A 67,185-nucleotide genomic window follows, 5' to 3' on the forward strand; every position below is an offset into this window, starting at 1 on the left:
AAGATGCTTGATATGATTTCAATTTTCTTGAATTTGCCGAGGTTTGATTTGTGACCCAAGATGTGATCTATCCTGGAAAATGTTCCCTGTGCACTTGAGAAGAAAGTGTAGTCTGTCGTTTTTGGATGGAATGTTCTATAAATATCAATTAAGTCAAGATGGTCTAATGTGTCATTTAAAGCTTGTGTGTCTTTATTGATTTTCTGTTTGGATGATCTGTCCATTGATGTAAGTGGGGTGCTCAAGTCTCCCACTTTTATTGTGTTACTGTCGATGTCCCCTTTTATAGCTGTTAGCATTTGCCTTATGTATTGAGGTGCTCCTATATTGGGGGCATAGATATTTACCATTGTGATATGTTCTTCTTGGATGGATCCCTTAATCATTATGTAGTGTCCTTCCTTGTCTCTTTTAATAGTCTTTACTTTCAAGTCTAATTTGTCTGATATGAGTATTGCTACTCCAGCTTTCTTTTGACTTCCATTTGCATGGAATCTCTTTTTCCATCCCTTTACTTTCAGTCTATGTGTATCCCTTGGTCTGAAGTGGGTTTCTTGTGGGCAGCATATAGAAGGGTCTTGTTTTTGTATCCATTCAGCCAGTCTGTGTCTTTTGGTTGGAGCATTTAATCCATTTACATTTAAAGTGATTATTGACATGTGTGTTCCAATTACCATTTTCTTAATTGTTTTGTGTTTGTATTTGTAGGTGTTTTCCTTTTCTTGTGTGTCCTACTTAGAGAAGTTCCTTTAGCACTTGTTGTAAGGCTGGTTTGGTGGTGCTGAATTCTCTTAACTTTTGCTTGTCTGGAAAGCTTTTGATTTCTCCCTCAAATCTGAATGAGATTCTTGCTGGGTAGAGGATTCTTGGCTGTAGGTTTCTCTCTTTCAGGACTTTCAGTATATCCTGCCATTCCCTTCTGGCCTGCAGAGTTTCTGTAGAAAGGTCAGCTGTTATCCTGATGGGTTTTCCCTTATATGTTGTTTGTTACTTTTCTCTTGCTGCTTTTCATATTTTTTCTTTGTGTTTAATTGTCGTTAGTTTGATTAATATGTGTCTTGGTGTATTTCTCCTTGGGTTTATTCTGTATGGGACTCTCTGTGCTTCTTGGTCTTGGTTAATTATTTCCTTTCCCATGTTGGGGAAGTTTTCCACTATAACCTCTTCAAATATTTTCTCAGACCCTTTATTGTTTTCTTCTTCTTCTGGGATGCCTATAATTCGAATGTTGGTATGCTTAATGTTATCACTGAGGTCTCTGAGACTGTGTTCTAATCTTTTTATTCTTTTTTCTTTTTCCTGCTCTGTGGCGTTTATTTCCCCCATTCTATCTTCCAACTCACTTATTCGTTCTTCTGCCTCAGTCATTCTGCTGGTTATAGCATCTAGAGTATTTTTAATTTCAGTTATTTTGTTATCCATTGCTGTTTGTTTTTCTGAGTTCTTATGAACTGTTTCTTATACTTTCTCTTTTTTGTTATCGAGATTTTGTATCATTTTTACTATCATTACTCTAAATTCTTTTTCAGGCATTTTTCCTATTTCCTCCTCATTTATTTGGTCTTGTGGGTTTTTTTCCTGCTCCTTTGCCTGCATGGTGTTTCTTTGTTTCCTCATGGTTGTCCAAACTTTTGGGGTTGCTTGTCCTGGCGATAGAGGTGTTTATAGAAGACTGTCCAAGCCTCAGACTAATGTCCAAGTATTGGATTAAATGAATATTAAGTGTAGGAAACACATACATGTATAAGACACACAATTACTGAATCCATTAGGACATAAGTCTCTAGAAAGACCTGACAGAACCCCAGTGTGCTATCAGATATTCAAAGAGAAACCCAACAGAAATTGACAACTGAAACAGAAAAATCAGAGACAAAAGCAAAAGCAAACAAACAAACAAATAACACCTTACACATACAAACATTAATCCAGGGAGATTTTGTAAGCTAGGATCAAATATAAAAAAGAGCCAGAGTACCACCAGAGAGAATGGAGATTCTCAGAATGTAATTGGACAACTGTACTAAGAACTAAGATAAAGACAAAAGCCTAGTATTAAATATCAAAGCATTGTGTCACCTGGAGAATAGAGCAAGGAGTCTAAGCAGATTGATAGTGTTGCTTATAAGTATGTTAAGATAAAGTAAACTTAAAATGGCTGGAAGAAAGGGGAACAGAAGAGTGTAATGTGGTTGGAAATATGGAAATAAAAAGAAAGGAATAGAAATGTATAAGAGATAGGGATGAAAGGAAAGTGTGAGAGATATATTGTCTGTACTACCAAAAACTTAGCTAGATATACAAGTATGTAAAAAGACAAAAAAAAAAAGAAGAAGAAAAAAGAATAAAAAATATCATTAAAAAATTATGTTATAAAACTTGTAGATCCCTTAGGGCTAAGATCGTATTTAATAAAGAAAAAAAAAAAAGATAGAGATAAAGAAAAAGAAAAAAAAAATCCAGAACTGATCCCAGAATGGACCAGTTCAATAGGTATTGATACTACTATTTCTGTTTCCTTAGCGTCTCAGCTGTAAGTGTCCTTCTCCTTGCCTTGGGTTTTTTTGCATTATTCTGTGACCAGCAGAGATTCTTTTATTGTTCGTCTGCAAGCGTCAGTGTGTGGGGAGGGAGAGAGTACAATAATGGCTCCTTCTCCTGAGAGTGAGTGAGCAGTGGCACACTGTTGTTTCAGTCGGGCTTGGAGGTGCCTGTTGCAGAGGGAAACCGGTGGCTCAGGCATAAACAGAAAGTCTTAGAGTTGGGCCTCTCTCGGATTTTTTGTTGTTGTTGTTGCTGTTGTTGTTTTTTTTTTTTTTTTCCTCTGGGCAGCCTCCCTGCTGCTGGCGTTCCAAGGGGTTTTAATCTAGCCCCGCCCGAGCGCCTGAGGGTGCTTGTTATCCCTTAGTGCCTTAGGTGGCCCATGGGCATCTCTCCACTGCCTGTTGCATAGGCGCTGAAGAGAGAGAGAGGCTATGCGCACGGCTCCTCCCCCCTGCCTGTGAGCCTGCAGCCTCCAGCCGCCATCATGGCCGGGCAGCTCTCTGGGACGGGCACTCCTCTCCGCGGACCTCCTCCCTCCTGTCCTCTCGGTCCGTCACCCTACTGGCAACAATGTTTCTCACCCTGAACCAGCTCTCCGGTTCCCACGCTCCCGTTCCCGAACCCTCCGTTCAGCCACGGATCGATGTCTCGGTCCAGGAACGCTGAGCTTCGCTGCGGACCCTCCATATGTTTCTCACTCCCTCCTGTCTGCCACAGCTCCGCCGCTTCACCCTCTTTGAGCCGTCATAGATGCCTCCCTACCAGCTATGTTGGGCTCCCTGCAGTCCTTTCTGGTGTCCAAGGCCATCTGCTTGTGTTCAGCTGGTTCTCTGTGGGAATTACTGCATCCTTCCTTGCATTCCCAATGCATCTGTGGAGAGGGATGCACTCCACGTCTCTCTACTTCACCGCCATCTTTTCCATCCTTTTTTCTTCTGCCCATTTTTGATTGGGATGTTTGTTTTTTTTGCTATTGAGCTGGATGAACTGTTTATATATTTTGCAGATTAATCCTTTGTCTGTTGATTCATTTGTAAATATTTTCTCCCATTCTGAGGGTCATCTTTTCATCTTGCTTATAGTTTCCTTTGCTGTGCAGAAGCTTTGAAGTTTCATTAGATCCCACTTATTTATTTTTGTTTTTATTTCCATTACTCTAGGGGGTGGATCAAAAAAGATCTTGCTGTGATTTATGTTGAAAAGTGTTCTTCCTATGTTTTCCTCTAGGAGTTTTGTAGTGTCTGGCCTTACATTAGGTCTTTAATCTATTTTCAGTTTATTTTTGTGTATGGTGTTAGGGAGTGTTATAACTTCATTCTCTTACATGTAGCTGTTCAGTTTTCCCAGTTTTGCCACTTATTGAAGTGGCTGCCTTTTCTCCTTTGTATATCCTTGCCTCCTTTGTCAGAGAGTAGTTGACCATAGCTTATCTCTGGGCTTTCTATCCTATTTCATTGATCTATATTTCTGTTTTTGTGCTGATACCATACTGTCTTGATCACTGTAGGCTTGTACTATAGTTTGAAGTCAGGAAGCCTGATTCCACCAACTCCGTCTTTCCTTCTCAAGATTGCTTTGGCTATTCAGGGTCTTTTGCATTTCTATACAAATCATAACATTTCTTGTGCAGTCAATCTGTAAATTGCTTTCAGTAGTATAATCATTTTCAAAATGTTGATTCTTCTAATACAATAACATGGTATATCTCTCCATCTCTTTGTGTCATCTTTGATTTCTTTCATGAATGTCTTATAGTTTTCTGAGTACAGGTCTTTTACCTCCTCAGTTAGGGGTATTCCTAGGTATTTTATTCTTTATGTTGCAATGGTGAATGGGATTGTTTCCTTAATTTCTCTTTCTGATCTTTCATTGTTAGTGTATAGAAATGAAAGAGATTTCTGGGTGTTAATTTTGTATTCTGCAACTTTACCAAATCCATTGATTAGCTCAAGTAGTTTTCTGGTGGCATCTTTAGGATTTTCTAGGTATAGTATCATATCATCTGGGAACAATAACAGTTTTACTTCTTCTTTTCCAATTTGGAAAGGACTTCCAAAACAATGTTGAATAGTAGTGGCAAGAGTGGACATCCTTGTCTTGTTCCTGATCTTAGAGGGAATGCTTTCAGTGTTTCACCATTGAGAATGATGTTCGCTGTGGGTTTATTGTATATGGCCTTTATTATGCTGAGGTAGGTTCCCTCTATGCCCACCTTCTGGAGAGTTTTTATCATAAATGGGTATTGAATTTTGTCAAAAGCCTTCTCTGCATCTATTGAGATTATCATGTCGTTTATATCCTTCAGTTTGTTAATATGGTGTATCACATTGATTGATTTGAGTATATTGAAGAATCCTTGCATTCCAGGGATAAACCCCACTTCATCATGGTGTATGATCCATTTAATGTGTTGTTGGATTCTGTTGGCTAGTATTTTGTTGAGGATTTTTGCATCTAAATTCATCAGTGGTATTGGTCTCTTATTTTCTTTTTCTGTAGTATCTTTGTCTGGTTTTGGTATCAGGGTGATGGTGGCTTCATAAAATGAGTTTGGGAGTGTCCCTTCCTCAGAAATTTTTTGAAAGAGCTTGAGAAGGATGGGTGTTAGCTCTTCTCTAAGTGTTTGATAAAATTCACCTGTGAATCCATCTGGCCCTGGGCTTTTGTTTGTTGGGAGATGTTTAATCACAGTCTCAATTTCCATACTTGTGCTTGATCTGTTCATATTTTCTATTTCTTCCTGATTCAGTCTTGGAAGATTATACCTTTTTAAGAATCTGTCTATTTCATCCAGGTTGACCCTTTTATTGGCATATAGTTGCTTGTAGTAGTCACTTATGGTGCTTTTCATTGCTGCAGTTTCCGTTGTAACTTCTCCTGTTTCATTTCTAACTTTATTGATTTGAGTCCTCTCCCTCTTTTTCTTGATGAGCCTTGCTAGACGTTTATCAATTTTGTTTCTCTTCTCAAAGAACCAGCTTTTAGTTTTATTGATTTTTGGTATTGTTTTCTTTCTTTCTATTTCATCTATTTCTGCTTTGATCATTATGTTTTCTCTCTGCCTACTAACATTGGGTTTTGTTTGCTCTTCTTTCTCTCGTTTCTTTAGGTGTAAGTTTAGATTGTTTATTTGGGATTTTTCTTTTTTTCTTTTTTTTTTTTTTTTTTTTGAGGTAGGATTGTATTGCTATAAACGTCCCTCTTAGAACTGCCTTTGCTGCATCCTATAGGCTTTGGATCTTTGTGATTTCATTGTCATTTGTCTCTAGGTATTTTTTTATTTCCCCTTTGATTTCTTCAGTGATCTCTTGGTTATTTAGTAGGATATTGTTTAGCTTCCATGTTTTTCTATTTTTTACACTTCTTTTCCTGTAATTGACTTCTAATCTCATAGCTTTGTGGTCAGAAAAGATGCTTGATATGATTTCAATTGTCTTGAATTTACCAAGGCTTGATTTATGACCCAAAACGTGATCTATCCTGGAGAATTTTCCATGTGCACTTGAGAAGAACGTGTAATCTGCTGTTTTTTGATGTAATGTCCTATAGATATCTATTAAATCAAGCTGATTTATTGTGTCATTTAAAGCTTGTGTTTTCTTATTAATTTTCTGTTTGGATGATCTGTCCATTGGTGTAAGTGGGGTGTTAAAGCCCCTCACTATTATTGTGTTACTGTTGATTTCCTCTTTCATGGTTGTTAGCATTTGCCTTTTGTATTGAGGTGCTCTTATATTGGGTGCATATATATTTATAATTGTTATCGCCTCTTCTTGGACTGATCCCTTGATCTTTATGTAGTGTCCTTTCTCATCTTTTGTAACATTTTTTATTTTAAAGTCTATTTTATCTGATATGAGTATCACTACTCCAGCTTTCTTTTGTTTTCCATTTGCATGGAATATCTCTTTCCATCCCCTCCTTTTCAGTCTGTATATGTCCCTAGGTCTGAAGTGGGTCTCTTGTAGACAGCCTATAGATGGGTTTTGTTTTTGTTTCCATTCAGCCAGTCTGTATCTTTTGGTTCGTGCATTTAGTCCATTTACATTCAAGGTAATTATTGATATGTATGTTCCTATTACCATTTTCTTAATTGTTTTGTTTTTGTTTTTGTAGGTCCCTTTCTTCTCTTACGTTTCCCACTTAGAGAAGTTCCTTTAGCATTTGGTGTAGGGCTGGTTTGGTGGTACTGAATTCTTTTAGCTGTTGCTTGTCTGTAAAACTTTTGATTTCTCCATCGAATCTGAATGAGATCCTTGCTGGGTAGAGAATTCTTGGCTGTAGGTTCTTCCCTTTCATCACATTAAATTTATTGTGCCACTCCCTTCTGCCTTGCAGATTTTCTGCTGTGAAATCAGCTGATAACCTGATGGGAGTTCCCTTGTATATTATTTGTCATTCTTCCCATGTTGCTTTTAATAACTTTTCTCTGTCTTTAATTTTTGTCAATTTGACTACTATATGTCTTGGTATGTTTCTCCTTGGGTTTCCCCTGCCTGGGACTCTCTGTGCTACCTGGACTTTGGTGCCCATCTCCTTTCGCATGTTAGGGAACTTCTCAACTATAATCTCTTCCAATATTTTCTCAGGCCCTTTCTCCCTCTCTTCTCCTTCTGGGACCCCTATATTGTGAATATTGTTGCATTTAACATTGTCCCAGAGGTCTCAGGCTGTTTCAGTTCTTTTCATTCTTTTTTCGTTATTCTTATCTGCATCAGTGATTATCACCATTCTGTCTTCCAAGTCACTTATTTGCCCCTCTGCCTCAATTAATCTGCTATTGGCACCTTCTAGTGTATTTTTCACTTCAGTTATTGTGTTGCATATCTCTGTTTGTTTGTTCTTTAATTCTTCTAGGTCTTTGGCAAACTATTCTGCAACTTTTTGATCTTTGCATCCAGTCTTTTTTTCAATGTTGCCATCATTATTCTGAATTCTTTTTCTGGAAGAGTGCCTATCTCCTCTCTATTTAGTTGTTTTTCTGGTGTTTTACCTTGTCCTTTCATCTGGTACAAAGTCTTCTGCCTTTTCATTTTCTCTATCTTTCTGTGGCTGTGGTTTTCAGTTCCAGAAAATGAAATACTGCTGATACTGCTTGATACCACTGTCTGCTCTCTTGTGGAGGAAGCTATTGTGGAGGCTCATGGGTGTTCCCCGATGGGAGGGACCGATGGTGGGTTGGGCTGGGTTATCAGAGCTCAGTAAAACTTTAATCTGCTTGTCTGCCAATGGGTGGGACTGTGTTCCCACCTTGTTGGTTGTTTCGCCTGAGGCAACCCAGCACTGGATCTTACAGGTTCTTTGATGGGGCTAATGGCAGACTTTGGGAGGGCTCATGCCAATGAGCACTTCCCAGAACCCCTGCTGCCATTGTCCCTGTCTCCTCAGAGAGCCACAGCTGCCTGCCCCCACCTCTGCAGGCAACCCTCCAGCACCAGCAGGTAGGTCTGGTTCAGTCTCCTATGGGGTAACTGTTCCTTCCCCCTGGGTGCTGGTGAGCACAGTATTTTTTATGTGCCCTGCAAGAGTGGAGTCTCTGTTTCCCACAGTCCTGTGGAGGTCCTGCAATCAAATCCCACTGGTTTTCAAAGTCTAATTCTCTGGGGATTCCTCCTCCTATTGCCAGACCCCCAGGTTAGGATGCCTGACATGGGGCTAAGAACCCTCATTTTAGTGGGTGGACTTCTGTGGTATAACTGTTCTCCAGTTTGTGAGTCACCCACCCAGCATTTATGGGATTTGATTTTAATGTGATTGCACCCCTCCTACCATCTCATTGTGGCTTCTCCTTTGTCTCTGGATGAGGGGTGTCTTTTTTGGTGAGTTCCAGCATCCTTCTGTTGATGATTGTTCAGCAGTTAGTTGTAATTCTGTAGCTCTTGCAAGAGGAAGTGAGCACACATCCTCCTACTCTGCCATCTTGAACCATCTCCCCTCTATATAGTGTTCTTACTTGATATTTTCCCCTTCAATATATGGAATAAGTCATGCCACTCTCTCTGGCCTTCAAAATTGCAGTTTATAAATCTGCTCATACAAATGAACTAATCTACAAAACAGAAACAGACTCACAGACATAGGGAACAGACTGTGGTTGCCAAAGCATCAGGGGGTTGGGGAAAGATGGAGTGGGAGTTTGGGATTAGCAGATGCAAACTCTTATATATAGAATGAATAGACAACAAGGTCCTACTGCATAGGACAGGGAACTATATTCAAAATCTTGTAAAAAAAAACATAGTGAACAAGAATATATATATAGCTGAATCACTTTGCCATATAGTAGAAATTACCACAATATTGTAAGTCAGCTATACTTCAATAATTTTTTTTAAAAAATCTGCACTCCATCATGACAGCATGCAGCCTGCATGCAGAGAAGAATCAGTTGAGTGTGCATCAACCTCTACAAACCCTACCAGCGGCCTGGCACAAAGTGGCCTTTCTGTGACAACTTTATGTTTGACACTAAAGAAAAATCAGTGGAGGCCAAGAGGTTGACGTTTCATTGTCTAAAAGGTGATCCATTGAGGACCAGTCACCAAGCAGTATTTATCAGCGTTGGAAAATGACATTTTTTTTCCAGTGAGGGTAGAGGAGACAAGAATCAATGCTGGCTAAATTGACAGTCTCAGTTCTCTAAGGTGGGAACTCATAATTGGAAACCCAATCAATCCTGCCTTAAATAAAACGTAGTCCAAAAAAGCAGAGAGGAAATTTTAAAAAATCTGGTCATAGTGTTACACTCTTTTATGTTAAAGCCACTTTGCTGCTGCTGCTTTCAAATTTTTCTGTTTGTGTTTGACTTTTGACAACTTAATGATATGTGTCTCAGTTTAAAGGCCTTTCACTTTTCATTTATTTGGGTCTGGGTCTCATGAATCTGATGTTCATTTATTTCCCTAAGGTGGGAAATTTTTAGCCATTCTTCCTCAAAAAATGATTTTCTGTCACTTTCTCTTTCCTTCTTCTTGGATCTCAAAATGCATATATTGTTTTCTCTGTGTTGTCCCATAAGTCCCATGGCCTCCCTTCACTCTTTTTCATTTTTTTTTTTCCTCCTCTGACTGGATAATTTCAAATAACCCATCTTCTAATTCACTGATTCTTTCTTCTGCAATGTTGAGTCTTATGTAGAAGCTCTCTATTAATTTCCTTATTTCAGTCATTATATTCTTTAGATCTAGGATTTCTGTTTGGTTTTCTTTTTCTGTTAAGCTTATTCTCATTTTTTCTTTTTTTCAAGATCTTTATTGGAGTATGATTGCTTTACACTTTTGGGCCAGTTTCCAATGTACAGCAAAGTGAATCAGCTGTATTTGCATGTATATCCCTATATCCTCTCCCTCTTGAGACTTACTCTCACCCTCTCTATCCCACCCCTTTATGGCATCACCAATCATTGAGCTGATCTCCCTGTGTTATGCAGCAGCTTCCCACTAGCCATCTATTTTACATTTGGTGTTGTATATATGTGAATGCTAGTCTCTCACTTTGCCCCAGCTTTCCCTCCCCCCCAAGTCAATTCTCTACATCTGTATCTTTATTTTTGTCCTGAATGGGTTCATCAGTACCATTTTTTAGATTTTATATATATATATGCATTAGTATATGGTATTTGTTTTGCTTTTTCTCACAATTAACTCTATATGACATAATCCAGGTCCATGCACCTCATTACAAAATAACTTAATTTTGATCCTTTTTATAGCTGAGTAATATTCCATTGTATATGTGTGCCACATCTTCTTTATCCATTCATCTGTTGGTGGACATTTAGGTTGCTTCCACATCCTGGCTATTGTATATAGTGCTGCAATGAACATTGTGGTACATGTATCTGTAGAGCAAAAGACCTATTTGCAGGAAACTATCAGACATTGATGAAAGAAATCAAAGATGATGCAGACAGATGGAAAGATATGCCATGTTCTTGGATTGGAAGAATCAACATTGTGAAAATGACTGTACTACCTAAAACAATCTACAGATTCAAAGTAATCCCTATCAAATTACCAATGGCATTTTTCACAGAACTAGAACAAAAAAATTATACAATTCATATGGAAACACAAAAGACCCTGAAGAGACAAAGCAATCTTGAGAAGGAAAAATGGAGCTGGAGGCATCAGGCTCCCTGACTGCAGACTATACTACAAAGCTACAGTAATCAAGACAGTATGGTACTGGCATAAAAATGGAAATATAGATCAATGGTACAGGAAAGAAAGCTCAGAGGTAAGCCCACACACATATGGTCACCTTACCTTTGACAACCAAGGCAAGAATATACAATGGAGAAAAGAGAGCCTCTTCAATAAATGTGCTGGGGAAACTGGACAGCTACATGTAAAAGAATGAATTTAGAACACTCCCTAACACCATACACAAAAATAAACTCAAAATGCATTAAAGAGCTAAATGTAAGACCACACACTGTAAAACTCTTAGAGGAAAATATCAGCAGAACATCCTATGACAGAAATGATAGGAAGATCCTTTTGGACCACCTCCTAGAGTAGTGGAAACTTTTTTAAAAATGGGACCTAATGAAATAAGATTTTGCACAGCAAAGGAAACCATAAATATGATGAAAAGACAAGCCTCAGATTGGGAGAATATATTTGCCAATGAAGCAACTGACAAAGGATTAATCTCCAAAATATACAAGCAGCTCATGCAGCTTAATACCAAAAGAGCAAATAACCCAATCCACAAATGGGTGGAAGACCTAAACAGACATTTCTCCAAAGAAGACATACAGATGGCCAACAAACACATGAAAAGATGCTTAACATCACTAATTATTAGAGAAACGCAAATCAAAACCCATTTATAGCCCCTCCCTAGGTCGCTGGCACTGCAGTGGCATCTGAGTGCAGAGCAGAAGGGTGTGAAGTGCAGTTATTCGAAGAAAGGTGGCAGCAAAATAGAGGGACATGGAATGCATCCCTCTCCACAGATGCATTAGGAATACACCAAAAGACACAATGATTCCCACAGAGAACCAGCTGAACATCAGCAAATGACCTCAGACACCAGAAAGGACTGCAAAAATTCCGACATAACTGGTAGGGAGACATTTGCCACTGTTCAAAGAGGGTGAAGCAGCTGAGCTGTGGCAGACAATAGGGAGTGATAAACACATGGAGGGTCTGCACAATGGCTCAGCATTCCCAGACTGAGAAGTCGATTCACATCTGAACAGGGGGTCTGGGAGTGGGAGCATGGGAACCAGAGAGCTGGTTGAGGATGAGAAATATTGTTGGCGGTGGGGAGGTGGACTGAGGGGACATGAGGGAAGAGGTCTGTAGCAAGGAGTGCCTACCACAGACAGCTGCGAGACCATAGTGGTGGCTGGATACTGCTGATTCACAAGCAGGGGGGAGGAGCCATGGGCGAAGCCTCTTTATCGTGCCTGTAATGGACAGAGGAAGGACCCCTGTGGGCCCAGCTAATGCACTAAAGGATAACAAAGGCCCCTGGGAGGGGCTGGCTTAGAGTTCCTGCAGCTGAAAGCCAAAAGCCCGCAGAGTGGCCCAGCTCTGGAGACATTCTGTTTACATCTGAGCCACAGGCGTCCCTCTGCAACAGGCACCACCACACCCGATTGAACCACTGTGTCTCAGACAGGGTGCCACTGCTCACTCACTCCCAGGGGAAGGAACCACTATTGTACCCTCTCCCTCCCCACACACCAGCACTTATGGACGAAAAATTAAGGAAACTCTGCTGGTTGCAGAATAATACAAAAAACCCAAGGTGGGTAGAAGGACACTTACAGCTGAGACCCCAAGTAAACAGAAATATTCATATTGATTCTATTGAACTGGTCCATACTGGGGTCAGTTCTACTTTTTTTTGTTTACTTGTTTGTTTTTTTGTTTTTGTTTTTGTTATTAATTATGATCTTAGTCATAAGAGATCTACAAGTTTTATAACATATTTTTGATTCCATTTTTTATTTTATTTTTATTTTTAGCCTTTTTATATACTTCTCTTTCTAGATAAGTTTTTTGCAGTGCTGACTGTATTTCTCCTAGCTTTCTTCATCTCTATCTTTTATACATTTCTATTTCTTTCTTTTTATTTTCATATGTTCAGTCACACTAAGCTCTTCTGTTGCCCTGTCTTCTCCCCTTTTTTAGTTTATTTTATCTTAATATACTTACAAGCAATACTATCACTCTGCTCTGTCTCCTTGCTTTATTCTCCAGGTGACACAATGCTTTGGTATTTATTATTAGGTTTTTGTCTTTATCTTAGTTCCAAGTATAATTGTCTGATTTCATTCTGAGAATCTCCAGTCTGTCTGGTGGTACTCTAGCTCTTTTTTATATTTGATCCTAGCTTTCAATATCTCCCTGGATTTGTGTTTCTCTGTGTGTTGTGATATTTGTTTGTTAGTTTGTTTGTTTTTGCTTTGTTTCTGTTTTGTTCTGTTTTGGTTTTGAATTTCTGTTGTTTTTCTCTTTGAATGTCTGATAGCATACTGGGGTTCTTATGTCAGATATTTCTAGTGCCTTATGTTCTATTGACTTCAGTATTTGTGTGTCTTATACATGTATGTGTTTCCTAGACTTAGTACTTGTTTGACTCAACACTCTGCCATTAGTCTGGGGCTTGGATAGTCTTCTTTAAACCCCTTTATTGCCAAGACAAGCAACCTCTGAAGTTTGGACTACCTTGAGAAAACAAAGAAACACCATGCAGGCAAAGGACAAGGAAAAAAACCCACAAGACCAAATACATGAAGAGGAAATAGGAAAAATGCCTGAAAAAGAATTCAGAGTAATGATAGTAAAAATGATCTGAAATCTTGATAACAAAATACAGAAAATACAAGAAACAGTTAATAAGGCCTCAGAAGAATTAAAACAAAAAAGAGCAATGGACAACAAAATAACTGAAATTAAAAATACTCTAGATGGTACAAGCAGCAGAATAACTGAAGCAGAAGAATGAATAAGTGAGTTGGAAGATAGAATGGGGGAAATAACTGCCACAGAGCAGGAAAAAGAAAAAAGAATAAAAAGAATACAAGACAGTCTCAGAGACCTTAGGGATAACAATAAGTGCACCAACATTCGAATCATAGGCATCCCAGAAGAAGAAGAAAACAATAAAGGGTCTGAGAAAATATTTCAAGAAGTTATAGTGGGAAACTTCCCCCAAAATGGGAAAGGAAATAATTAACCAAGTCCAAGAAGCACAGAGAGTCCCATACACAGTAAACCCAAGGAGAAATACACCAAAACACATATTAATCAAACTAACAAAAAATAAACACAAAGAAAAAATGTTAAAACCAGCAAGAGAAAAGCAACAAAAACATATAAGGGAAAACACATAAGGATAACAGCTGACCTTTCTACAGAAACTCTGCAGGCCAGAAGGGAATGGCAGGATATATTGCAAGTCCTGAGAGAGAGAAACCTACAGCCAAGAATACTCTACCCAGCAAGAATCTCATTCAGATTCAATGGAGAAATCAAAAGCTTCCCAGACAAGCAAAAGTTAAGAGAATTCAGCACCACCAATTGCTAAAGGAACCTTACGACAATTGCTAAAGGAACCTTTCTAAGTAGGAAACACAAGAGAAGGAAAAGACCTACAAAAACAGACCCAAAACAATTAAGAAAATGGTAATAGAAACACACATGTCAATATTCACCTTATATGTAAATGGATTAAGTGCTCCAACCAAAAGACACAGACTGGCTAAATGGATACAAAAACAAGACCCTTCGATATGCTGCCTACAAGAAACCCACTTCAGACCAAGGGACACATATAGACTGAAAGGAAAGGGATAGAAAAAGCTATTCCATGCAAATGGAAGTCAAAAGAAAGCTGGAGTAACAAAGCTCATATCATACAAATTAGACATTAAAGAAAAGACTATTACAAGAGACAAGGAAGGTCACTACGTAATGATCAAGGGACCAAGAAGAACATATAACAATTGTAAATATCTATGCAACCACCGTAGGAGCACTTCAATACATAAGGCAAATGCTAACATCCATAAAAGGGGAAATCGAATGAGATGGAGCTATATGTAATGAGGTGGATAGAACTACAATCTGTCATACATAGTGAAGTAAGTCAGAAAGAGAAGGACAAATATTGTATGCTAACTCACATATACGGAATCTAAAAATGGTACTGATGAACTCAGTGACAAGAACAAGGAAGCAGATACAGAGAATGGACTGGAGAACTCGAGGTATGGGAGGGGGCAGGGGGTGAAGGGGAAACTGAGAAGAAGCGAGAGAGTAGCACAGACATATATATACTACCAACTGTAAAATAGTCAGTGGGAAGTTGTTGTATAACAAAGGGAGTCCAACTCAAGGATGGAAGATGCCTTAGAGGACTGGGGCAGGGAGGGTGGGGGGAACTCGAGGGGGGGCATCAAGGAAGGGAGGGAATATGGGGATATGTGTATAAAAACAGTTGATTGAACCTGGTGTACCCCCAAAAAATAAAAAAATAAAAAAATAATTAAAAAAAAAAGGGGAAATCGACAGTAACACAATAATAGTGGGAGACTTTAACACCCCACATACATCAATGGACAGATCATCCAAACAGAAAATAAATAAGGACACACAAGCATTAAATGAAACATTAGACCATCTTAACTTAATTGATATTTATAGGACTTTCCATCCAAAAATGACAGAATACACTTTCTTCTCAAGTGCACATGGAACATTTTCCAGGATAGGTCACATCTTGGGTCACAAATAAAGCCTTGGTAAATTCAAGAAAATTGAAATCATATCAAGCATCTTCTCTGACCACAACACCATGAGACTAGATATCAATTACAGGAAAAAAACTGCAAAAAATACAAACACATGGAGGCTAAACAATACACTGTTAAACAACCAAGAAATCACTAAAAAAAATCAAAGAGGAAATCAAAAAATATCTAGAAACAAATGACAATGAAAACACAACAACCCAAAACCTATGGGATGCCACAAAAGCAGTTCTAAGAGGGAAGTTTATAGCAATACAGTCCTACCTTAAGAAACAAGAAAAATACCAAATAAACAAGCTAATCTTACACCTAAAACAATTAGAAAAAGAGGAACAAAGAAACCCCAAAGTGAGCAGAAGGAAAGAAATCATAAAGATCAGATCAGAAATAAATGAAAAAGAAAGGAATGAAACAATAGTAAAAATTAATGAAAATAAAAGCTGGTTCTTTGAAAAGATAAACAACATTGATAAACCATTAGTCAGACTCATCAGGAAAAAAAAGGGAGAAGACACAAGTCAACAGAAATAGAAAAGAAAAAGGAAAAGTAACAACGGACACCACAGAAATACAAAAAATCATGAGAGAATACTACAAGCAAGTATATGCCAATAACTTGGATAACCTAGAAGAAATGGATAAATTCATAGAAATATAAAATCTTCCAAAGACTGAACCAGGAAGAAATAGAAACTATGAACAGACCAATCACAAGTATGGAAATTGAGGCTGTGATTAAACATTTCCCAACAAAGGAAAGCCCTGGGCCAGATGGATTAACAGGCGAATTCTATCAAACATTTAGAGAAGAGCTAACACCTATTCTTCTCAAACTCTTCCACAATATAGCAGAAGGAGGAACACACCCAAACTCATTCTACGAGGCCACCATCACCCTGATACCAAAACCAGGCAAAGATGTCACAAAAAAAGAAAATTACAGACCAACATCACTGATGAATATAGATGCAAAAATCCTCAACAAAATACTAGCTAACAGAATCCAAAAGCACATTAAAAAAATCATACACCATGATCAAGTGGGGTTTATCCCTGGGATGCAAGGATTCTTCAATATATGCAAATCAATCAACATGATACATCATATCACCAACTTGAAGGATAAAAACCATATAATAATCTCAATAGATGCATAAAAAGCCTTTGACAAAATTCAACATCCATTTATGATAAAAAAAACTTTCCAGAAAATGGGCATAGAAGGAAATTACCTCAACATAATAAAAGCCACATATGAGAAACCAAAAGCCAGCATCATTCTAAATGGTGAAAAACTGAAACAATTCCCTCTAAGAACAGAAATAAGACAAGGGAGTCCACTCTCACCATTACTATTGAAGATAGTTTTGGAAGTGTTAGACACAGCAATCAGAGAAGAAAAAGAAATAAAAGGAATCCAAACTGGAAAAGAAGAAGTAAAATTGTCACTCTTTGCAGATGACATGATATTATACATAGAAAACTCGAAAGACTCTACCAGAAAACTGCTAGCACTAATTGATGAATTTAGTAAAATAGCAGGATACAAAATTAATGTGCAGAAATTTCTTGCATTTATATATACTAACAACGAAAAAGCAGAAAGAGAACTTAAGGAAACTCTCCCATTTACCATAGCAACAAAAAGAATAAAATACCTAAGAATAAACCTGCCTAAGGAGGCAGAAGATCTGTATGCAGTAAACTATAAGACACTGATGAAAGAAATCAAAGACAATACAAACAGATGGAGGGACATACCATGTACTTGGATTGGATGAATCAACATTGTGAAAATGATTGTACTACCCAAAGCAATTTACACATTCAGTGCAATCCCTATCAAATTACCAATGGCATTTTTCACAGAACTAGAACAAGAAATCTCATGATTTGTATGGAAACGCAAAAGACCCCAAATAGCCAAAGCAATCTTGAGAAGGAAAAATGGAGTTGGTGGAATCAGGCTTCCTGACTTCAAACTATACACCAAGGCCACAGTGATCAACACAGTATGGTAATGGTGAAAAAATGGAAAGGACGATCAATGGAACAGAGTAGAGAACTCAGAGGTAAGCCCAAGCATATATGGGCACCTTATATTTGACAAAGGAGGCAAGAATATACGATGGAAAAAAGACAGCCTCTTCAATAAGTGGTGCTGGGAAAATTGGACAGCTACATGTAAAAGAATGAAATTAGAACACTTCCTAACACCATACACAAAAATAAACTCCAAATGGATTAAAGACCTAAGTGTAAGGCCAGACACTATAAAACTCCTAGAGGAAAACATAAGCAGAATACCCTATGACATACATCAAAGCAGGACCCTTTTTAACCCATCTCCTAGAATAATGGAAATAAAATCAAGAATAAACAAATGGGACCTCATGAAACTTAAAAGCTTTAGCACAGCAAATACAATCATAAACAAGACAAGAAGACAACCCTCAGAATGGGAGAAAATAGTTACCAATGAAACAACGGACAAAGGATTAACCTCCAAAATATACAAGCAGCTCATGCAGCTTAATACCACAAAAACAAATAACCCAATCCACAAATGGGCGGAAGACCTAAGTAGACATTTCTCCAAAGAAGACATACAGATGGCCAACAAACATATGAAAAGATGCTCAACATCACCCGTCATTGAGAAATGCAAGTCAAAGCCAAAATGAGGTATTACCTCACACCAGTCCGAATGGCCATCATCAAAAAATCTAGAAACAACAAATGTTGGAGATGGTGTGGAGAAAAGGGAACTCTCCTGCACTGTTGGTGGTGATGTAAGTTGGTACAGCCACTATGGAGAACAGTTTGGAGGTTCCTTAAAAACCAAAAAGAGAACTACCATATGATCCAGCAATCCCTCTACTGGGCATACACCCAGAGAAAACCATCATCCAAAAAGAAACATGTACCATAATGTTCATTGAAGCACTATTTACAATAGCCAGGACATGGAAGCAACCTAAATGTCCACCATCAAATGGATGGATAAAGAAGATGTGGCATATATATACAATGGAATATTACTCAGCTATAAAAAGGAATGAAATGGAGCTATATGTAATGAGGTGGATAGACCTAGAGTCTGTCATACAGTGAAGTAAGCCAGAAAGAGAAAAACAAATATTGTATGCTAACTCATATATATGGAATATAATAATAATAATAATAATAATAATAATAATAATAATAATAATAAAATGGTACTGACAAACCCAGTGACAAGACAAGAATAAGGATGCAGATGCAGAGAATGGACTGGAGGACACGAGGTTGGGGGGTGGGGGGCGAAGGGGAAGCTGGGACGAAGAGAGAGAATAGTATAGACATATATATACTACCAACTGTAAAATAGATAGCCAGTGGGATGTTGCTGTATAACAAAGGGAGATCAACTCGATGATGGGTGATGCCTTAGAGGGCCGGGACAGGGAGTGTTGGGGGGAGTTATGGGAGGGAGGGAATATGGGGATATGTGTATAAATACAGATGATTGATCATGGTGTACCTCAAAAACTGGTACAAGAGTGTAAAGCAATTATATTCCAATAAAGAACTTAAAAAAATTGGAAAAGAAGAAGTAAAACTGTCACTGGTTGCAGATGACATGATGCTATACATAGAAAATCTTAAAGATGCCAACAGAAAACTACTAGAGCTAATCAATGAATTTGGTAAATTTACACAATAAAAAATTAATATACAAAAATCTCTTGCATTCCTATACACTAACAATGAAAGATCAGCAAGAGGAATTTAAGGAAACAATCTCATTCACCATTGCAACCCAAAGAATAAAATACCAAGGAATAAACCTACCTAAGGAGGTAAAAGACCTGTGCTAAGAGAAGTGTAAGAAACAGATGTAAGAAATCAAAGATGACACAAACAGTTGGAGAGATACCATGTTCTTGGATTGAAAGAATCAACATTGTGAAAACAACTATACTACCCAAAGCAATCTGCAAATTCAATGCAATCCCTATCAAATTACCAATGGCATTTTTCACAGTACTAGAACAAAAAATCCTAAAATTTTTATGGAGACACAAAAGACCCCAAATAGTGAAAGCAATTTTGAGGAGAAAAAAAGGAGCTGAAGGAATCAGACTCCCTGACTTCAGACTATACTACAAAGCTACAGTAATCAAGACAATATGGTTCTGGCACAAAAGCAGAAAAAAATAGTTTAATGGAACAGGATAGAAAGCCCAGCGATAAACTATGCTAAACTAATCTATGACAAAGGAGGCAAGGATATACAATGGAGAAAAGACAGCTTCTTCAATAAATGCTGCTGGGAAAACTGGACAGCTACATGGAAAAGAATGAATTTAGAACACTCCCTAACACCATATACAAAAATAAACTCAAAATGGATTAAAGACCTAAATGTAAGGCCAGACACTATAAAACTCTTAGAGGAAAACATAAGAAGAACAGTCTTTGACATAAATAACAGTAAGATTTTTGACCCACATACTAGAGTAATGGAAACAAAAATGAAAAGAAATAAATGGGACCTAATGAAACTTAAAAGCTTTTGCACAGCAAAGGAAACCATAAACAAGATGAAAAGACAACCCTCAGAACTGGAGAAAATATTTGCAAAAGAATCAACAGAAAAAGCATTAATCTCCAAAATATATAAACAGTTCATGCAGCTCAATATCATAAAAAGAAACAACCCAATCAAAAAAACAGGCAGAGGACCTAAGTAGGCATTTCTCCAAAGAAGACATACAGATGGCCAAGAGGCACATGAAAAGATGCTCACCATCACTAATTATTAGAGAAATGCAAATCAAAACTAAAATGAGTTATCACCTCACACCAGTTAGAATGGGCATCATCAGAAAATCTACAAACAATAAATGCTGGATAGAGTGTGGAGAAAAGGTAACTCTTGCACTGTTGGTGAAAATGTAAATTGACACAGCCACCATGCAGAACAGTATGGAGATTCCTTAAAAAACTAAAAATGGAATTACTATATGTCCCAGCAATCCCACTACTGGGAGTAAACCCAGAGAAAACCATAATTCAAAAAACACATGCATTCCAATATTCATTGCACCACTACTTACAATAGTCAGGTCATGGAAGCAGCCTAAATGTCCATCAACAAATGAATGGATAAAGAAGATGTGGTACATATATACAATGGAATATTACTCAGTCATAAAAAGGAATGAAATTGGGACATTTGTCAAGATATGGATGGACCTAGAGACTATCATACAGACTGAAGTCAGAAAGAGAATAACAAATATCGTATATTAATGTATATATGCGGAATCTAGAAGAATGGTGCAGATCAACCAGTTTGCAAGGCAGAAATAGAGACACAGATGTAGAGAATGAACACATGGACACCAGTGGCAAATGCAGGGGGGATTGGGGTGGGATGAATTGGGAGATTGGGATTGCCATATATACATTACTAATAAGAAAAAATATATCAAAATATATATTTAAATATATGCAGTTTGGAATCTAAAAATGGTACTGATGAACTCAGTGACAAGACAAGAACAAGGACGCAGATACAGAGAATGGACTGGAGAACGCGAAGTTTGCGGGGGCGGGGGGTGAAGGGGAAGCTGAGACGAAGTGAGAGAGTAGCATAGACATATATATACTATCAACTGTAAAATAGATAACCAGTGGGAAGTTGCTGTATAAAAAAGGGAGTTCAACTCGAGGATGGATGACGCCTTAGAGGACTGGGACGGGGAGGATGGGGAGGAGTCGAGGGAGGGAGGGAATACGGGAATATGTGTATAAATACAGATGATTGAACTTGGTGTGCCTCAAAAAAATAAAAAATAAATAAATAAATAAAAAGCTAATAAAAAAGTAAATATATGCAGATTATTGTATGTCAATTATATCTCAATAAAAGTTCTTAAAAAATAAAAAAAGTCCCATGTTTCACAACTAGTTAAGTATGAAAAGCTCTTCAAATTAACAGTAATTTAAGACAAATACAGGTTGAAATATAAGTTCTAATTTTCAAAACAGCAGACATGAAAGTACTAATAATGCTCATTGTGAGCGTGACAGATTGTAACAGGCATTCATAAAGGTGAAAACTATTATTTTTTTAAAATGCTGTAAATCTACTAAAACAGTTAACATTGTATTGAGTTTTATTCAATTTTTAGTTCTGCAAACACTTGTTAAGTATGTTTAACTTGCAAAGGACTTGACTTGTTCCTGTGGATACAGACATTTGATGAGACAAAAAGCATAAAATCAGAAGTATCAAGCAGTTCACAAACAGTTTGGATGTCACATTATGGTTTTCTACAAATCTATGTGTTTTTAACTTGGAGTCTCAAGTCTACCTAAATCCACAGAATTCCAGAATTATTTTGGGTGCATGCACCTCAAAAATCTCTCCATCTGAGGTATTAAGTTTCCATCATCTTTATATAAAGCCAAAATTATGAGTCATAAAATAAAGAGAGGGTTTTCGCATTTCTGCTCTAAAAGATTACTAGATCTCGGGAAGAGCACCCTTTGTCCACGTGCACTTTGCAGTACTATAACTCTTTGCCTTTCCCAACAGATTATTTAAAGTATATTGAGACAAACATAGATTTTGTTTGTTTGTTTGTTTAGTCTAAGTGGTGAATTAAAGTTTAAAATGTTAAACTAAGCTTCCACTAGGATAATCCTATTTGTTCAGGATATAGTAACCTTTTTTAAAACATTTTGTTTTATTTGATTTGCTAACATTTTAGTGAGAGGTTTTTCATCTATGCTAATGAGAGCTATTTGTCTCTAGATGACTTTTCTTCTACTTTATCTGCTTTTGGTATCAGAATAAAGCTACACACATAGAATGTTAGGAAGCCTTCTCTCCTCTTCTATTCCTGTAGGAGTTTTTGTAAAATGGGAATTACATCTTGCTTAAATATTCGGTTAACCTTCCACTGAAGACACCTGTAGTTTTCTTCATGGGAGCATGTTTATCTATCAATTTATTTTATGTAATAGATATAGGAGTATTCAGTTTATTTACTTTTTCATGAATGATTTTTCTCTTACGGTGGATCTTATTTTCCTATTTCTTTGCTTACCTGGTAATTTTTGATAGAAGCCAAGCATTGTGACTCTTAACTTCTTAGGTGCTGGATATTTTTCTATTCCTAAAAGTATTATTGAGCTGTGTGGGATATGCCTAAATTATTTGGAAACACAGTTAATTTGGGATCTTACTTTTAACATCCTTAGGTGACACAGGAGCAACATTTAGCCTAGGATTATTTTTGAATAACCCTACTGAATCAAAACCTTCTGAAAACTCTACCAAAAATCCCACGCAGATTATGAGGTTTTTCTATTCTGCATGATGGGATTAGGCACTATTCCCATTCTGGTAGGAATTTCAGGGAGTTTTACCTCCAATCATTTAGAATAGGCCTTTCTCCTTCCTATGTACTTTTTTCAGATGCATAAATACTTGAATGAATTTAGCAAGGGACACTCTGTTAAATGCTCAGAGGAATCTCTCTGCAGATCTCAGAATCAAAATAATAAATAGGAAAGCCAATTGAACAAGATAGTTCAGAAAAACATCCTAGTGTTTGTAGAAGTATTTATGATATGATATAGGTGAAATTCAAAATAGGGTGGAAAGTAGTATACTTGTAGAAAAACATACTTAAAAATTTGGGGGAAATAATACATCTTTATATACATCAGAATAAATTCTGATTAATTTAAAAGTTAAAATTCTAAAGCAAAGTAAATCATAAAAATACTATGTGAAAATATACATGAACATCACATCTTCAGAATATGAAGGGTTTTCATATCATAAATGGAATTTAAGTAATCAAAGATGTAAAGGTAAAGTCTTTGCTTACATTAATATTTAAATGTTTCTAAGGAGAAAATATCTAATTGCAAGTTCATTAGAAAGAATAAAGTATAAAAAATACCAACTTTTATATCTTGGCCATGGATATTTGGGTAGTTTTTACTTTCTTTGAAAAACTTCTCTTCATTGCATGACTTTTAAAACATATATACTTTGTGAAATAAAATAATTTAACAATTAAAAGCCAACACTAATGAGAAAATTCTTTGTATTATTAATAAGAACCTTCTTACTGATATTACAATATCATAAGTTCTTTCAAGGAAACAAGTATAATAAACACTGGATTAAAGAAAATGCATGAGGGATAGTGAACTGTTACTGAGAGAAATGCAAGAGACTAATAAATATGAAAAGATGTTCAAACTCAATAATAACAAAATTAGAACCTGAAAATTTTTTGTTGCCTAAAACTTACCAGGTTCAGCAAATTCAAGTATAACAATATTACAGAAGATGTGGGAAAACAAAATCTTTCTGGGACTTCTTGCAGTACCATGTTAATAGGCAATTTAATAAATACAATGAAATTTAAAACACATAACCTTTATTTTAGAAATGGAGTGATAAGCACTTAATCTTAAAACAGTAAATAATGAAAGGCATATAAAGACAAATAATAAAGATGCATATATTAGGCTGTTCATAAATAAAAACTTCAAAGAAAAACTGGAAATCACCTCAATTTTCTAATTAAATAAATTAGTGTATATCCCTCCAGACTTCTTCCATTTCTGCCAATAGAAAGGATAAACATAACAGTATACATTGGGGAGGGGAAAAAAACAGCATGTTAAGTTAGGAAAGCAGAATCAATACTTTTCAAAATGATTATAATACCCAAGGCAATCTATAGACTCAATGCAATCCCTATCAAATTATCAATACTATTTTTCACAGAACTAGAACAAAAAAATCTTAAAATGTGTATGGATACACAAAAGACCACCCGTAGCTAAAGCAATCCTGAGAAAGAAAAATGGAGCTGGAGGAATCGGGCTCCCTGTCTTCAGACTATACTACAGAGCTGCAACAATCAAAATAGTATTATACTGGCACAAAAACTGAAATATAGACCAAGGGAAATGGATAGAAAGCCCAGAAATAAACCCTATAGTCAATTAATCTAGGACAAAGGAAGCAAGAATATACAATGAAGAAAAATTAGTCTTTTCAATAAGTGGTGCTTGGAAAATTGGACACCTCCATGTTAAAAAAAAAAAAAAAGGAAAGAAATTAGAACATTCTCTAACACTATACACAAAAATAAACTCAAAATGGATTAAAGACCTAAATGTAAGACTGGATACTATAAAACTCCTAGAGGAAAACATAGACAGAACATTCTTTAACATAAATTGCAGCAAAATTTTTTGGATCCACCTCCTAGAGTAATGAAAATAAAAACAAAAATAAACAAATATGATCTAATTAAACTTAAAAGTTTTTGCACAGCAAAGGAAACCATAAGCAAAATGAAAAGACAAGTCATAGAATGGAGGAAAATATTTGAAAATGAAAGGACCAACAAGGGATTAATCTCCAAAACCTACAAACAGCTCATGCAGCTCAATATCAAAAAAACATGCAACCCAATCAAAAAATGGGCAGAAGATTCAAACATATATTTCTCCAAAGAAGACATACAGATGGCCAAGAGGCACATGAAAAGATGCTCAACATAACTAATTATCAGAGAAGTGCAAATCAAAACCACAGTGAGATGTCACTTCATGCTGGTCATAATGGCCATCATCAAAACTCCACAAATAATAAATGCTGGAGAGGGTTTGAAGAAAAGGAAACCCTCCCACACTGTTGATGGAACTGTAAATTGGTTCAGCCACTATGGAGAACAGTATTGAGGTTCCTTTAAAAACTCAAAATAGAGCTACCATATGATACAGCAATCCCACTCCTGGGCATATACCCTGAGAAGACCATAATTTGAAAAGATATGTGCACCCCAATGTTCATTGCAGCACTATTTACAGTGGCCAGGACATGGAAGCAACCTAAATGTCCATCAACAGAGGAATGGATAAAGATATGGTGTATATATATACAATGGAAGATTACTCAGCCATAAAAAAAAGAATGAAATAATGCCATTTGCAGCAACATGGGTGGACCTAGAGATTGTCATATTGAATGAAGTGAGACAAAGAAAGACAAATATCATATGATATTGCTCACATGTGGAATCTTAAAAAAGAGTGCAAGTGAACTTATCTACAAAATAGAGAGTTATAGATGTAGAAAAACTTATGGTTACCATGAGTAATAGGGGGAGAGATAAATTAGAAGATTGGGATTGACATATACACACTACTATATATAGAATAGATAACTAATAAGGACCTATTGTATAGCAGAGAAATCTATTCAATACTCTGTAATGACCTATATGGGAATAGAATCTAAAAAAGAGTAGATATATTGTATATATAAAGCTGACTCACTTTGCTGTACAGCAGAAACTAACACAACATTGTAAATCAACTCCAATAAAAAATTAATTAAAATTTTACAAAGGACAGAAGACCTAAATAGACATTTCTCCAAAGAAGGTGAACAGATAGCCAAAAAGCACATGAAAGATGCTCAGCATTGCTAATTATTAGAGAAATGCAAATTGAAACAATGAGATGTCGACTCACATCAGTCAGAATGACCATCATCAAAAAGTCTACAAATAATAAATGCTGGATAGGGTATGGAGAAAAGGGAACTCTATTACACTGTTGATGGGAATATAAACTGGTACAGCCACTATGGAGAAAGGTAAGGAGGTTCCTTAAAAAACTAAAAATAAAGCTACCTTGTAATCTGTCAGTCCCCTTCCTCAGCATATATCCAGAGGAAATCATGGTTCAAAAGGATACTTGCACCCCAATGTTCACTGCAGCACTGTTTACAATAGCCAAGACATGGAAGCAACCTAAATGTCCATCGACAGAGAAATGGATGAAGAAGATGTAGTACATGTATACAATGGAATATTACTCAGCCATTAAAAAGAATGAAATAATGTCATTTGCAGCAACATGGATGTACCTGGAGATTATCATACAAAGTAAGCCAGAAAGAGAAAGACAAATATCATATGATATCACTTATTTGCAGAATCTTTTTAAAAAATGATACAAATGAACTTGTTTACAAAACAACGGTCCCACAGACTTAGTAAACAAACTTATGGTTACCAAAGTGGAAACGTGAGAGGAAGGATAAATTGGGAATTTGGGATTGATGTATACGCACTATATTTAAAATAGATAACCAACAAGGACCTACTATATAGCACAGGGAACTCCACCCAACATTCTGTAATAACCTAAATGGGAAAAGAACTTGAAAAAGGATAGATACGTGTATATGTATAACTGAATCACTTTGCTGTACACCTGAAACTAACACAACATTATTAATCAACTACACTACAATATAAAGTAAAAATTATATATATGTAGAAAAATAATAAAGTCAAACTAATTGCCAAAAATAACTAATTAGTCACAAAAAGGAATGAAAGAATGGCATATGTTACAACATAGATGAAACTTGAAAACATTGTTAAGTGAAAAAAAGACAGAAAGAAGCCAGATACAAAGGCCTACATTGTTTTACAACTTGATTTGTATAAAATACATAAATTAGGCAAATCTATAGAGACAGATGTAGATTAGTGGTCGCTAAGAGCTAGGGGTAGAGTGAGGAATGGGGCGTGAATCCTGGTGGGTACAGGTTTCTTTTGTGGTGAAGAAAATGTTCTGTAATGAGAGAGTAGTGATGGATGCACAGCTGTGAACAAATAAAATGCATGTAAGTGTGTATTTAAGGAGTGAATTATGCGTCATGTGAATTATACCACAATGAGGCTTCAAAAGAATTTTTAATGGAAAATTTAGTGCTAACAAACGTGGCATTTTTCCTTTGTGGCTCCTCAGTTCTTCCACAGCACATTGTGCATTGCCATATATATTTTTTATAATTTCAGATTGTAGTTATTTACACTTCTCCCTACTCACCGTAGTCTTATACTTAAAGACTTTGTCTTACACGTTGCTGTATTCCTAGAACAGAAAAGGTCCACACAAATGTTACCCGAATGAATCTATAAGCCTGTAAAAAAGTAAACTTTTCTATGCACTTACAACTGCCTTAGCCCTTTGCCCTTCATCAGTACCCACCCTGCCCCCATTTTGAGTAACTTATTTTCAGGGCGAAATCATGGTTTGATGTGACTTGAAACAGAATAATGTCATTTGCCAAAAGAAAAATATTGCACCATATGTCACTTGCTTTACATTAACTCAGGACTATTTTCATTAACTCTTTTAATCAAAATTCAGTACTAAAAAAGCAAAACACAGTACTTTTCACAGAAAAATTAAAAAAAATCATTTCACTTTCGAGTCTGACAAATGACATGTTCTGAAAGGGACTGCAAATCATGTAGCAGGTTTATTTTATTTTATTTACAGATGTGGAGCTCAAAGTCCAATGCCACTTGTGGTCACTGCTGACAAAAAGGATTTTCACAAAGTAAACCTTTAAACAGTTTTGTCAATTGCTGGAAGCATCTCAGCAAAATATTTCTCTGTGACTTTAAAGAAAACAATTACGTACCTGATCCCCAAACAAGTTGGAGGAATAGCTTCCATGGCCTTGTTGTGGAGATGAGACAGGGCCCGTTGAGCTAACACTGAGATCAGGATCAATACACTCTTAGTGTGTGACATAGTGAAAGGAAACTTTTTCTCTCTTTGAACTTCTCTAAAGAGTCATTTTGCCTCCTCTTGAGGATCATTGCTCAGCCTCAATGGCCTTTCAGGACCTCCTGGATCAAGTTGGAGGCCTGGGGAGATTCCAGGTCCTTCAGATGGTTTTCCTTTGTATCTCCAGCCTCATAGTGTACCCTCATATAATACTGGAGAACTTCACTGCAGCCATCCCTGGTCATCACTGCAGGATCCACATCCTCGACAATGACACTGACTCTGCTGATAGCACTGAGGCCCTCAGCCAAGAGGCCCTCCTGAGAATCTCCATCCCACTGGATTCAAACTTGAGGCCAGAGAAATGCCATCGCTTCCTCCACCCTCAGTGGCAGCTCCTTCACCTGAACGGGACCTTCCCCAACATGACCAACCTGGACACGGAGCCCTGTGTGGACGGCTGGGTGTATGACCGAAGCTCCTTCTCCTCCACCATCGTGACTGAGGTGAGAGACCACATTTACCTCTTGTGAGTGCATGGTCTGGGTGTTTAAGGGTAACAGAGTAATGAACATATTATTAGAAAGACCAAAGGTTAAGCAAGTAACTTATGTGATGTGTTTAAAAGGTCAGTAATGCTCAGCCTGGCTTGAAAATTAGAAATATCAGGGATATTGATCAAAACTTCCAAGCACTGTACCCCAGTGCTGTAATGAAATTCTGGCATCAGTAAATTTTTAAAACTCTTCAAATGATTGCACTCTGTGGCCAAGGTTGAGAGCCACTTAGTATGGAATAAAATAAGACATTAATAAAACTAACAGTTTTAGAGGAGGCTTCCTAAAGGAAGTTATGTTTAAGCTGAGACCTGAAGGATAAAAATCAGCTAATGTAAAAAAATGAAGCTGGAAGGGAAGAAGGGGCTGATATAAAGAAATTTGTAAATCATTTAAACTGTTTCAATCAAGTTTCCACTGAGAGGTTATAAGTTGTGGAACTGGTTTCCTTCTCTTCCAGTGGGACCTCGTATGTGAATCTCAGTCACTAAAATCAATGACCAAATTCTTATTTATGGCTGGAATGCTGGTGGGAAGCATCATATATGGCCATTTATCAGACAGGTGAGTGTTTCTGGATCACAGCTATCTATACTCGGGTATTTTCATTAATTCATGAATCATTCTTCCACTAAGAAACACTTATTGCAAATTACACCATCCAGGAGCTTCCTTGGTCCCCAGGGATCTAAAACCACAAACAAATGGAGCATTATAATCAGTGTGGTGAATTTTATCAGCCATGAGCACTGTGTATGGGATACAAAAACATCTCCATCATACATGGGAGCATTTTAGGACGAGGTTTAGAACAGAGGTGCCACAATATGTGGCATATAAAGATGAGAAAGAGGTACCCAGGGGAACAGAGAGGAAGATGTTTGACATCACGAGATTCAACCTGTTTGATGATACAATAAGGAAAACTGTGTTGCACGCCTTGGCCAGGGGGCCGTGTTCAGTCCCTCCTGGCCCCTCTTAGCTGAATGTTTGTGGATTTTCAGAGCATGGTCATCATGATCCTGTTTCTCAAGTGTTATGGGTAGACTTTCCTATGAAACCTGTGTTATACATAGTAATGCATCTTGGTGGTGTATAGAAAAAGTATCCCAATGACCTTGATTTTTTTTTTTGCTAAAACATAACTTTAAAGGTAAATTTGCCAACCATGTAAGGTGATTAATGACAACTGTCACCACTTGTGGTATTAGAAATTGGAGTATCCTGTACCTGACAGTACCACTTCTGAATTAGACAGCCAACCATTGCCACCACCAAGCCTTTTTCCTCTCAAGGGTATGGGGAATTAAGATGCACCTTACTATCTATTAACATAATGTCATCTGTTATCTCAGCTGAAAACTGAATTCTGCATGTATGACCTTATAAAAGGTACCTTTTAAAAGTGTTCAGAGTCAGAATGTTCATTTCCAACAGTTCCATAACACAGAACTACTCACCTTGCAGAAATAAAAATAAAACAATATATTTATGCTGATTGATTTTTGAAAATGTTTCCAAGACCATTCAACGGGTAAAAAATGGCACATTTAACAAATGGTGCAGTGACAATTGGATATCCACATGCAAAAGAATGTGGATAAACCAAAACCATAATGAATACTAACACAAAATGGATTAACAACTTAAATATAAGAGCTAAAGCCATAAAACTCTTAGAAAAAAACAGAGGTAAGTTTGACTTTGGGTTTGGCAATGGATTCTTAGATATAACACCAAAAGCCTGAGTAACAAAAGAAAATATAGATACATGGTTCTTCATCAAAATTAAAAACTTTTGCACATCAAAGGCATTATCAAGAAAGTGAAAAGATAACCTATCTAATGGGAGAAAATATTTGTAAATCATATATAAATAAAGATAGGCAAATAGGCCAATGAATAGGGTTTAATATCTAGACTGTATAAAAACCTCCTACAACTCAACAACAAAAAGACAAAGAAGTCAATTTTTAAATGGACAAATTACATGAATATACATTTCTTTTATAAAGTTATGCAAATTGTACACAAGTATATAAAAACATGCTCAACAGAATGTCATTTCAAAAATACAAATCAAAACCACAATAAAATGCCACTTCACACCTACTAGAAGGGCTATAATCCAAAAAAAAAAAAAAAAGGAAAATAACATGTATTCACAAGGATATAGAGAAATTGGAATCTTGTACATTGCTGATGGGGAGGTAAAATGGTGCCACCACTATGACAAATACTTTGGGAGTTCTTCAAAAAGCTAAATTTAGAAAACTACATGACAGAAATTCCACTGCTAGATATAAAACCTAAAGAATTGAAAACAGGGACTCAAACAGATAGCTTATACAACAATGTCATTGCATCATTATTCACAATAGCCAAAAGGTGATAACAGCTCAAGTATCCATCGACAGATGAATGGATAAAATGTGATATGTACATACAACAGAATATTGTTCAGCCATAAAAAGAAATAAACTTCTGAATCATGCTAAAACTGGTAGAACCACAAAAACATGTAAAGTAAGACAGACAAAAGAGGATAGATATTCATGATTCCACCTATATAAATATACAGATGAGGAAAATTTATGGAGAAAAAATGTAGATTAGAGATACCAGAAGCTGGAGAGAAAGAGGAATGGGGAGTTATTGTTTAATGGGTACAAAGTTTCTGTTAAAGATTTTGAAAATTTTTGGCAGTAGATAGTGATGATGATTGCACAACATTGTGAATGTAATTAATACCAGCGAATGATCTATATAATCAAAAGTGGTTAAAAATAGCAAGTCATATTTTATATATTATGCAGCAATTAAAAAGAAATATAATCAAGAGACTCAAGAGAAGACAAAACACAGACTGGGAAAAAATGCTTGCAAAAGATATCTGAAAAAGAATTTTTATCCAAAATATACAAAGAACACTTAACAAAAGGAAAATGAACATTCCAATTAAAAAAAAGTTCAGAAAACTTGAAAGACACCCCACCAAAGAAGTTATACAGATGGCAAATACGCATATGAAAAGATGTTCCACAACATATGTCATTAGGGAAATGCAAAGTAAAACAATGATGTACTACTACACACCTATTAGATGGCCAAAACAAAAAACAGAAAAACAAAACAAAACAAACATAAGACTGACAACACCAAATGCAAAGATATAGAGCAACAGGAACTCTCTCTCATTCATTGCTGATGGGAATACAAAATGGTACAGCCACTTTTGAAGACATATTGGCAGTTTATTACAAAATTAAGCACACTCTTGCCAAATAATCTAGCAATTGGTACTTACCAAAGGAGTCAAAAAGTTATGTCCACACAAAAACTTACCCATGAATCATAGCAGATTTATTCATAATTGCAAAAACTTGGAAGCAACCATGTCCTTTAGTATATGAATGCATAAATAAAAGTATCAAACCATAGAATCTTATTCAATCCTAAAAGGAAATGACCTATAAAGCCATGAAAAGACATGGAGGAACTTTAGATATGTATTACAAAGTGAAAGAAGCTAATCTGGAAAGGCTATATACTGTATTATTCCAACTATATAACGTTCTGGAAAAGTCAAAACTATGGAAACAGTAAAAGGATAAGTGGTTGGTAGGGGAAATAAAATGAATAGGCAGAGTACAGAGGTATTTCAGGGCAGCGAAACTATTCTTTATGATACTGTTATGGTGGGAACATGTCATTATACATTTGCCAAAATGCATAGAATGTGCAATACCAAGAGTGTATCCTAATATAAACTATGAACATTGGGGGGTAATTATGTATCACTGTAGGTTTGTCAATTGTATCAGATGTGTCACATGGTGCAGGAAGCTAATAGGTGGCAACATTGCATGAGTTGGGGCAGGGAGGTACATGAGAAATCTCTGTCTCTTCATTGTTGCAGTCAACCTAAAACTGCTCTAAAAATTGAATTTAAAATAACACAAAAATTACTTTTAAAGGAGAAAGAAAAATAAGAAAATGTGGCTCACAAAAACTGTAAAAATTAATTCAATAATTACCTGGCCCATTATAGGAAATATTTGCTGACTCCTAGTGTAACAGCACTCTGGGACTCTGTTCATTTTCTTAAACACTTATTTCTCTCTATTCTTTATCTTCTACAACTTCTATTGATCTCTCTTCAAATATACTCTCTTGTGTTCATATGCTTAAGTCCATCCAATGAATTTTTGTATCAGAAACTGTACTTTTTCAGTTTTATAATGCCAATTTTTGGAGGTTTCTTGTGTCACTGTCTCTGCTGAGAGTGCCTATTTCTAAGCTGTGATTTTCTTATATAAAAATCACCTTTTATGTCTTTGAGGATAGTTATAGTACCATTTAAAAATCCTCATTGGTTAGTTCCAAAGTTTGTCTCATCTCAGGAGAAGATTTGTCAGATTTTCATTCTCTTGGGAATAAGTTCCGTTTTCTTGGTTCTTCACATATCAAGATATTTTGAATTGCATCTTGAATATTATAAGTATTAAGTTGTGAAGATTCTGTTTTCCATTATTCTTCATCAGTAATACTGATACATTTATATTAGCAAGCAATTTTCATGTCTGGGATTGAACTAAAAACTGTTTTTATACAGGAGCTCTGACCTCAGTTGTTTTGTTTTTAATACATCTTTATTGGAGTATAATTGCTTTGCAATGTTATGTTAGTTTCTCTTGTACAACAAAGTGAATCAGCTATATTTATACATATATCCCCATATCCCCTCCCTCTTGAGCCTCCCTCCCACCCTCCCTATCCCACCCCTCTAAGTCATCACAAATCACCAAACTGATCTCCCCATGTTATGCAGCAGCTTCCCACTATTTATTTTACACTTGGTAGTGTATATATGTCAATGGTACTCTCTCACTATGTCTCAGCCTCCCCTTCCTCCTGCCCCCATGTCCTCAAGTCTATTCTCTACATCTACACCTTTATTCCTGCCTTGTCACTAGGTTGACCTCAGTTTAGATCTTTGTCTTTAGTTGAACTTATTCTGCATGTGTATGTTTCAGGGGCCATCTGGGGGATGTATGGTAGACACAATTTGGGGATCCCCTCTTTACCACTTTCCCTTGCTGGAACTCTTACTGTCTTCATTGTCCCAGTTTGCCATCATCTGTGACCTGTTTCCCCAGATAGCAAGATGGTGGGTTTTCCATGCACCCTATTCACTTTACTGTGAGGACTGCACCTTATTGCTAATAGCCATGGAAACAGGATCTTCTTTATGTTGCTCTCCATCTGCTCTTATCTGAGAGAGAATACACTCCCTGTTACAGTCTGCCTGCTTTTGTTCACTCTCACCCATGTTCAAGTAGTTCCTTTTTGTATTATGTACATGCATTATATTTGTTTTCTGAGGAAATGGAGGGCAAATTGTAGGGTTTGAGGCCTTTATTCCTGGAACCAGAAATGCATGCATCAGAGGCTTTTAAGAGGAGTATTATAATAGAATATTTTAAACCTCATTCTTGAATATCCATTGATAATTAACTGAGATAGCCAGAGTGGTGGTAGGGAAAAACATTTTAAAAGTCTGTTAAAATAGGCCTTAGGAAAGATGGTGGGAGTTTGAACTAGGAAGATATCCTCCGAAATGGTAACAAGTAATTTGATTTGGGTCACAATTTGAGGAAAAAGCAGTAGGACTTCCTGATGGTTTCACACTTTTAAGAAGGAGGCTATGGTGTAGCAGAGGGTTAAGGAAGATGTCTATGTGTCCAGGCTGAGCAAATGGATGAATGCTGATACCATATAGTGAGATAAAGGAAGATAGGGAATGATGTACATAGAGAAGAGAAAGTCAAAACTTCTGTTTTGCTTGGGGGGTGGGGGGGGTGGCTTAGATGATTGGAGTAGGAAGACCCTGAGCTCGCCTCTTCCCCTGGACACACCAAAATTACAACTATTTACAAAGCAACTATTGATAGGAAAGACCAGAATCTAGCAGCAAAGAAAAAAAATCTTTTACAACAAAAGATATAAAGAAGGAACCACAGGGAGACAGGAAGGGCAGAGATGCAGTATAGTCAATACCCACACCCCCAGGTGGGTGACCCATAAACAGGGAGGATAATTACAGTTGCTGAATCCTCCCCAAGAAGCAAGGTGCCCAAGCCCTACATTGGTCTCTGCAGCCTTGGGGTCCTGCATCAGGAAGATGAGCCCCCAGAAGTTTTGGCTCTGAAGGCCAGCAGAACTTACTCTCAGGGGAGCCAGAGGACTGTGGGAAATAGAGACCACTAGCCATGGGACAACCCAACTCTGCATCAGCCTCCTTTTAACCCAGCCCAGCCAACTAGCAGCCAGCAGCCTCTGCACAAGGCAGGGCCTGGAAACCAACTGGACGGGGGGCCAGCCACTCCTATGAGACTGCCCGCAACAACAGAAGGACCCATGGAGCCCAATAGGGGGCACCCTGAGAGCATATGTCTCTGTTGTCCAAAGGGGAGTGCACTGCTGGGATGCATAGGACAACTCCTACAAAAGGCCACTTCTTCAGGTCTGGAAATGTAACCAACCTACCAAATACATAAAAGTAAAAAAAAAAAAGAAAAGAAAACTAGGCAAAATGAGGCAACAGAGGAAAGATATTCCAAATGAAGGAACAAGATAGACCCCAGAAGAATAACTAAGTGATGTGGAGATAGCCAATCTACCCCCAATAAACAATTCAAAGTAATGATTATAATGATGATCAAAGAAATCAAGAGAAGATTGAATGGATTGGATGAGAAGTTAGAAGCTTTTAACAAAGAGTTAGAAAATATAAAGAAGAACCGAACAGAGATGAATTCCATAACTGAAATGAAAAATACACTAGAAGGAATCAGTAGAGTAAGTGATAATGAGGAACGGACCCACAAACTGGAAGACAGGGTAGTAGAAATCACTAAAGCTGGGCTAAAAAAAGAAAAAGAGAAAGAAATGAGAACAGTTTAAGAGACCTCTGGGACAACAGCAAGTGAGCGAAGATTCACATTTTAGGGATCTCAAAATGAGAAGAGAGAGAGGAAGGGGAAGAGAACATATGAGAAGACATAATAGCTGAAAATGTTCCTAACCTGGGAAAGAAAGCAGACACCCTGGTCCAGGAAGTACAAAGAGTACCAAACAGAATTAACCCAAGAGGACCACACCAAGACACATTGTAATTAAAATGGCAAAAATTGAAGATAGACTATGAAAAGCTGCTAAGGGAAAGCAACAAGTTATGTTCAAGGGAACTACCATGAGGCTATCAGCTGACTTTTCAGCAAAAACTCTGCAGGCCAGAAGGGAGTGGCACAATGTATTTAAAGTGATGAAAGGAAAAAAGCTTCCAACCAAGAATAATCTACTCGGCTAGGCTTTCATTCAGATTTGATGGAGAAATCAAAAGTTTCACAGACAAGCAAAAGCTGAAAGAGTTCAACACCACCAAACCAGCTTTATGAGAAATGTTAAAAGGAATTCTTTAAGGGAAAGGAAAAGGCCACAACTAGAAATAAAAAAATTATGAAAGCAAAAATCTCATTGGTAAAGGTATATATACAGTAAAAGTAGTAAATGAACCAGGTATAAAGCTAAAGGTTAAAAGAAAATTAGTAAAATCATCTCTACATGCAATAAATATTTAAAGGATACAAGAAAACAAAAAACATATAAAATATGACATCAAAAACAATAATTGTTGGCAGAGGGGAATAAAAATGCAGAGTTGTTAAAATGAATCTAACTTAAGAGATAAGCAACTTAATCACACATATAGAGAGATTGCTATATATATATATACCTCATGGTAACAAGAAACCAAAAATATATAATAGATGCACTCACAAGAAAAAAAGAAAAATGAATCCAAAGATACTGAAGCCCATGTGCCTAGAGGCCATGCTCTGCAACAAGAGAAGCCACTGCAATGAGAAGACCATGCACCACAATGAAGAGTAGCCCCTGTTTGCCACAACTAGAGAAAGCCCACGTGCAGCAATGAAGACCCAGTGCAGTCAATTAATTAATTAATTAATCAAATCACAAGGGAAGAGAAGAAAGGAACAAAAAAGAACTATTAACTATTAACAAAAATTAACTATTAACTATTAACAAAAATTAACTATTAACATAGGAGCACCTAAATCACAAAGCAAATATTAACAGACATAAAAGGAGAAGTTGACATGGCACAATGATAGTAGGGAACTTCAACACCTCAATTACATCAATGTAGAGATCTTTCAGACAGAAAATCAAAAGGGCTTTAAGTGACACATTAAACCAGATGAAGTTTATATATAGTATCCCATCAAAAAGCAGCAGAATACACATTCTTTTCTAGTACACATGGAATATTCCCCAAGATAAGTCATATCCTAGGCTACAAAACAAGTCTCAGTAAATTTAAGAAAATTGAAATCATATCTAGCATCTTTTCTGACCACAATGCTATAATACTAGAAATCCAATACAAGGGAAAAAACTACAAAAAACACAAGAATGGGAGGTTAAACAAATGCTGCTAAATGACCAATGGCTCAGTGAATAAATCAAAGAAGAAATTTTAAAAAAATACCTGGAGACAAATGAAAACAAAAACATAACAATCCAAAATCTATGTGATACAGCAAAAGCAGTACTATGAGGTCGTTTTATACAAACCGCACTCAGAAAACAAGAAAAATATCAAATAAACAACCTAACCTTACACCTAAAGGAACTAGAGAAAGAAGAACGAACAAAACCCAAAGTTAGTAGAAAGAAAAAGATCATAAATATCAGAGAAGAAATCAATAATACAATAAAAGTATTACACACTACAATCAAGTGGGACTTATCCAAGGGATGTAAGAATGGTTCAATATCTACAAATGAGTCAATGTGATACACCACATTAATCAACTGAAGAATAAAAATCATATGATCATCTCAATAGATGTAGAAAAACCTTGACAAAATTCAACATCCATTTATGGTAAAAACTCTCAACAAAAAGGGAACATATACCTCAGCACAATAAAGGCCATATATAACAAGCCCATAGCTAAGTAACAGCATACTCAATGTTGAAAAATTGAAAGCATTTCCAGTAATATCAGCATGAAGACAAGGATCCCCACTCATCACTTTTATTCATTTTTATTTACATAGTATTGGAAGTCCTTGCCACAACAATCTCACAAAAAAGAAATAAAAGGAATCTAAATTGGAAAGGAAAAAGTAAAACTGTCAGTTTGTAAATGACATGATACTATACACAGAAAATCCTAAAGATGTTACAAAAAGAAAAAACTACTAGAACTCATCAGTGAACTTGGGAAATTTGCAGGATATAAAATTAATACAATAAGTTGCAAACTTTCAAAGATGCAAATGTGCCCAGAGAAAGGACAAAAAGACACAAGAGGAAGAAGAAGTAACTGAAGAACCAAAGAGATTCATGACACAGGAAATGGCAAGGGGATTTTCTTTATTTGAGGAGGCATTGTTAGTTTTTGAGGCACAGGACGCAAATGTAGAATGGTACACGAAGTTTGCAGCAGCCATTCAGAATGCAATCCAGTGCTACCATGTCATCTATGATGAGAAAAAAAAGATCTACTACCCAGACATCACTGGATTATTTTTTCAAGAGGGTAGATAGAATTGAATCCAGCAAGGAGCCAGAAACTGTGCCATCAATGTTAGGCGTAAGTGAAATTGCAGCTTGCACTCCATCTCCTATTGCTGATGCTCCTTCAGCTCTACCATCTCCCACCTCCTCTCCCTCCTCCAGTCAGCAACTCTTCCTGCCTATTCACTCAATGCAAGCCCCTGTATGCCAGCTGTTGTACTGTACTACGGTACTTTTCAAGGTACTGTAAGATTTAAAATGTTTTCTTTATTTTTTGTTTTCTTTTATGTATTATTTGTGTGAAAAATATTATAAACCTATTACAGTACAGTACTATATAGCCAATTGTATTAGTTGGGCACCTAAGCTAATTTTGTTGGACTTAAAAACAAATTGGACTTGTGAATGTGCTCTCAGAATGGAACTCATTCGTATGTAGGGAACTTACTGTATACAGAAATCTGTTTTATTTCTATACACTAACAACAAACTATCAGAAAGAAAAATTAAGAAAACAGTCCCATTTACAATTGCATCAAAAAGAATAAAACTCCTAAGAATACATCCAACTGAGGGTGTAAAAGACCTGTACTTGGAAAACTATAAAACACTGATGAAAGAAATTGAAGAAAACAAAACAAATGGGAAGATAAACTGTCCGCAAGGATTGGAAGAATATATATTGTTAAAATGACCATTGTGCCCAAGGCAATCTCCAAATTCGATGCATTCCCTATCAAAATACCAATGGTATTTCTCGTAGAACTAGAACACATAATTCTAAAATTTGTCTGGAAATGTGAAAGACCCCAAATAGCCAAAACAATCTTGAGAAAGAAGAACAAAGTTGGAATATCATGCTCTCTGTTTTCAAACTATACTACAAAGCTACAATAATCAAAACAGTATGATATTGGCTCAAAAACAGGTACATAGATCAATGGAACACAGTAAAAGCCTGGAAATAAAGCCACATTTGTATGGGTAATTCATCTCATCAAAGGAGACAAGAATATACAATGGAAAAAGACAGCCTCTTCAATTATGGTGTTGAGAAAACTGGACAACTACACGCAAAAGAATCAAACTAAGCCACTCTCTCACACCAAGCACAAAACTAAATTTAAAATGAATTAAAGACTTAAATGTAAGACCTGAAATCATAAAACTTCTAGGAGAAAACATAAGCAGCACACTCTTTGATATGGGTCTTAGTAATATATTTTTGGATATGTCTCCTCAGGCAAGGGAAACAAAAGCAAAAACAAATGGGATTACATCAAACTAAAAAGCTTTTTTGCACAGTGAAGAAATCTATCAACAAAATGAAAGGTTACTACTTAATGGGAGAAGATACAACCAATAGGTGGTAATACCCAAAATATACCAGAATTCATAGAACTCAACATCAAAAAAGCAAACAATGTAATGTATAACATAATATGTATAATTAACACTGCTGTGTGTTATATATGAAAGCTGTTAGGACAGTCAAATCTAAGAGTTCTCATCACAAGGAGAATTTTTTCTATTTGTTTAATTTTGTATCTATATGAGATGTTGAATGTTCACTAAACATTGTGATAATCATTTCATGATGTATGTGAGGCAAATTATTATGCTGTCACCTTAAACTTGTCCAGTGCTGTATGTCAATTACATCTCACTACTGCTGGGGAAATAAAAGAAAAACAGAAAATTTTAAAAGTAAAATAAAAATAATAAAACATCCCCTAAATTTCAAAGTGTGCCTTCTTTTTGTTCATCTTTACAACAGCTTGTTATTATTACTATATCTAACCTGTTCCCATTTCTCAGGTTTGGGAGGAGGTCAATTCTCAGATGGTGTTTGCTGCAGCTCGCCATTACTGACACCTGTGCAGCCTTTGCTCCCACCTTCCTCATTTACTGCTCACTACGCTTCTTGGCTGGGTTTTCTACCATGAGCATCCTGACAAATAGTACTGTGCTTAGTAAGTCAAAACTTTGGGTCTTTGACACTTTCCAAGCCTTAACTTTGACTTTGAAATTCTAACTTTGTTTGAAGTCAAAATCCTGTTTGTGTTTTCTTTCAGTCATAGAATGGACAGTGACCCGATTCCAAGTCTTGGGAATGACCATGTTAATCTGTGCCTCTTGTATAGGACAGATAATCCTAGGAGGGGTGGCGTTTGCCATTCGAGACTGGCACACCCTTCAGCTGGTGTTTTCTGTACCATTATTTGTCTTCTTTCTTTCCTCAAGGTATAAGCTTTCTTACTTCCTTTGTCTTAGAGGATCTTAGATGAAAGGTACGTAGAATTAGGATTCAAGAATTCTGGTTGGTCTTAGTCAACACTTGAGCACATGCTCTATGAATCTGTGTCCTATGTACAATCAAAGAAGCAGAACAGGTAGGGTTGCCAGATAATAAAAAGGGCATTCAGTTAAACTTGAATTTTAGATGAAACAACAAAATTTTTATTTGGTATGCCAAATATTGTATGGAGCATGGTTACACTAAAATTTATTCATTGTTTGTATGAAATTTCTATTTACCTAAGAGTTCTTTATTTTTATTTACTAACCTGATAAAATTCAAGGTGTCTCATTTAAGTAAAATTTCAAATAAACAGCAAATACTTTTTAGTATATGTCCAAAATATTTCATGGGACATAGTCATACACAGGAATTACCCATATTCACTGTTTATCTGAATTCAAATTTAACCAAACACACTATTGTATTTGCTAAAACTGACAGTATCCCCCTGAATAATGGGGGGGGGGGTGCACTGTGACTCCAACTCTATATTCCTAGCAGTGAAGGTATACTTCATGGAGAGGTCATCTTCACAGCTTCCTAGTTATGGTAAAACAGGACATAAGTTTATATTTCCTGGTATAACAAAACAAGAGATGGGTATTAGATGGGAGGGGAGAGGCATTTCAGGAAAAAGAATATGTGAAAAAAAATGGGGAAATGAGCATTGCTTGCATCTTTGTCCTCTTCTTTGATCAGGTGGCTGGCAGAGTCTGCTCGGTGGCTGATTATCACCAACAAACCTGAGGAGGGTTTAAAGGAACTTAGAAAAGCTGCTCACAGGAATGGAAGGAAGAATGCTGAAGCAACCCTGAACATGGAGGTGAACAGGAGAGAGAGTTGGTTATGGATATAGGGAAGACATGACCTGACATATACACTAGTCGGTATCCATAAAGTGAATAAAGAGTGGGAAAACAGGTGTGGTTTTGGGGTCTTCTTTCCTCATTGTCCTGGTCTTCAATAGCTGTCAACGTTGTTAGAGTGAACATTAAGAGAGAATGTGCTGATGCTGAAAGAACCAGGTGCAGATATTTTACTCAACAGAGACAGATAGCACTTAATATCCCTCGCTGTAAAGTGGGTTGTTGGTCTCACTCTGTGTTAGAGAAAGTAACAAAAACTAATCCATTTCTTTCCAATTAATATTACAATCGCTTTTTTTTTTTTCAGGATAGTGAGGCAAGTAGAAGGGTAGCCATTGTGAATTCTTGGCACAACTGTCAGAAATCAATTGTCTGTACATGCATGTGTTTATTGCTGGGCTCTCTATTCTGTTCCATTGGTCTGTATGTCTGTTTTTGTACCAGTATCATACCCTTGGTTACTGTGGCTTTTTAATATATCTTGAAATCAGAATATGTGATGCTTCCAGCTTTGTTTCTGTTCAAAATTCTTTGACCATTAGGGGTCTTCTATGTTTCCATAAGAATTTTAGGATTGTTTTTTCTATTTTTATAAAGAGTACCATTGGGATTTTGGCAGGGGTTCATTGAACGTGCATATTACTTTCTGTTGTATGGACATCTTAACAATATTAATTTATTTGTTTAATCCATGAACATTCAGTTTTCTAGTATCTGCCTTAATTTCTTTCTTAAGTGTTTATAGTTTTCACCAGTATACAAGTCTTTCACCTTCTTGGTTAAGTTTATCCCTAAATACTTTCTTATTTTTGATGCTATTGCAAACAGGATTGTTTTCTTAATTTTATTTTTAGATAGTTTATGGCTGATGTAGAGAAATACAACTTATTTTATACATTAATTTTGTATCCTGCAACTTTACTGAATTCATTTATTAGTTCTAACAATTTTTTGGATACGTATTAGGATTTCTACAAATAAGAACATGTTGTCTACAAACAGAAATAATTTTACTTCTTCCTTTCTGATTTGGAAGCCTTTTTTTTTTTTATTACCTGATTGCTTGGCCAGGACTTCCAGTCCCATGTTGAATTGAAGTGTGATCCTTGTCTTGTTCCAGATTTAGAGGAAAATCTTTCAGTTTTTTACCATAGAGTATGATGTTAGCTGTGGGCTTTACATACATAGCCTTTAATGTAAGTTCCTTCAATGCCTAATTTGCTGAGAATTTTTAATATGGAAGTGCATTGAATTTCATCAAATGTGTTTTCTACATTTATTGAGATAATCACATGATCTTTAGCCTTCATTCTGTTAACTTGGTGTATCACATTGATTTACTCATATAGAATCAACCTTGCATCCCAAGAATAAAGCCCACTGGGTAATGGTGTTTGATCCTTTTAATGTGCTGTTGAATTTATTTGTTGATAATTTTTTCATCTATGTTCTTCAGGAATATCTACCTGTACTTTTCTTTTCTTATGGTATTTTTGTCTCACTTTGGTATCAGGATCATATTGGCCAGACAAAATGAGTTTAAAAGTGTCCCTGTCTCCTATTTTTTGGAAGAGCTTGAGAAGATTGGTAATAATTAATCTTTAAGTGTTTGGTAGAATTCATCTGTAAAGCCATATGGTGTTAGGCTTTTTATTTTCTGTGTCAGGTCTTAGTTGCAGCACACAGGATCTTTGTTGCAATGCATGGGCCTCTCTCTAGTGGTGTGCAGGTTTTTCTCTCTCTAGTTGTGCCACGTGGGCTCTGTAGTTCATGGCCCATGGGCTCTCTAGTTGTGGCACCTGGGCTCAGTAGTTGTTGTGCATGGGCTTAGTTGTCCTGGGGGATATGGGATTTTAGTTCCCCAACTAGGAATCAAACCTACATCCCCTGCATGGGACGGTGGATTCTTTATCACTGGAAAATTCCTGGTGTTAGGTTTCATTTCTGGATTTTTCTTTTATTACTGCCACATACTCTTTATTAGTTATTGGTCTTTTGAGGCTTTTTATTTCTTTTTTTTTTAATTTTTTATTGAGGTATAGCTTTTCTACAATGTTGTGTTAGTTTCTACTGTACAGTGAACTCTACTTCTGTTTCTTCTTGATTCAGTCTTTGTGGGTTATATGTCATATCTTTATGTTGGATTGACCCTTTTATCATTATATATTACCTTCTTTGTCTCTTGTGACAGCTTTTGATTGAACTCTATTTTATCTATACAAGTTGACTATCCCTGCTCTGTTTTGGTTATCATTTGCATGGAATGTCTTTTTTCATCCATTCATGTAAAATCTGTTGTGTTCTTAAATCTAAAGTGACTCTCTTGCAGATAACATAAAATTGGATCTTTTTTTAAAATTCATTCAGCAACCCCATATCTTTTGATGGGTGAGATTAATTCATTTACATTTAAAGTAACTATTGATAGGTAAATACTTACAATTGATAAATTGTTTTCTCTCTGTTTTTTCGTTCTTTTTTCGTCTCTTCTATTGCTCTCTTCCCTGTGATTTGATTTTTTGGAGTGATGTACAATACTGTGACTCTTTTCTGTTTTTATTTTGTGTATTTACTGTAGGTTTTCTCTTTATTGTTTCCATGAGAATTTTCTTATACTTATAATAGTCTATGCTAAGCTGATAAAAATGTAAATTCTATCATGAGCAAAAACTATACTTTTACTTTCCCTACACCTACACTCGAGGTTGTTAATGCCAAAATTCACTTCCCTTCAAATTGTGTAGCTATTAATAATTTTTGTGATGCTAGTTTTTCTTTCTATTTTTTTTTGTGCAGCCAATCAATGGTCCCTGCACTTTTATTTTATTTTTTAAGCTCCTTATTAGAATATAATTGCTTTACACTGTTGTGCCAATTTTTCAGGTACACCAAACTGAATCAGCTGTATTTATACATATATCCCGATATCCCATCCCTCCCATGACTCCCTCCCACCCTCCCTGTCCTGGCCCTCTGAGGCATCACCCATCATCGAGTTTCTCTCCCTATGTTATGCAGGAACTTCCCACGAACTATCTACTTTACATTTGGTAGTGTATATATGTCAATGCTACTCTCTCACTTTGTCCCAGCTCCCCCTTTGCACCTCCCCCCACCCTGTGTGGTCATGTCCGTTCTCTGCATCTGCATCTTTATTCTTGCCCTGTCACTGGGTTCATCAGTACAATTTATATATATACTTATGAGTTAGCATACAGCATTTGTTTTTTATCTTTCTGGCTTACTTTACTCTCTATGACAGACTCTAGGTCCATCCACCTCATTACAAATAACTCAATTTCATTCTTTTTTATGGCTGAGTAATATTCCATTGTATATATGTGCCACATCTTCTTTATCCATTCATCTGTTGATGGGCATGTAGGTTGCTTCCATGTCCTGGCTAATGTAAATAGTGCTGCAATGAACATTATGGTACATGTATATTTTTGGATTATAGTTTCTTCTGGAAATATGCCCAGTAGAGGGACTGCTGGATCATATGGTAGTTCTCTTTTTGTTTTTTTTAAGGAACCCCCAAACTGTTTTCCATAGTGGCTGTACCAACTTACATTCCCACCAACAGTGCAGGAGATTTCCCTTTTCTCCACACCCTCTCCAACACTTATTGTTTCTAGATTTTTGGATGATGGCCATTCTGAACAGTGTGAGGTGATACCTCATTGTGGCTTTGACTTGCATTTCTCTAATGATTAGTGATATGGAGCATCTTTCCATGTGTTTCTTAGCCTCTCCATGTCTTCTTGGGAGAAATGTCTATTTAGGTCTTCCACCCATTTGTGGATTGGGTTATTTGCCTTTTTGGTATTAAGCTGCATGAGCTGCTTGTATAATTTGGAAATTGATCCTTTGTCCATTGCTTCATTGGCAAATATTTTCTCCCATTCTGAGGGTTGTCTTCTTGTCTTGTTTATGGTTTCTTTCACTGTGCAAAAGCTTTTAAGTATCATTAGGTCCCATTTGTTTATTCTTGATTTTATTTCCATGATTCTAGGAGGTGGGTCAAAAAGGATCTTGCTTGATTTATGTCATAGAGTGTTCTGCCTATGTTTCCCTCTATGAGTTTTATAGTGTCTGGTCTTACATTTAGGTTTTTAATCCATTTTGAGTTTATTTTTGTGAATGGTGTTAGGAAGTGTTCTAATTTCATTCTTTGACATGTAGCTGTCCAATTTTCCCAGCATTACTTATTAGAGAGAATGTCTATTTTCCTTTGTGTATTCTTGCCTCCTTAATCAAGGATAAGGTGCCCATATGTATGTGGATTTATCTCTGGGCTCTCTACTCTGCTCCATTGATCTATATTTCTATTTTTGTGCTAGTACCATACTGTCTTGATCACTGTAGCCTTGTAGTATAGTTTGAAGTCAGGGAACCTGATTCCTCTGGCTCTGTCTTTCCTTCTCAAGATTGCTTTGGCTATTAGGGGTCCATACAAAACGTAAAATTTCTTGTTCTAGTTCTGTGAAAAATGCCATTGGTAATTTGATAGGGATTGCGTTGAATCTGTAAATTGCTTTGGGTAACATAGTCATTTACACAATATTGATTCCTCCAATGCAAGAACATGGTATGTCCCTCCATCTGTTTTTATCACCTTTGATTTCTTTCATCGGTGTTTTCTGCATACAGGTCTTTTGCCTCCTTAGGCAGGTTTATTCCTAGGTATTTTATTCCTTTTGATGCAATGGTGAATGGGAGTGTTTCCTTAATTCCTCTTTCTGTTCTTTCGTTGTTAGTGTATAGGAATGCAAGAGATTTCTGTGCATTAATCTTGTATCCTGCCACATTACTAAATTCATCAATTAGTCTTTAGGGTTTTCTATGCATCATATCATGTCACCTGCAAAGAGTGACAATTTTACTTCTTCTTTTCCAATGTGGATTCTTTTTATTTCATTTTCTTCTCTGATTGCTGTGGCTAACACTTCCAAAACTATGTTGAATAATAGTGGTGAGAGTGGACACTCTTGTTTTGTTCCTGTCCTTAGAGGGAATGCATTCAGTTTTTCACCATTTAGAATGACGTTGGCTTTTGGTTTCTCATATATGGCTTTTATCATGTTGAGGTAAATTCCTTCTATGCCCACTTTCTGGAGAGTTTTTGTCATAAACGGATGTTGAACTTTGTCAAAAGCCCTTTCTACATTTAATGAGATGATGATATGGCTTTTATCCTTCAGTTTGTTAATATGATGTATCACACTGATTGATTTGCATATACTGAAGAACCCTTGCATTGCAAGGATAAACCCCACTTGATCATGGTATGTCCTTTTTAATGTGCTGTTGGATTCTGTTTGATAGTATTTTGTTAAGGATTTTTGCATTTATATTCATCAGTGATATTGCCCTGTAATTTCCTTTTTTTGTGACATCTTTGCCTGGTTTTGGTATCAGGGTGATGGTGGCCTCATAGAATGAGTTTGGGAGTGTCCCTCCTTCTGTTATATTTTGGAAGAGGTTGAGAAGAATAGGTGTTAGCTCTTCTTTAAATGTTTGATAGAATTCGCCTGTGAAGTCATCTGGCCCTCGGCTTTCCTTTGTTGGGAGATTTTTAATCACAGTCTCAATTTCAGTGCTTGTGATTGGTTTGTTCATATTTTATATTTCTTCCTGGTTCAGTCTAGGAAGATTGTATTTTTCTAAGAATGTATCCACTTCTTCCAGGTTATCCAATTTATTGGCATATAGTTGCTTGTAGTAGTCTCTCGTGATCTTTTGTATTTCTGCAGTGTTGGTTGTTACTTCTCCTTTTTCATTTCTATTTCTGTTGATTTTGCATCTTCTCCCTTTTTTTTCCTGATGCATCTAGCTAATGGTTTATCAAGTTTATTTATCTTCTCAAGGAACCAACTTTAAGTTTTATTTATCTTTGCTATTGTTACCTTCATTTATGATTTCTTTCCTTCTGCTCACTTGGGTCTTTTTTGTTCTTTGTCTAATTGTTTTAGATGTAAGGTAAGGTTGTTTATTTGAGATTTTTCTTGTTTCTTGAGGTAGGATTGTGTTGCTATAAACTTCCCTCTTAGAACTGCTTTTGCCACGTCCCATAGGTTTTGGTTCATTGTGTTTTCATTTCCATTTGTTTCTAGGTATTTTTTTATATTTTCTGCTTTCTGCAGTGACTTCTTGGGTGTTTACTAGTGCATTGTTTACCCTCCATGTGTTTGTATTTTTTGCAGTTTTTTTCTTGTAATTGATATCTAGTCTCATGGTGTTGTGGTCAGAGAAGATGCTTGATATGGCTTCAATTTTCTTGAATTTACTGAGGCTTGATTTATGCCCCAAGATGTGATAGATCTATCCTGGAGAATGTTCCATGTGCATTTGAGAAGAAAGTGTATTCTGTCGTTTTTGGATGGAATGTCCTATAAATATCAATTAAGTTAAGATGGTCTAATGTCACATTTACAGATTGTGTTTCCTTATTTATTTTCTGTTTGGATGATCTGTCCATTTGTGTAAGTGGGGTGTTAAAGTCTCCTACTATTATTGTGTTAGTGTTGATTTCCCCTTTTATGGCTGTTAGCATTTGCCTTATGTATTGAGGTGCTCCTATGTTGGGTGCATAGATATTTACAATTGTTATAGGTTCTTCTTGGATTGGTCCCTTGATCATTATGCAGTGTCCTTCCTTGTCTCTTGTAATAGTTTTTACTTTAAGGTCTAATTTTTCTGATATGAGTATTGCTACTCCAGCTTTCTTTTGACTTCCATTTGCACAGAATATCTTCCTCCATCCCCTTACTTTCAGTCGGTATGTGTCCCTAGGTCTGAAGTGGGTTTCTTGTATGCAGCATATGTAAGGGTATTGTTTTTGTATCCATTCAGCCAGTCTGTGTCTTTTGGTTGGAGCATTCAGTCCATTTACATTGAATTTGATATGTATGTTCCTATTACCATTTTTTTAATTGTTTTGGCTCTGTTTTTGTAGGTCTTTTTCTTGTCTTGTGGTACTGCCTAGAGGAGTTCCTTTAGCAGTTGCTGTAAGGTTGCTTTGGTGGTGCTGAATTCTCTTAACTTTTGCTTGTCTGGAAAGCTTTTGATTTCGCTGTCAAATCTGAATGAGATTCTTGCTGGGTAGAGTGTTCTTGGCTGTAGGTTTTTCTCTTTCAATACTTTGATTATCTCCTGCCCCTGCCTTCTGGCCTGCAGAGTTTCTGCAGAAAGATCAGCTGTTATCCTTATGGGTTTTCCCTTATGTTTTATTTTTTGCTTTTCTTTTGCTGCTTTTAATATTTTTTCTTTGTGTTTAATTTTCATTAGTTTGATTAATATGTGCCTCAGTGTATTTCTCCTTGGGTTTATTCTGTATGGAACTCTCTGTGCTTCTTGAGCTCGATTATTTCCTTTCCCGTGTTGGGGAAGTTTTCCACTATAACCTCTTCAAATATTTTCTCAGACCCTTTCTTTTTTTCTTCTTCTTCTGGGACACCTATGATTCGAATGTTGTTCTGCTTAATATTATCCCTGAGGTCTCTGATACTGTCTTCCATTCTTTTATTCATTTTTCTTTTTCCTGCTCTCTGGCAGTTATTTCCCCCATTCTATCTTCCACCTCACTTACTCATTCTTCTGCCTCTGTTATTCTGCTGTTTATACCATCTAGAGTATTTTTAATTTCAGTTGTTTTGTTGTTCATTACTATTTGTTTGCTCTTTAGTTCTTCTAGGTCCTTATTAAATGTTTTTTGTATTTTCTCTATTTTGTTTTTGAGATTTTGGATCATCTTTAGTACCATTACTCTGAATTCTTTTTCAGGCAATTTTCCAATTTCTTCTTCATTTATTTGGTCTTACAGATTTTTATCTTGTTCTTTTGCCTGCAAGGTGTTTCTTTGTTTTCTCACTTTGTCTAATTTGTCGTATTTTCTGTCTCCTTTCCCTGTGCTGCCTAGTAGTAATTCCTCTTAGCTCTGTTCTGTTTGGCTTGAGGTGTCAAGCACTGGAGCTTGCTGGCCTTTGACTGGATTTTGAGCTTGTTGTATAGAATGAGATCTTTGGGGGGAGCACTTGCTGATTAATATTCAATGTCCTGGACTCCACTCTGCTGTCTCAGAGGTCCAGGTTTGACCCCCGGCTGGGGCATCAAGACCCTGGAAGCTCCATGGCACAGAAAAAAGGAAGGTAGAAGGAGAGCAAAGGAAAAAAGGAAGAAAAAAGGGAAGAAAGGGAAAGGACAGACAGATCCCCAAGACTGGTGGTAAAAGCAACTCTAATCAATCAAAATCACAGAAGGAGATGGGCACTCTTGCACTTGCAGAAAGAGAAGAGGAAAAGAAACCAATGAGAAGAGAAAATGAGAGAGATAGTTATTCTTAGCAGTTTTGTCTTTTAACTTTTATACTAGTGTTAAAGAAATTTACATACCACCATTATTGTATTAGATTATTCTGTATTTGTCTTATGTTTACCTTTACCATACAGATTACTTTCATATGCTTTCATGTTGCTGTTTAGTATCTTTTTCATTTCAGCTTCATTTAGCCCTTCCTGAAAGGCAAGCCTATTGGTGACAAATTGCCTCTGTTTTCCTCTGGAAAAGTCGTTATCTTCCTCTTTTTTAAAGGACATTTTTGCTGGGTACTCCATTCTTGGTTGGCAGGTTTTTCTTTAAGTACTTTGAATATATTATTTCACTCTCTCCTTTCCTACAAAATTTCTGCTGAGAAATCCACTGATGGTCTTATGGGAGTTACATTCAGTGTGATGAGTCACTTTTCTCTTGCTGCTTTCAGAAGTATCTCTTTATCTTTGACTTTTGAGTATTTAATTATAATATGTTTCCACATAGACCTCTTTACGGTCTACCTATTTGAACTCCTTTGAGCTTCATGAATCTGAATATCCACCTCTCTCTCAGGATTTGGGAAGTTTTCATCCATTATTTCTTTAAGTGAGCCTTTTGGTCCTTTCTCTCTCTCTTCTCCTTATGGGATTCCTGTAATGTGTATATCAATTTTTTTTATATTGTTCCATAAGTTCCTTAGGCTTTCTTTGCTCCTTTTTTTTCTGTTTTCTTTCTGTTCCTCTAACTCTGTAATTTTAAATGACCCATCTTTGAGTTCCTAGGTCCTTTATTTTGTTTGATCACATATGCTATTGAAGCCCTTAATTGAATTTTTCAGTTCATTTATTCTATGCTTCAGGTCCAGAATTTCTGTTTGGTTCTTTTTATTGTTTCTGTCTCTTTGTTGAACTCCTTATATTCTTTATGTGTTATTTTCCTAATTTCATTTTATTGTCTTTCTGGGTTCTCTTACAGCTCACTAGCTTCTTTATGATTATTGTGAAATCTTTGTAGCAGTTTGTGAGTCTACACTTCTTAAGGACTGGTTACTACTGCTTTATTTTGTTCTTTTGGTGATGTCATGTTTTCCTGATTCTTTGTGTTCCTTGCAGCCTTGCATTGGTGTTTGTGCATATGAAGAAGCAGTTGCTTCTTCCATTCTTTACAGTCTGGCTTTTGTTGGGAAACCCTTCCCCAGTCACAATGGCTGGAGGTTCTGGGCAGGCCAGTTGGCAGAGACTACAGGTGGGCCAGTTAGCAGGGTTCATTAGAGGGTTCATTAGTGAGTTCATTAGTTCACTACTGCCTCAGTCCACATATGGCTGTGCCTTCTGCCAGCTCTGCAGGTGGGAGGGTCCACTGCTAGGGTCCATGGACAGGCAGAACTGGTTCTGGGGTCTTTGGCCAGGCCTAGTACCATTGTCTGTGGACTGGTTAGTTGCCAGGGTCCACATGTGCTGCTATTGGTAGGCAGGTCTCATTCCAGGGTCCCTGGATGGGCCTTCTACTAGTCCTGGGCCAAGGGCAGGTCTGGGGATGGGGTCTACAGGCAGGCATGTGGCTGGGGTCCTGAGAAGGTGACCTAGTGCCTGGGGTCATTACACAGAGACAATGACACTGAGAGGCCCTGAGATGATAAAGAACCATTGGCATAGTCCTTTTTTAAAAGAAATTTTGAAATTTATGTGGAGCTCTAATGGCACTTTGAGACTGTGTCAATATATACCTGACTTAAAGGAAATTATTTTAGTCCAACTAACATCTTGGAAGTATCTTTAGTTCCAAGACCACAACTAGTATTTTGTCTACCAGGTTGGCCCAATCCAAAGAACTAAAGCTTAAATCTTACAGGCAAGTTATTTGCTAGGTAAATAACAAAAATAAGTTACAAGCTGGAAGAGAGAAAGGAACAACACATTATCAGGGTAAATGGCAATGGACAATCACCTCAATGCCAAGAAGAAGAAAGACAATATTGTACAAGAGGGACAAATGAAATGTGGTTTAGGAACTGGATTCTATGCGTGAATGGATACCCAACATTGCCTTAATTTCATTTTTTTTTAATTTTGAAAAGATTATTCAGAAATTTGTAGTCTTAGTCATGTTTAACCTCCATCTGACAGATTGCCAAACACATTCACTCCAGACAATCCTTCTAACTTAAAGCTGCTCCCCTTCATATCAGTACCTATCCATTGATTAATCCAGTTTTGGCTGTTTTGGAGTCTAATAAATGATAAACATTCCCTCTGCCTAAATCACACCCAACTGAGGGATAGTTAATGTTCTCAGAAAGATGACAATAAAAATTATGTTTTTCACTACTGTGAAAACTGCAACAGAGGAAATGACTAAACCTCAAGCAACAATGAATTTGCTAACACTTCAGCCCACAACTGAACTTATTCACCAGTGACAGGTTTTCCCACAGATGCAGAGCCTGCATTGCTAAATATAAGCTGTGGCCCAGGCAGCAAATCTGGATAAAATTTCTTTCTAAAGGCAATCTGAGTCACTGAAGCATATCCATTGCATTCTCCTACATTTACAAGTCGAATACCTCAGTCCTCCGTGGGCAGTTAGGGTAGGTATAAACGTGTCTGTAGTATTAATCTTTCAAAGTCTTTCCTCTTGGAAACATGAAATTATGAAGAAAGTGCCCCTACCCCAAGCCACCAGTGTTTTTCAGGCAACTTCTTTTTGGTGCCCTTTCTAGGTCAGTCCTTATTTCAGTCATCCCTTGGCAGATCCATTTTTCCATCTTTTACTTCTTTATCTTTTAATAAATTGTCATCCTACCCTGCTCATTACATTCTACTGGTTCTGGTTTTTCAATGCAATTGTGGGCTTATCTATCTTCCTTCCTGCTCTAAAATCTGTACATTCCAAACTCTGATACTCTCCTCTTACTTCTGCTCTGTCCAATTTCCTCCTCCCATTCCTGTATGACATGTGCAGTCTTTTTCAGTCTTCTTTTCTATTGTCCTAAGTGTTTCAGACCCAGTAGAAACACAAGAATTCATGCTTCACAGTAGCCCAGCCTTAATTACATTCTCCACACACTTTCCTAAAGGATCCCAAGGTGCACTCTCCAATCAAATCATAAGAAAAGCATTCAGTTGAATCTTGATTCTCACAAAGTCAATAATGACACACATATGATGGTGAGTAATGTGGCAACTATGAGAGAACAACACAAATTTCTCCACTGAATCCTCTGCAGGTTTCTTTTACATCCATAAAACTTCTGAGTTTTCCCAAATATTCTACACTAAGAAATGTTTCTTTCTAAATATCACAAATTGTAATTTTGAAGAAATAAATATGCATTTTCTGCATTTCTGATCTCATTAACAAATATCTTCTCAAAGCTCTCCAAATCAATGTTTTATACCTATATTGGTTCCTGAATTTCAGATTTTTCAGCTTCTAAATGCATTCCACCTTCAGTCAGCTTCTTCCACACTCCATGTCTTCCCTCTTTCCTTTTGTCTTCCTCTTTCCCTTCCAAATTTATTTCATGACTACTTGATGACAGATCCTGTGACAGGGTGGGGGAGGCAGAGTCTTCAGCCTCTACCTTCAGAAAGATCACACTCAACAAGTAAAACAGGCTTGAAAAAGCCTCTTTGAAGTAAGGCAAGGGTGGAATGTGAATGTCAAGGAGGGAGATATAACCTGAACTGCAGGTATGTGGGCAATAAGTGCATCTTGGAGGTAGTGTTATCTGAAATGGGCCTTACAAGTTAGGGTAGAACTATCCAGGTTTAAATCAGGCAGAGAGATGATTAAATATGCAGTTGAAAGCAGTCCAAATGCCTTAGAGAGGGGTCAAGCCAATTGTGTGCTGGTAAATGTTTAACACTTTACAGGAGGAAAAAAAAGCCATAGATCTCAGATTTGTGGTAATTATCCATTTCTGTGGTATGACTATTATTACCATAGTGAGTTTCAAGCCACCAAAATGATGGCAACAGTTTTACAAACTATCTAAAAATTTAACAAAGGGCTTTTGTGAATTTTTACACATTGATTCCAAGACACTACTGGGCAAGGGTTCAGACGAGGGCTGTTTCATGCTTTTTACCCCAGGATAGTGTTATGAGGGGTACAAATTTTTCTTTTAAACAAGAAAATGAAGTGAAAATCAGAAAGAAAAGTGCATTTTAAGTGAAGATACAGCAGCCTCCCATTTGAATATGGGCCTCTTTTTCTCTGAATATTGATCTTACCAGGTAAGAGGAGCTTCCTGAGTTCCTGTAAGTGATCTTGCATTGCCCCCCTAAATACTTCTGCTAACACTATTCATGTCTCTGCTTGCTCACCAAAAATGAACTGTCAGTGTAAAACAATCGCAATATATCCTAAACTTTAACTTTGACATTGGGTGTAATTTAAGGCTAGTCTTGCAGGCATTGCTTCCCTTATCTGGGCCACGTTTAAGGTATTATTTGAGCACATTCTTACATTATCATCCATGACAATGGCCTATGGTAATGGGCTGCTGGTGTTAGATGCAATCCTGACTCCTCTCTTCTAAAAGCATAAATCCAATATTTCACTATTCAGGCTAGTTCTTTTACCAAAGGACATTCTTACATGTGTAGATCCTCAGTTAAGGTGGCCTTTCATTTCTCTAAATTCCTCATGGAATTATTCCAATGGACTTTGTCGTACTTTTTCATTTGTAGAGGTGGGATAAGAATTAAGACTATATTGTTTGTGTGATTGTAATTGATAAATATTGGGTCTTCTTTGTTACTATCTTTACAATAACATATGTTATAATAAACATTTTTAGCTGAAAAAAAAGACAGCATTGTTTAAATGACTAATAAATAAGCATCTGAGGTATGCTGGGTATAATTCCATATGCATATTTGTAGCCTCATGTATGGCCCAGGAAATCCTTGTGGAGAGAAATGCTATTATTTTTCTCTACCTTCTCTTCTCCGACTCTGATTCTTCTACTTATTCTTCTTTTTAATGACAAGTAAATTGAGTTTTAGAAACATTTAATTTCCTTCCTCAAGGTACATACCTAGCATGTTGCAGGGCTATTAAGTAACTCCAGATTACAACCAATTCCGGGTATAAGTCATTCTACACCAATATCTCTCCTAATTTCATCCTGTTTCAATTCTAGGCATCTCATTCATGGAAACACAACATGTCAGATTTCCCCCAAAGTGACTGAGCAAAGAACCAAAATAAAGATGCTCAGGAAATGTTCTTTTCCCTGAGATAAACAGTTTTTCTGCAAGGGACAGCCAGCTGATAACCAAGCTTAGTTCCCTGATCTTTCATGCCCATCTGACACAAATGGAGCTTTGGACCATAATCCAAGTAACTCTGCATTTGATTCCTTTCCTAATCCGAGTATCTATGAGGGTGAGTCAAAAATTATCCATACTCTGGCTGTAGAATGTATTTTAATTAACTTTTAGAAAAGACAAATACATCATTTTTCAACATAAGCTCCTTGCTTTTCAATACACTTTGTCCATCTGTGAACAAGCTTTCATATTCCCTCATTAAAAAATGTTTTAGGCTGAACTACAAGCCACAAAAGCACCACTGTCTTCACTTCTTCATCAGAAGTGAATCTTCGTCCTCATAGGACTGTTTTCAGGGGACCAAACAGGTGAAAGTCTGAAGGAGCAAGATCAAGACTACAGGGAGGATGCTTTAGCACCTCAAAATCTGCCACATAATCCACTGTCATTCTCTATTCGACAAAATCATTTCACATGTACACTTAATGCTGTCATCAGCCATGGATGTGAACGGGCGCCTGGCTCCTTCTTGATGCCTAACACTTGTGCAACTTTTCTTGAACTTCTCTATCCATTCATATACACTTCTTCACAATAAGATACTTTCTCCATACTGCACACAAGATCTTCAATAAATAATGGCACCAGGTACAACCTTGGACCACAAAAAACGAGTCACTGCACGCTGCTTTTCTTTCACGCAAATCACAAGCAGGACATCATTTTTGCTTGCATCGCAGTGACAAATGAACTGATGTAACATGTTCACATCAGCACAGCGGTGACTGGGGAGACAGTAGCCTTGAACAGAAAGCGCTGATAAGACAGTGCAGCCAACAGAAGTTTTAATATAACCAGAGTGCAGACAATTGTTGACTCACCCTCCCTTTCCGATGCCCTGTATCCCTCTCGAATCTTGTGTTTGAATACTTTTGTTGCTGCATAATTCCCTTCAGTCCCCTTTAACTCTGTAATTCTCTATCCATACCACTTTTACTCCTGTTGTTACATCTTCAATAGCTATATTTTCCAGTAGACAGAAAGAGACATCATCTATCTTGTCCTCTCTTGAGGGCTTCACAGTGCCTAACATTGTGTGATAACTGAACAATTCATTGTTGTTGTTGAAGGTCGTGAAATCCATCCTGCAGGAGGAACTGGAGGCAGCACAGACCAAAACTTCTGTGTTTGACTTGTTCCGCACACCCAACCTGCGTAAAAGGATCTGTCTCCTGTCCTTTGTGAGGTGGGCTTCGCACAATGCATGAGGGACGTTAAAATAGAGGACATGAACCTATCCCTTATCAAAGGATATAACATGTTGTTGGAGCAGACTTCAGATAAAACACAGAGGAAGCCATAATGATAATCACTGTGTTTAAAGTAGTCAAAGGGTTATGAAAATACTGACCCAGAGCTAGTTACACAACGAAGAGCTCTGTGTATCATACCACCCTAACAAGCTCATCACTGGAAACTGAGGCTGACAACTTCAATCATGGTACAGACATTGGCTTTAACTTTCTTCACCTGTTTGTTTCCATTTTAACTGAGGTAGAATTACAAACAGTAAAGTGCACAAAAATATACAGCTCAATGAATATGTCCCTGTGTAAATAGGCAACCATCTCCCAGATAAAGATATAGAAAAAACTCTAAAATGCTAGAAGGTTCCTTCATGCGTTCTGCACAAAAACACTCCAAGCCCTCCCCCAAAACTTAACAATAAGTAGGAGCTCCAGTTTTATAGTTTCAACATCATCACCTTGCAAGGAAATATTCCATAAAACATACCTTGTTGTTATACTTTAAAATCAACCACTGGTTGCCTGGCTAGTATTTGTTATCATTTGTAAGACAAAGGCTCTAAACCTTATGTGTCTTTCATTTTTGTTCACCACAGATTTGCAAACTACATGTCCTTTTTTGGCCTGATTCTCCACCTCCAGTATGTGGGGGGCAATGTTTTCCTATTCCAGGTTATTTTTGGTGCAGTCAACCTCCCAGCCAATTGTGTTGCATTTTTGGCACTGAATCGCCTGGGCCGTCGAGTTAGCCAGTCATTCTTCATGTTTCTCCTTGGAATCTCCATTCTGGCCACCACATTTGTGCCGCAAGGTGAGAAAAGAGCACAGGTTGAAATAAGAAATGTCTTACCCGAGAGACCTGAAGACAGAATTTGAAGCGAGAAGGAAGCTAAGACTAGGGTTCTAAGGATTCTTCAAAACCAATCTGAGGATTCAAGATAGATTCTGTCATTAAGTGGCTGAGAAATAGTCAAAGGTCAGTAAAAGTCAGTTCAGACACATGGTTGTCTTCATTATATCTGAGATGCATTTGGAAATTAGTGCCATTTATTCCTGACAGTTTCTCTGGGAGAGCAATTGATCACTTTCCCTTTGGCTGATCACACTTGTAACTGTAAATGACAGCATCATGTCATTATATATAATTGTATCTCATGTAAGGACACAATACTGTCACTTCCTCTATCTGGTCTCTTTCTTATTACTACAGTTTCAGTGATTCTATGTATCCACTCTAGTGTCTGGAATTAACTCACCATAACTGCAACCCTGGTTCCAGGGTGTCATCTTGACTCTAGGGTATTTTTAATCCTTTGTCTTCAAGCATAGAAGGTGTAGAGGGTAGTAAAAAGGCATTAAGCTGTTAAGAGTTTCTCTTAAAATCAATTTTACTAAATTAAATGACCATGTGTAATGAATGGGGGAACCCAGGTGGTCACCATGCTTCACTTAACTCCCAGTGCAGTGATATATTTTACAGGGTCACATATTGGTGGGCTGCACTCCCCATCTTGAATATCAGCATCGATGCAAATTTGCTGCTTTGCAACAGAGTCCAATCCAATGTTGTAATGCTTTCATGATTTTTTTAATGAAATAGGAAGCTGATTCTCTGAAACTTCCTTTCAGAGGTTTCCAAAGTCTATTTTTTCCCTAAAACAGGTCCTTATTCTTCAAACTTTAAATATTATTCTAGATCAAGCCATTTTGCAGCTTTTCCATTAACATGAGCCCCATTATTTTTTACTCTCTACTGCATGACTAGCCCCATGCCAATATTGTGTGAACACCCAGGTTTTAAACTGCTTGAGGATATTGATGAGTCTTTTGTCCATCAGTAATTGCTCATATGATTGTCCTAGGCTATACATGAAAGGCAGAGGAGACACTGGACAGAATAAATGAAAGCAAACTCTTACTGGGCTTTTGTTCCCCTCCCCATCTTTGGGAAACTTCTGAAATCTCTCATACATAGGAAGAGTTGATGCAATAGCTCAGGTTTTTAATTTCTTATTTATGCTGTAATGTACAGAGAAGTCACATTTCTCAGCTATTAGTCTGTGCACATTCTCAGCCCCTGTGCACTTTCTCTACCATGTATTTAACACATGCAAATGTCTCCAACTGTATCTTTTTCATTTATAATTTGGTGGATGGTGATTTATTCAGCTCAGATTTCCCGAGTCTTACTGGTCTTCTTCTCCAGAAATGCAGACCCTGCGTGTGGCTTTGTCATCTTTGGGAGTAGCAGTTGCTTCTATGGCTCTCATGTGTTCTTTTGCCCATGGAAATGAACTAGTCCCCACCATTATCAGGTACACAATCTCATGGAAGCTCTATCAGGGTCAAAACAGACCTTTCCCAGCTAATCAAGACTTATAGTGGGAAGAAAACTAATCTGATTCATTATCAAAAGCATTGATTATAATAGTATTAATAAAAATTATAGCCAAAATTTTTGTTGAAATCTCACTTTTGTCAGGCATGAGTTGCGCCCTTTAATGTAGCATCTCCCACAATCTCTGGGTAAGAGTATTTTTTTAAATAATGAAAGCATTTCTTAATGTACTTGTGCACTTGAAAAAACTTGTAAGCAAATAAGAGCATATTTTAAATGTAAGAAAACAGCCTTCATGTATCTAAATACTGCTGTGGTGTCTCTAGCCAAAGCAAAATAATAAATCACAAATTACATGTATGGATTTATACCAGATTCTTTTTGTATTGTTGTTTGTACTCCAAGGGTAACAGCTTCAGGATTCATGGGAATTGCTGCTAATGTGGGGGCAGCCCTGTCTCCCCTCTTGATGATCCTAACAGTGTATTCTCCCCACCTGCCATGGATCATCTATGGAGTCTGCTCCATCCTCGCTGGCCTTGTTGTCTCAATCCTTCCTGAAACCAGGAATAAGCCTCTGCCTGACTCCATCCAGGATGTGGAAAAGGAGTGAGTAAACTCCTGGCTCTCCCTTGGGTTGCTGTGTGATATAGGTCTGTGTGGAGGAAGGCAAGGCACCATGCAGGGTCATTGTCCCCAGAGGAGGACTTACACCTAGACTACTCCAGGTGGTCAGTGCCTTTGGTTTAGCTACAGCCTCATCCTTCCCCCACAGTGACCTCAGATTCCCCCAAGCCTTCGTAGATCACACAGACCAACACCAATAGGCACCAGTAGGTTTAGTGATGGATAGGCCAAAATTAGGTGCCCTCATGTGACATACACACCCCTGAAGGTGTTTCACAAACATGCACAGATCCAAACACCAGATTCTCATCCCTCAGGCCCTGGCAGCCCCCTGCCCAGTAAGGGCAGTAAGCTCTCTAATATTGCTGGTGTCTGTAGGTCTGTCACCTGCTCAGATCACTGAAGATCTAAGGGAGACCAGGGAGAAGACAAGAGCCCCTCCCACAGATGACAGTATATCCCAGGGGAAGGAGTCTTATTGTGCTGCCTGTGAGATTCAGACCATCTGGTTTTCACTGGGAATGAAAGTGATAAGAAAAGAGAGGAAAAGGGTGATAATTGTTGGTATTTTTAAATAATCAAGAATTTGAAAGGATTTTAAAACTTTTGTATACTTCCCTTGCCTCTTCCAAAGACCCCATTAGCTAATCCCATTATATCCAAGGGTGAGCACTAAAACTATCAAGCTGCCTTTCCAGATCCTGCCCTGGGAGCTTGGCCTTTTTTGTCACAAAATTTATTCAAATCCTCAGGGCAGGTGTCATGGTTTTTATCAAAATTCATGGACCAAGAATCAGCTTGCTCTTAAGAATGCAGGACATAAATGCTTTTTTCACATTTTAAAATTTTGTTCATCTATTGTTTCCATTGTATTTGCTCTAGGAGAAAAAGCTCAAGAAAAGCAAAGCAGGAAGATACCTTCATGAAAGTAACACAGTTTTAAGGAATTCCAGGAACTAACTGCTAAAGAGCAAGATAAACGAGAAAAATTGGGATCATTCCCAGATATTGGCAAAATTTGGAAAGCAAATAAATAAAAAGATGTAAAAGAAAAATGGACCTCATTTACAGTTGCAGTTCTAAATAACTATATATATAAAATGCCTATAATTAATCATAATAAGAAGTTTGATGGAAGTCATAATACTTTTAAAGGAATCATAATAAAATATGTGTAGATGCCTAGCATGTTTCTGGATAGAAAGATAGAATAGAATTTAAAACATTGATTCTGCTCTAATTAATAACAGAGTAATTGATGGGACAATTACTTTGGGGACAACTTGAAAAAGAGTTCCAAGTTTATCTACAAATTAATTATAGACAAGATTCAGAAAAATGAAGTGTATGGAGGGAGCATGGTGCAAGTATTTGGGGCAGCATATGCTGAAATGAAATGCACATGCATTTACAAGCCAAAAGAAGTCCAGAATGAGAAGGTGGTATGTAGAACACTTAAAATTTTCTAATTTGGGCAGCATAAATCACTGGTAGAAATAAATGATTATGTAATAAATATCACTAACTAACTTTAGAAATAAATTACTAATAATTTGACTTCATTCTCTAAACCAAAGATATATATTTCACATGGTTAAAATGATGAATGGAACAATTAAGTCATGTTATTCAATAGAAAACATGAGTACAAAATCTTGGGATTAAGAAAATGTTCTGATTAGTAAAGCAAATGCCAATGATTTAAATATAGGTAGATTTATAAAATAGATAACTAAAGAGAACCTATTGTATAGTACAGGGAACTCTACTCAGTACTCTGTGGTAACCTAAATGGGAAGGAAATCCAAAAAAAGAGTGGATAGATATATTTACACATATGGCTAATTCACTTTGCTGTACAGCAGTAACTAACACAACTTTGTAAAACAATGATATTCCTATAAAAATTAACTTAAAAAATAAAAAATAAATATAGGTAGATTTGACTAAATACTCATTTAAAACCTCTATTGGACAAAACTCTAAAAACTTATGGAAGAAATCTAGAAAAATATTCACCAAAATGCTGCTAACTTTTAGTGTGGTATGAGATTTTACTTTCTTCTTTGTAAATTTCTGTAATCTAACTTTAAAAAGGATAGTGCAATATTTTAAATATTATGTCATCAAAAATAAACTGCAAAAGACAAATCAACAACTTTCAAAATGATTATATATTAATATGTAGGATTCTAATAAATATTTATAAAAAGAATATATAATTCAATATTAGATGATCAAAAGGCAAGAGCATATAATTTTCAAAAGAAAAAAATCCTATGACATAAATTTATGAAAAACTGTAGAAAAGCACTGGAATTTAAAGTTATACAAACTAAGTAAAATACCAACTTTTAATTTTCCAAAAGAATGTACACTGAGATTTGTAAATTAGCGGTGGAGTTATAAAATAACATATGCCATACAACTGCATAAAGCAGAATGATGTCATTATAAAGAGTTTAAAAATCTTTCATTGATTCAGCAACCATTTATTCAGCATGTAATAGTTACCAAGCAGTATGCTAGGAACCTTGGATACAATGACTTTTTTAAAAGTCATAAAAACAAATGTAGCAGACATTACTCTATATGTACCAGTGTGGCACCACGTGTTTATTTCCTATGGGGAAAAAAAAATTATTTTAAAGTCCTCATGCCCTCCAGGATTGTGGAAAATTGCACACCAGTCAGTTTGGAAAATTATTTCCACAAGTCTTCCACACCAGAGCTATCTAGATTCCAGGAGCATATACAGTGGAAAGGTGATAAGGTGGTTACAAGGAGGGGCTGCACTGGTTATCAGTTATCTGTTCAAAGAGGTTACTGCTGGGCCTGTGGACACTCAGGTGCCGCAACTCTACCATTCACACCACAATGAGATGTTGGAATCTGGGGCTTCTCATCTGACAGTTCAACTCCTTTTACGGTCACAATGGTAGGGGGTCTTTTGTTTCCATGGTGTGTTGCCAGGGCTCAGGACTGGGTGCCTGCTCCTCAAGGACCTACAAGCTCTCCTCCATCCTCAGACATCCTAGATACTCAACTTCTTTCTCTTATTAGCTCTTCCTCTAGTTACCCCATGGGCTTTAGTTTTTGAAACACAGTCAATCAATCAATCAGTCTTACAGTCTTCTTTTGTCTTTCCCCTGTCAAATGTCTTTTAAGAGATCAAGAAGCACAGAAATGACAACCTGCAAGAAGCAGGAACAAGAAAAAGGAAATGTCAGAGAATTATTAATAATGAATAACATTAGTTTATCCAGTCTTCTTCCTAATGAAATGTTTGATATCCCATCATGAGAAAGACCAGACAGCATCTATTGTGCATCACCCCAAAGGCTGGCTTCTGGTCCATAAAATCTGACATTTTGTGGCAGAGAAAGTCCTACAGGTCCTCAGGGGTGTTTGACGCTACACCAGCAGTTGTGGCCCAGCAAGTGCTCTGTGATACAGAGAGTAGAGTGAGGTATATTTTGGTGGAGAAGTATAGTAACCACAAGTATAGAAAATTGTGGTGAGAGGGTTGGGCAAGTTTCCTTTCAGTTTGATACAGAGTTGCAGAGTCAGTTTTTCCAAAATGTCATCAATATTTCCAAACTATCATTGTTTTGCAACAGGATTATCAGTGAACATCTTTCATTTACTCTGTATTTTGTAGTATTTCTCAAAAGGATTTTTATAATAGGAAAAACAAAATTCAGAGAACTAGTGACATTTAAAATCAAGTGAGGTCTGTCCACGTCACCTGTAGGTCCGTCTACATCTCTACAAATGACCCAATTTCATTCCCTTTAACAGCTGAGTAGTATTCCATTGTATATACGTACCACATCTCTCTCTGTCTCTCAGTTTTTTTTTAATTGGGGTATAGCTGGCTTTACAATGTTGTGCTAGCTCCTGCAGCATGGCCTAGAGGCAGTCATACAGCGTGAAGTAAGTCAGAAAAAGAAAAACAAACATTGTGTATCAATGTATATATGTGGAATGTAGAAAAATAGTAAAGATGATCTTATCTGCAAAGCAGAAATAGAGACACAGACATAGAGAACAAATGTATGGACACCAAGGGGAGAAAGGGGGTGGAATAAACTGGGAGATTGGAATTGACATATATACACTATTGATACTATGCATAAAATAAATAACTAATGAGAACCTACTATATAGCTCAGGGAACTCTACTCAGTGCTCTCTGGTGACCTAAATAGGAAGGAAATCCAAAAAAGAGGAGATATATGTATACATATAGCTGATTCACTTTGCTGTACTGTAGAAACTAACACACCATTGCTTCTTCCTGGACATAGATACAGACTACTCACTAACAGAGGCCCAGTTAACCATACCCTTCTGAGCCATGAGGCTGTATATAATTTTTGACAATCATTGTATAAAACATGATTCTATTAATTATTCACAAATAGTATCATGGAATCTAGTCAAAGCTTCCTAAACAAGGATAGTACAGAAAGCAAGTGCAGCTATTAATAGGACAGCAGGTGACTTATGTAATGATATGGCATGGAAATTTCTCCTGAAAGAGGCTTCCACTGGTACTGTCTCTAAGACGTTATCATCCTTTATTTTCCTCAAAGTTATTATAATATCACTGAGGGGGATATAGTCTTGTGGTGGACCTGAGAAAAGGAAACCTGTGAAAACTAGAGGCCTGGTCTATGTGATCACTCATGCAGCTTAGTAAAGCTGGGGTTGGTTGATTGCTTGCTTGGTTGGTTGGTTTACCATGAACACATCATCATTCTTTTCAGAAAACTCAGAGAGCCATTAGTTGATCCCTGTTTCCCAGAATCTATTTTCTCCATAGTCCATGAGCTGCTATTGATCACAAGACAGAGGCTAAGAGGCTTAGTCACGATAAGCCATTGTCTGTACAGCGTGTTCTATAGGAACTTATGCAAGACTCTCTCAACTACAGAGCTGCTATTTGTCATTTATCAATGTGTTTTACTTCCTAGATACAGTGAATATTACTCCATTTTAGATTACCTATGGCAATGATAAATAAAACATCATCCCTATGGGCAAGATAGATGTGCCACAACAAGAGTATGACTTAATGCATACATCTATTCTTTGGACTGGTCCTTGGTCAAAGGGATCTACATCCTTCGATGTTACACCCCTGAGGGACTGCTTGTGCACAACAACAGGCCCATGTGGAGTTACCTGGGCTTATTCTGTGACTCAATACTAGACATTTTTGAAGGGCTCTTCCATCTCTACCTTCCCCCATAGATTTCCTGGGGACTCTGTTGCAACAATATTGGTTCAACATTTGGCTATAACCAGTCATGCCTTCCTCACAAACTTCCAGATCGTAATTCAAATAAACCTCCTGCAGGAAAATTAATGGTGAAGAGTTTTTTTATCCCAAAACACCAGATGCAAAACAAAGACTAATTAGTTCATTTACCTTCATTGAAGTATCCGAAGAGTGTTGGGGTCGCCAAGAACACATATGAGTTTAATGATATACTGGAAGGAGTCAAAGAATTCAGAAAGGCTGTTATACTATTCTTATGACTTATTACAGTGAAAAGAAACATTAAAATTAGAAAAGGAAAAAGGCATTAGGTGGAATCCAGAAGAAACCAAGCACAAGCTTCCTGTTGTCCTTTCCTGTTTGGAGTTAAACACACTGCTTAATTCTACCGGCAGCACATGTGTGATATACAACAAGATGTATGAAGAAATTCCAGCTACAGAAACTCACCGAAGCCTAGGTGTACAGGGTTTTTATTGGATGTATTTCTTGTAAGCATGGACAGCCCAAATGACTGCCCTTAACTACTCAGTTTTAGTCCCCCAAGAGCTTAGACTGATGTAAAATGACCCATGGTCCCAGGTTAACAAAAGCAGGCATTCACCATAAATCAGATACGTAGCTAAGCTATCTGTCATGGCCTAAGTCCCAAATATACAAATAAACCCTTATCAGATCAAATATTCCAAAGAATTGTAGGTCATCTCCTAGGAAACAGAAAAAGGCCAGTCCTTTCCTTTGATAGAGTAGGTTTTGGACATCCCAAGCCATTGAGTTAAGTCTTTACTGCACACCCAGAGACCATGAATACTGTTTCTTCATGTTGGGCTAAAATTGTATTAGGTCAGGAAATGTTACAATTTTCATTCTGATTTCATTATGATGATAGAAACAGAGTTAGTAGATAGAATTGACCGAATTTGGCATTGCTTGAATTTTGAGTGAATGAAAATAAAGAGTTGAGGGAAAATCAGGCATTTTGTTTGGATGACTGGACAGATGGGGGTAAAATTTACAGAGATAACAAATGAAGCAGACAATATAAAAAGTAGATTTTCTAGCTGTTCCTAATATTTATTTTGCTGTTTGTACTCCCTCCATGCTTCATTTTAGAACCACAACTCCAAAAGCTCATCCTTAGTCTGTCAAGATCACAACAAAGGATCAGGGCCTTAACTAACTCAGAGAGTACAGATGAAACAAACCATTTTTATTTATTTACATAGACAGTGAACTGAAGAATAGCCAAGGATACAAGTTTTTCATAGTCTTTGTCCCACAAATCACAAAGGACATCACAGAAGGGACCAGAGGACTACAACATGAGTTGTGAGACAATCCACTGATGCTAATCTGCAGCTAAAGTATTTTACACTCAGTAGCTCCACTCTAAGGGAGGCAGGGCAGGAAGGCTCATACCTCACTGGAACCCAAATGGCAATGAGAAACTGTCTCTTAAAGGGCATTACCAATGTCATCACTGCTTAACACATGCCTTCAGTCTGAACAATGACTTCATGATGACTCCATGACTTCATGATATCACAACTGCAGTTGCAAGGGAGAGAATGCCTCCCTAAATTTCAGGGGTCCACAGTGAAGCATCAAGCTTCATTGGACTTTTTTGATTGAGCACACAAAGCTATTTAATAATGTGATATTTTTATTAAGCTCCTCTTCCTCCATTATCTCCATGATTACTGTAGTAACCTGCTTCCCTCTACAATGCTATCCTCTACTATTAGAAAGGAACCACGTGCCAATGTTGGGGAAGATACATGGTTCCTGGTGCAAACTTATCTTACTAATCTGCTTCGAATTATGGTATCTCCCCACTGGGAATATCCCTTACATTAACGAGAGTACTGCACATATATAACACATCTCACAATACATTCAGCAGTATCAATCACCCCTACTTGATGTGTATCAACCCCAAAGTTCCCACCCACAAAATTATATCAGTCCATTGTCCAATCTGAAAGTTATTTCCATATCCAGTTAAAGTTATTTTCCAGTATAGCATGAGTACCTCCTGACAGCACAGTGAATTTTTCCTCAATATCCAAAAATATGAAAAAATTCCTTGGTTGCCATAAACTCCCCAACACACCTTCATCAGTACATAATGTCTCTGGTGCTTCTTAGGAACTGATGGATTTTTGACTTTGCCCCAGTTCTGTTTTTCCTTGAATGGATGAAGTTTGACTATAGTGATTACATCAAAGTCATTTGATCAATACCAGTCCACACAGAATAGGCAGGAGGGGGCCAGATTGAGCACTATAAGAGACAGCTCACTGATCTTCAGTCTGGACCTTAAAATTTGTTGCCATTTGCTGGCCTGATATCAATAGAGAATACCCATCATGACAACATTATCAATCACTTCTGTGGGTACCCCCTAAAGTAATCATCAAATACATGGAGTCCTACAGTATGGATCATCAATTGGCCTGTTTAACTGCCCCATACCCTAAAAAGCATATACCTTAGCCTATGTTTAGGCTTTAATTTTGTGGTTCCTATTGCCCAGGAGCTAAATCATTTTCCAGAATCACATGAGAATACGTTATTGTCTAAGGAGCTGGAGAAAATATAATTGTCCCTAATAGCTTGATGTTGCAGATTGATCAAATTGGTCTATCTGAATCTAAGTGAATGTGTCCTTATTTAATTTTCAATTACACATCCAGGCCTCAGTGGAATATTTCTCAGCCATAAAAAGGAAGAAAATTGGGTCATTTATAGAG

The 67,185-nt window shown here is 36.9% G+C and overlaps 1 protein-coding gene across 3 annotated transcripts; it reads left to right on the forward strand.

Moving 5' to 3' along the window:
- The first annotated feature begins 27,890 nt into the window (after positions 1 to 27,890).
- On the forward strand, positions 27,891 to 60,710 carry LOC130849971 (organic anion transporter 7). 3 transcript variants are annotated; one of them, XM_057729243.1, is made up of 10 exons: positions 27,904 to 28,449; positions 28,961 to 29,064; positions 39,932 to 40,086; positions 40,189 to 40,357; positions 41,115 to 41,238; positions 56,004 to 56,119; positions 56,777 to 56,991; positions 58,387 to 58,495; positions 58,924 to 59,127; positions 60,028 to 60,710. In XM_057729243.1, the coding sequence occupies exons 1-10, from the start codon at positions 28,048 to 28,050 to the stop codon at positions 60,086 to 60,088; spliced, it is 1,659 nt and encodes a 552-aa protein (XP_057585226.1). In that variant the 5' UTR covers positions 27,904 to 28,047; the 3' UTR covers positions 60,089 to 60,710. The 3 variants fall into 3 exon arrangements, with proteins under 3 accessions (XP_057585228.1, XP_057585226.1, XP_057585227.1); XM_057729244.1 differs by lacking the exons at positions 39,932 to 40,086; positions 40,189 to 40,357 and having other exon boundaries at positions 27,908 to 28,449; positions 60,028 to 60,231; XM_057729245.1 differs by lacking the exons at positions 58,387 to 58,495; positions 58,924 to 59,127; positions 60,028 to 60,710 and having other exon boundaries at positions 27,891 to 28,449; positions 56,853 to 56,985.
- Positions 60,711 to 67,185: the final 6,475 nt, after the last annotated feature.

The sequence above is a fragment of the Hippopotamus amphibius genome, chromosome 3 (genome assembly GCF_030028045.1).
Source record: "Hippopotamus amphibius kiboko isolate mHipAmp2 chromosome 3, mHipAmp2.hap2, whole genome shotgun sequence".
In the NCBI taxonomy this organism is placed as follows: domain Eukaryota; kingdom Metazoa; phylum Chordata; class Mammalia; order Artiodactyla; family Hippopotamidae; genus Hippopotamus; species Hippopotamus amphibius.

Excerpts from the sequence above, each read along its gene's own strand:
- LOC130849971 (XM_057729243.1), top strand. The coding sequence starts at position 28,048 with ATGGCCTTTCAGGACCTCCTGGATCAAGTTGGAGGCCTGGGGAGATTC. Across the intron at positions 41,239-56,003 it reads AAGCAACCCTGAACATGGAG|GTCGTGAAATCCATCCTGCA; the intron begins GTGAACAGGAGA and ends TTGTTGTTGAAG. Across the intron at positions 56,992-58,386 it reads CACCACATTTGTGCCGCAAG|AAATGCAGACCCTGCGTGTG; the intron begins GTGAGAAAAGAG and ends CTTCTTCTCCAG.